At 42.3% G+C, this 72,089-nt stretch overlaps 1 long non-coding RNA gene and 1 pseudogene across 1 annotated transcript; one reads left to right on the top strand and one right to left on the bottom strand.

Annotated features, from left to right (window-relative positions):
* Nucleotides 1–43,285: 43,285 nt before the first annotated feature.
* Nucleotides 43,286–46,883, top strand: LOC148094335 (MAP kinase-interacting serine/threonine-protein kinase 2 pseudogene; annotated as a pseudogene).
* A 2,335-nt stretch (nucleotides 46,884–49,218) lies between these two features.
* On the bottom strand, nucleotides 49,219–61,026 carry LOC148094334 (uncharacterized). Its single transcript, XR_015714287.1, has 3 exons — nucleotides 60,955–61,026; nucleotides 52,926–53,070; nucleotides 49,219–49,333 (listed from the first exon to the last, which is right to left on the bottom strand). It is a non-coding gene; the product is annotated as an uncharacterized LOC148094334 (long non-coding RNA).
* Between the last annotated feature and the right edge of the window lie 11,063 nt (nucleotides 61,027–72,089).

The following is a 72,089-nucleotide window of genomic DNA, read 5'->3' as shown; positions in this document are numbered from 1 at the left end:
TCCAACTAACTGAGCCACACCAACCAAAGCAGAAAATTTGTCTGTTTTATTGCGTGATTCCTTTTACATGCAATTTCTACAATAAGTGAATCTATGGAGACAGAAATCAGACAAGTGGTTGCCAGAGACTGCAATAGAGGGAATGGGGAGCTATTGTTTCATGGGAATGGGGTTTCCTTCTGGACTGATGAAAAGTTTTGAAACTAGACAGAGGTGATCATTGTACAACATCGTAAATGTACCAAATGCTACTACATTTTTCACATTAAAATTGTTAATTTTATATTTGGTGAACTTGACTCACTAAAGATAGAATACTGTCATAACAACAATCAATCAGTCGATCAAATTAAGGCCACGTCACACATTTTAAAACAATCTGATGGGCTCATTTAAAACATGTCTTCGGGTGGAAGTTTACATTGTTAATTTGAGGTTTCTTGTTTCTAGAGGTAAACCTGTATTGCTATGAATTTCTCTTAGGACTGCTTTCACTGTCCCATAGATTTTGGGTGGTCTGTAATCATTTCATTTGTCTCAAGGTATCTTTTGATTTCTTCCTTGATCTCATCGTTAACCCATTCATTGTTTAGTAACATGTTATTTAGCCTTTATGTGTTTGTGTGGTGTTTTGTTTTTGTTTTGTTTGCCATTGATTTCTAGTTTCATACCATTGTGGTTGGAGAAGATGTGTGAAATGATTTCAATCTTTTTAAATGTATTGAGGCTTGTTTTATGCTCTAACATGTGGTCTATCCTGGAAAATGTTTTATGTGCACTTGAAAAAAATGTATACCCTGCAGTTTTGATTGTTATTATTATTATTATTATTATTATTATTATTATTATTATTATTTGGAAGATCTCAGTGTTGATGTCAATGGGGTATTAAACTCCCCTACTATGATTCTATCAATATTTGCTTTATATATTTAGGTGCTCCTATGGTGGGTGCATATATGTTTACAAGGGTTATTTCTTCTTTTTGGATTGATCCCATTATCATTATGTAATGACCTTCTTTGTCTCTTGTTGTAGCCTTAGTTTAAAATGCTATTTTGTCTGATATAAGTATTGCTATCCCAGCTTTTTTTGTTTGCATTTGAAAATTTTTTAAATTAATGTTTTAAGTTATTGAGTTGAGAGAGAGAAAGAGAGAGGAAGGGAGAGAGAGAGAGGGAGATGGAGAAAGAGAAACATTGATTTGTTGTTCCACTCATTTATGCATTCATTGGTTGCTTCTTGTATGTGTCCTGATGAGAGACTGAACCCACACACTTGGCGTATCAGGACGGCCAACTGAGCTACTTGGACAGGGCCCTTTTTGTTTGCATTTTCAGGAAATATCTGTTTCCATCCCTTTATTTTCAGTCTGTGTGTATCTTTCGCTGAGGTGGGTGTATTGTAGACAGCAAAGGTAGAGATCTTTTTTCTTTTTTAAAAATATATCTTTATTAATTTCAGAGAGGAAGGGAGAGGGAGAGAGAGAGATAGAAACATCAATGATTAGAGAGTCATTGAATGGCTGCCTCCTGCACACCCCTGACTGGGGATCAAGCCCACAACCCAGGAATTGAACCATGGTCTCCTGGATCCTAGGTCGATGCTCAACCACTGACCCAAGCCCAGCGCCACCAGATCTTGTTTTCTTATCCATTCATCTACTCCATGTCTTTTGATTGGAGCATTGAAGCCATTTACATTTAAAGTGATTATTGATAGGTACACCCTTATTCCTATTTTATTCTTTATAATTATGTCCCCTTCATTTTTCATATTCTTTGTATAAAAGTCCCTTTAATATTTCCTCTAATATTGATTTGTTGGTGATGAACTCCTTTAGCTTACCTGGGAAGCTCTTTTTTTCTCCTTCACTTTTAAATGATAACTTTGCTGTGTAGAGTAGTCTTAGTTGTAGGTCCTTGTTTTTCATAACTTTGAATATTTTGTGCCAATACCTACCAACATGAAATATTTCTGTTGAGAAAGCATCAGACAGTCTTATGTGGGCTCCCTTGTAGGTAGCTATCTGTTTTCCTCTTGCTGCTTTGAAGATTGTCTCTTTGTCTTTAAACTTAGCCATTTTAATTTTGAAGTGTCTTAGTGTGAGCCTTTTTGTGTTCATCTGGCTTGGGACTCTCTTTGCATCCTGCACTTGTGTGTCTTTCTTCCTCACCAGGTCAGAAAAGTTTTCAGTCATTATTTATTCATATAGGGTCTCAATTGTTTGCTCTCTCTTTTCTCCTTCTGACAGCCCTACAATGTGGATATTGCTATGCTTTGTGTTGTCCCAGAAGTTTGTTAAACTAGACTCATTAAAAAATTTTTTTAATTAATTAATTAATTAATTAATTAATTAATTTTGCTGCTCTAATTGGGCATTTCCTGCTACCTTGTTTTCTAAATTAATGATTCTGTTTCATTTTTCATCTAATTTGCTGTTGATTCCTTCTAGTGTATTCTTCATTTCTGACTGCTTCTTTTATATGATGTCTTTGTCCTTTTTTATACCTGCTATCTCTCTCTTTTTTTAAACATGTCTCTATTTCAGAGAGAGGAAGAGAGAGAGAAACATCAATGATGAGAGAATCGTTGATCTGCTGCCTCCTGTGTGACCCCCACTAAGGATTGAGGTCGCAAGCTGGGAATGTGCCCTGACTGGGAACTTAACCACAATCTCCTGAACCATAGGTCGATGCTCAACCTCTGAACCACACTGGCCAGGCTATACTTGCTATTTCTTTATTGAAGTTCTCACTATGTTCCTTGAGTATCTTTGTAACCATGTTCTTGAACTCTGTATCTGGTGCATATCTTGCCTCCATTTCATTTAGTTCTTTTTTGGTGGATTTTTCTTGTTCTTTCATTTAGGGCATGTTTCTTGGTTTCTCCATTTTGGCTGCCTCTCCAAATTTGTTTCTGTGTAGTGGGTAAATCTGCTATGTCCCCCAGTCTTGGTATAATAACCTTATGTATTAGGTGTCTTGTGAGGCTCAGTGGCACAGTCTTTCTGATCACCTGAGCTAAGTGCTCCAGGAAAGTCACTTGTGTGTGTTATGTGAGCCCTCCTTTTGTAGAGTCTTGATTGTTAATGGCCAATTCATGGATGGGGTTGATCAGGCTGGCTGACCACGGTATATACTGTGTTGCAGTGTGAAAGCTGATGCCATGTTGAGGAATTCACGCCAGCATGGTCTGGTGCCTGCAGAAATCTTTGGGTGTGGCTATCATGGAGCTAATTGGATCATGCTCTGAAGCCCCCCACCACGTGTATTGGTACTTGGCCCTCTTGGGAGGGACTCTGGTGTAAGTCAGGTTCTGCCAGTGATTTCCCTTGGGCTACGTGTGTGGAGTTACAAAGCAATCAGCATTTGTGACTGCCTCTGCTGTGCCTGGGTGTGCCTAGGAGGGGCCAAGCTGCACACCAAGGCCTCCTTCCACCAACACCAAGCCCATGGGCCAGGTGAGCAAAAAGCCCAAGTCACCCTGAGATCCACCTCTGCCTACCAGCTTTCTGTTGGGGTCAGTCACTGAAAGAGCTCCTGTTGGTATGTGAGTTCCATGAGGTAAGTGAGTCATCAGGTAGGTGAGAGTGATGTTCACCAGATTGATACAGATTCAAAGTCATCTTCATTAGTGGGTGTGAGGCTACTCAGCAAAAGTTCCAGGATATACCAATGCCAGCTACCACCCACAGGGAATCCGTGGACCTTTGTGGTTGGGTTGGGTGGGGCCTCAGGGAATCATTAGAGTAAAAGCCAGCAGAATTCATCAGGCCCCAGAAGGCCAAGATTTGGCTGTGTGAATGGAGGGCTCTTCATCGGAATGGTGGCCTTAGTTAGACCTGCAAGGGATTTTAAAAAATGGCCCCCATCCCAAAGTCACACAACTTAGTCTCTGACACCCCTTCAGTCCACCAAACCACCTCAAGAGACCTCCATGAAGTCAACACAATAGGCGCAGTCAGCTGACTCTTTTGTAGTGTGTTGCTCCATAGGGTAGAGAACAGGGAGTCAGGACAGTGGGGCTAGTAGATTCCCCAGGTTCATGCTGTAATGAAGGGAGTGCTTAACCCAGGAATGATGGCATCTGTGGGCATTGTGGGAGAGAGGCTCAGTCAGCACAGGAAAGGGACTGAGAGGTCATACCTTCAACTGTCTTCCCAGAGAAATTCAAAGCAGTTTCTCCTTGCATGATTCCATTTCACTCTGAGACACCCTTTCTTCATAGTCCCAGAGTGAGTGTTTGGAATAAGACTTGTGTGCTGGCCCTTTAAGAGGGCTCCTGTCTTTCCAGCAGACTCCCATTTTTTCCTGGAGGACAGAATCCTTGCTGATTTTCAGAGTCAGATATTATGTGGGCTCCTCTTCCCACCTCTGGTGCCCAAGGCTGGGGACCCTGGTGTGCGTTGAGACCCCATGCTCCTCAGGGGGAAAATTTACAGCTGATATACCCCTCAGCATTCTCAACCACCACAAGTGGGTGCGGGGCCTGCATTTTTTGAATCTCTGCCCTTCCTACCAGTCTAGCTGAGGGTTCTTCTGTAGTTCTTGGTTACAAGAGTCATGTTCAGCTAGTCTTCAGTTGCTTATTCAGGTTGGTAGTTATGTACCTTAGTAGTAATTCCAGTTCAGTACAGAAAGGACGTGAGTGTAACTCTCAGCTCCTTTGGCTCCATCTTAGATCAGCTCTAATAAAATTCTGAAATGCGGTGCAGGGGCTCACTATTGAGGATATGATTAGGTGAAATGCGGTGCAGGGGCTCACTGTTGAGGCTATGGGGAGGTGAAATATTTTAAGTGAGGAAGCCCTTTAAAATTAAAATTCGCTACTAAGTTATGTTTGATAAATTTAACATCTAATGAATTGTGACAAAATTAAGTTTGAGTGTTCATGTTTTTCTTTTCATTTAAACCAGGGCCAGTAATTGTTTTACCTCGCAGTTATAATCTAGTAATTTGGCAGTAGCTAACTATAGATTAAGAATTCTAAAAGTTAAATTTTAATTATATTCTAATTTTCCTTTGTCCATACTTGATTACTTAAGGGTAAAGTTATTTCAAAAATGTGTGCTCCTACAGCAAAGACAGCAGAAAACCAAAGCAAGCAAATTCACCTTCCAACTTTGCATCTGGAAAAAATGTCTCAAGACTCAGAAATAAATAGGGCATGTGACAGAGAGTATACATTTGCATATTCAGGACATCCTTCTGTGCAAAAGGATGAGGAAATGTGGGTTAAACGTGGCAAATTCAAACAGAGGAAGAATTTACAACTTACCAGTGATGAGTTAAAGCAGAAGCGTCATGAATTTTGTGAAAAAGACACTAGTGAGTGTCCTGAGGAAGGGCCCCTCCATAACTCTAAAAAAGGAGCAAGTGTAAGGCAAATGCCTTCTAATCTGACAAATAAAGTACTTGATTGTGGGGGAAAAGATGCATTTGGAATGCCTGTCTCTGAAGTATTCCAGACATTTCCTGGAGGAGAAGAACCCACCCTCAAAAATGTGTTTCCATCTCATTCACGCTCTGGGCCTCCGGAGGACTCTACCTGGTCATCTTCTTCTGAGCTTTGTTTAAGCAAAAAGGAATTACACTCTGAAAATGATCACAAACCTGACACTGAACATGTTTTAAACAAAAATGAAGAGTGTTTTTGTAGTGATTCAGAAAATATCAAAATAAGGAACCCAGCAGTTACATCCAAAGTGAAAGAAGACCAAGAGTTTGAGATGCAGAAGACAAAAAATATGAACCCAAATACCAGTAATAGGAAATTAGGCGTCAGACATACACCTCAGCCTAGTGGTCTAAAAAGTCATCTTGATTTGCGGAATGCCAGCCACAGTGAAAAAAAACACATGATTCAAATAAAAAAGCACAATACTTATGCTGCTACAAATACTTATAAGGAAACAAAGCCAAATCAAGACTTCTTGCAGGAGCCATTATATGCAGATCATTGCAGTGCTAGTAACTATAAAGGCATGGAATCTGAAATAAAAGAATGGAGTTCCTCTGACCGCTATAGTGTTGGAACATCTACAGGATGTGTAAATGAAGCATTACAGCAAGATGTACAAAGGCTTAACATGGACACGTCGAAAGCAAAGCTCCTGGCTTTGAGAAACAGAGGTAGAAGTTCACCTGATAATTTGTCAGTAAGTATTTTATTCTTAGTAAAGTAGTTTAGTGTACCTCCCCCCATTTTACATTTATTACTACTTTAAACATCATGAACAAGAAATAAAAGTTATTGTAACAACAAAAACTTTCATACTTTTCTAAGAAGAGATCTATAAATTTTATCCTATTCACCATTTGTACTTTGATAGATGAGGCTTCTTTAGTGTTTCTGTATTCACACTACAGAAGAACTGTGGGCAGTGCCAGAGCACAAAGTGTGGAGTCTGCACACCTGGGGAAGAACTTGAAATTGCTTATCTTTTTAACCTCTCCATTCTAGATTGTGATAACTGAATGAGTTCACTGATGGATGCCGAAGTGCTTAGGACAAAGCCTAGGTTATCAGTTATTAGTAGAGGGAGTTTTTATAGCTGACTTTGAAAGTACTAGAAAAGTAGAATATCTATGGGATATTTTTTTGGGGAAAAAAGAATTTTAGAAAATTTAGTCTATCTTAATATGTGCAGGATGAACACTCTTACTGTGGGGTAGCCATATGTTCAGACTGTAAACTCAAATTTTAAGTGTAGAGTTATTAATCTTTTATATAATACATTCTCATTCTGTGGTGACTCAGACAAAGCCCTTTCCAATTCTGAGAGTCTTAAAAATTCTCTTGTGATTTCCTTTTCACCTTCAAAAATTCATCATCTTATTAAATTTTTGAACTTCGGAGTATTTATGCTTGTCTCAAGTTAGAGGTTGGATCCAACTCTATTTTTTTTCCAGAGGGATAGTCACTTATTTCAAGCTTATTTTATATAAACATATAGGTTATTCTTTAATTTCAGAGGCTATCATGATATGTCATTTCAATGAGTGTTAGCTACAAGTCTCCTTTGTTTTACTTAGGTTTCTGATAGGTATGAAAAAGAAGAAAGCCTGTTGCCTGAAAGTCACAAGTTGCAGGATGAAATTGCTGCTCTAAGAATGGAAATAGATGCAGTAAAAAATCAGAACCAGAAAATGGAAAAGAAATGTTTGAAGAACATTGCAATTGCCAAAAAAAAGAATGACCATCTTCAGAAGACAATAAAACTGAATGAGGAAACATTAACAAAAACAATATTTCAATATCATGGACAGCTTGAGGCTCTGACAGCTCAGAATGCAATGCTCAACTCTGAACTGGAGAATGAAAAACAAAACAGAGAAAGACTGGAAGCAGAAGTTGAATCATACCGACCTAGACTGACTACTACTCTACAGGATTGTGAACAATGCCAGACATCAAAGAAAGACCAACTTGCTTTCCAGAGAATAAGAGATGAATGGTTTTGTTTCCGGGACAAAATGAATTTTGACATGTCTGACCTTAAGAAAAGCAATGAGATTCTTTCTCAACAACTTTCTAAAGCTGAAAGTAAGCTTAGTAGCCTAGAAATTGAGCTTCATCACATAAGAGATGCTTCCAGAGAAAGGACCTTGATTTTAGAAGGCACAGAAGGAGACCTAAGCAAAACAAAGGGCCAAAAGACAGAAACTGAACACGTATCAAAGTGAACAATGTAAAGTGAATAAATACACTGCAGAGCAGGAATCCTTAAGGGAGAAGTTATGTCAACTACAAAGTGAAAATATGTTGCTTCGACAGCAGCTGGATGATGCTCACAGCAAAGCTGACAGTGAAGAAAAGACAGTTGTTAATATCCTAGATCAGCTTCAGGAGATGAGAAAAATATTTCATGCTAAACAGGACCAAAAGAAGGAGTTAACCAATGAATGGCATCATTTAAAAGAAAGAATATATAAGTATGAAAATGATAAAGCAGAAAGACATGTAAGTATCCAGACAGATAAATAGTTTTCCAATTTCCTAAAAGAAAATTGAGAGTAATATTTGATGATGGTTAAATGTGAATCTAGTTGAATATTAAAAATATATAGATTATAAATGTGTTTGCTCCATCAGCTTAAAAGACATTGTATCCAGCAACTGAACATTAGGTCTGAGAGGTGCTTTGTTTTGAGTAAAGACTTTGTGTTGCCTATGAAATTTTAAGAGGTTAAGCCATAGATTGTTAATAGATATAGATTGATATTAAAGTTTAGTCTTATACTGATATAATAATAATTTTAATCTTTCTGTCACCACATCTTAATACCTTTAGGAAGCAGATAAATGGAAATGTTCATACCTAAAATGAGTATTTTGAAATTAAGATTCAATTAAGTGGATTATCTTGACACTATTTCAGATTTTCCAGATGAACTGAAGTGCAGATTCTGTATCTCATAGTACCTTTCCTTCAGTGGCTTCTTGTGCATTTTAGTTGGTATAATGTTATTTTGAATTTGAATTAAATTTGGAAATATTTCAGTCTCAAGTAATATATTCATGAGACCCTTCAGCTCTTTTAAAGGCATCTACTTTTCATTAAATCATAATTTGGGACAAATGTGATGAGTTTTAGCAAATTTATACTTTCCACTACTATTTATAATTTTCTTTGAATATTTTTACAAGTGATTGGATCGTGTTTCTCATGGCAAGGCCTAATTACTATCATTTGGAGATAAGTTTGTCCAATACAGAGAGAGTTGTAACTCTCTGTGATTTCTTAATTTGACATTGGATCTCCATTTCAGACTAGTGACGGTGGCAGGATTTATGTGTAGCAGGGAGAGAGGGCAAGGCCGGGTTACCTAAGGCCTCGAAGGCCATTGGAAAGACTTCACTTTCTATTACGATAGGAATCTATTGGAAGAATTTGAGCAAGGGATTGAATGTGTGAGGGGCTCTGAAGTTCATTGAAGCCTCTGGTTAAAAAAATAAAATAAAAAGAGAAAAATGTTCCACAATGTTGAACTTACTACCACTTGATCCACCTACATACCCATTTCTCTTTGGGACGTCAGTAGATTGTAAAGCTTTGAGATTCATGAAGAGGGTCAGGGCTTGAGAGAGGGGCTGAATCAGCTGTCTAAGTAACCTAATACTGATTAGGCAGGAGGATTACATTTCTGTGTCTGTAACCTGATTAAGCAAACAGGAATCTGTCCATTATGAGGAAAAGAAGGCGAATTGATGTATGTGGTGATATTTCCCAGTTACATATTATGTTAATAATATGTGACTCTAAGTACATCCAGGGTGGGCAAAAGTAGGTTTACAGTTGTTCGTATGGAGAGTAATGCAGTAATTAGTAAATAACAATACAAAAGTAAACTGTGTTTCATGTACTCACAGCTGTAACCTTTAGCCCTATCCTGTATGTGAAGTTATAATTATTAACATAATTTAATTAAAATGTGATTTCTAAAACCAGTAACGGAAATATCTTACTAGGCAATTGTGAGACAACTTCAACAAGACCTGGCTGATACCAAAAATAAGCTATCTACGTTAGAGGCTTCACAGAAGGTTGAATCACCCTCTCGTATGAATTTAGAAGACGAGAAAAAGAAGTTAAAACAAGAATTAGATGAAAGCAGAAGTCAAGTATGTATGAAATTTAACATGTCATCAGTTCATCTACAGCTGGTTAAACAATATAAAGTGTTTTAGGGTACTACTTTTCATGCTCAGCTTTCTTTTCTATTTTTATTGTAATTAATTTATTATAATTTTATTATCTTTATAGTGCACTTATTTCTTAAACCCTGGCTTTTATCCTGCCATTTCTGTTTTGTGTTTTTTCCTGTAATATTTACCCTTAGGAAAGTTGAGAATTATGCAGTGTTCTTCATAGAAGTCAAGAGGCTTTTTTTTTCTTTCTACGAAACAATATTTTTAGTGATATCTCCATTATCATGATGAGGCAGCCAGATAAAAACCAAAGGATAATGCTTAATGGGATATTCCAGAAAATTGTTTTAGTTCTTACCTTCACTTTGGTGAATAGATATAGAATCTGTATTTATTTTACAGATTTTGAAATAACTTGTACGGGAAGGTCATTATACAAACTGGTTGAAGTAGGCATATCCTTCATTTCCTCTCAGAATATTATGAAAGCATGGAAATAATCAGACAATTAAGAAAATTAAATCTAGATCAACCATTGGATTTTTTTTTTTTATAAAAGCTGTATTGAAATAATTTACATATCATATAATTTGCCCATTTAAATGGTACAAATCAATACTTTTAAACATATTCAGAGAGTTGTGCATCTATCATCTCAATCAATTATAGAATATTTTTATCACTCCAAAACCAAACTCCGCATCTCTTAGCTGTCACTACCAGCTTCCCATCTCGCCCTGCACCAGGCTACCACCAGGCTACTTTTTCTCTGTTGATTTGTCTATTCTGGATATTTCATATATATGCAAGCACACAAGTTGCAGTCCTTTGTGATGGGCTTCTTTCATTTAATGTAATGTTTTAAATGTTCACCCTCATTATAGCACATATGAATATTTATTTCTTTTTATTGCTGAATAATACTTCATTGTGTGGCTCAACCATTTATCCATTCATCAGTTGAAGGCACTTTGTGTTGTTTTCACTTTTTGGCTGTTAATAATTCTACTGTGAAGATTAGTGTACAAGTCATTGTGTGAACATATGTTTTTATTTCCTTGCCATTGGATTTTATCCTCTGAGATAACTGGGCTGATGTCAGCATCTTTCTGCTGTTACTCATGCTATCCATTCTGACTTTTCAGTTTCTGTTCCTCTTGCCTATTCCTACATCTACCTGGACCTGGCTCCCAATCTCTCCTTGTCCATGAAGTGATCTCTGACTGTTCGAACTCTCATTGACCTCATTCTTTTAAGCACTTGTCATCTCTTCTGTACAGGAGAATTTAGCCCTTAATTTTACATTGTTTTAATTTTTCTCATGAGAGATAATCTTGTGTTTCTAAGTATAAATTTGTCCATGATGTATATTATATGATATGAGTATATATTATATGATATAGTCTTGTAAGTTGGAAATATTTGAGCTTAACTATTGTTAGAATAAAATTGAATACTTTATATCACCGATGGACTTGGGATTCAAACCCAGATATTTGATCAACACAGTGTTGAGGTGAAGAGTCTGAATTGGAAGAAGATAGCTCTAGCTTTCTCAAGCCTTCAAACAATATAGTTGAGTATGTATGTGAAAGGAACGTCAGAAGACTTCCCTAGGTCAGGTCTCTATGGAATAGGAAATTATTATTACTTTTTAAAGGCAAATAATTGATAATCTGATGCTCATGAAAAACATTTGCATTATAAGAGAAAAAACAAGACAGAGAATGCTGGTTAACGAAGGTGTCCCCAAGATCAGAACAGAACACTAGCACACTCAAAGTAACACCAATAAGAATCAACATAAAACGTACAAGATTAGCTATCTACATAGGTGACCTATCACATCATGGTTTATGAGTGTGTGGTTGAGGGTATTGTCCATGAGGAGCTAGAAGGGAGGAAGAGAAGTACAGATGAGCTCAGCAAAGGGGTCAGGGCTGGAAATGTTGAGGGAATCTGGTCTGAAGTGTTGAGATTTAAGGAACTCTGAATTTTAGGAAAGGAATAGACAGCTCTCTATCTATAAGTCTGTCTCTGTTTTGCTTAGTAGTTCAGTTCATTAAATTCCAGCTATGAGTGAAATCATATGGTACTTGTCTACTGATGGTGTTGGTGGTGTTGGAGGGGGGTGTAGGGATGGAGCGAAAAAGAAAAAAGCTAGAGAAAACTCATGGACACGGACAACAGGGTGGTGACTGCAGGACTGTGAGGGGATTGGGGGAGGTGGAAGGGGGCATAGATGGGATATGTGGTGATGGAAAGAAAAAAAAGAAGTGAGGTAGAAAAAGAATAAAAAGTAATAAAAAAGAAAAGTGTGAAGCTGGGTGATGAACTTCTGGAGGGTAAATATAATATTCTATCTTCTTTTGTTTGTGTTAGAAATTTTCTATAAAAAAAGGTTAAATAAAAACAGATTGTCTTAGGTGAGCACTGTCTATCCGCTGCTTGACTGAGCTCCCCCAGTTCCTCCTTCAGAGCCCTCCTCTTGGGCATGTGTCTGCGATTCGAGCCTATCAGCTTTGAGCCTGTCAGCTTTCTGTCTCTTAGGAATTCCTCATAATTTCTGTTGTATTGATTATATACTTATTTTCATGTGCTAAGTATACAGTCTCTAGCCCATATCTTTAGTTTAATGTGTTGCTATAAACAAAGACCATTGAATTATAAAACCAGGTATTGAGTTTCTTAAACTTGTTACATCTCCCCTCAACTTCAGTGTAGCTCTAGCTCATGGCATTCAACAGGGTGAAGACAAATAAATGTGCTACCACTTTGTTCCAAACAAACAAAAAATAAATAAAGAGTAAAAATAAATTAAAAAGGAATAGAAAGAGTCGAGGACTGTCCATCACGTAGAAAGGAATTGGGGTTGGAGGCCCAGAGGGTGGGGTGTGGCCCTTGTTCCCAGTAGCTGTGGGAAGTAAAGCAGCACAGGGCCTAAAGGAGCCTCAGGAAGTGCTTGGGGCAGTTACAGGGCTGGAGTGGATTCTCCTGTAAAAGGAGAGGAGTGGGGAGAGCAGGAGCCTGGGGGTGAGCCCGCGTTAAAGATGCTAGCGTTGAGTGGAAGTGGGGAGCAGGATGATGGGAAAAGCTACAAGGATCAAGTAAAAGTTATGTTTTTATTCAATATAGACAAGACAAACTTTGTTTAAAGAGAAAAGTGTTTAACAGAGAAGGAGAGATTGAAACTTAAAGCAGAAGCTTAAAGAGAACGAGAGCATCTCATCCTAAAATCAGATTTGCATGGGAATTTTTCAAAGATTATCTTAGTAAGATTCAATTTAATAAAACCTGGAATATGTTGAATTATTAATGAAAATGTTTCTAGGACAGCTTTAGAAACTAAAATGTCAATATAGCCATTCTCTTAAAGTTTTGGGGGTTTTTTAAGACTTAGTATTTTATATGTCAAAACCTCTGTTTTAGCAAATTTTGGCAATTTAAATTCCAGACAAAAAATGGTGAAACTGTAAAGTCAATTTAAGCTGCTGTAAGAGGTCATTATTTTTCAAATCTGTCCTTATAAGCACCAGGTTTATAAACTAGATTTTATAAACCTGTCTACTATGTTTTATAAACCTGTCTACACATATTATTCATGAACTCATGAGAAATCATATTTTTAAGAAAGAAGAGTGAGTGTTTAGATTTTTTAAAATAATTCACTTTAAAAGTGTTTTTCACAGATTCAACATGAAAAGAAACAGATAAGGGAATGGGCTGAGTTAAAATTCTTCCTGCAGCCTTGCCTGCATGAAGGATTAAAGAAGACGGGTGAACTGGAGAAAGAGCTCACTAGGTAAGGATTTAATATTTCAGACCATTTCCACTTTCAATTAATATTTAACTGCCACTTACTTTATTAAAATCAAAATCCAAATTTATTTCCTATGTGTAATTTTCATAATTAAACAAAATTATCCTATTTAAAAATTTACTTGAGAAACTCACAGCACAATCTGAAACTGCTTTGCGGGCCAAAATACTACTTTTTAAAAAAAAAAAAAAATACATCTTTATTGATTTCAGAGAGAGGAAGGGAGGGGGAGAGAGAGATAGAAGTGTCAATGATGAGAGAGTCATTGGTCCGCTGCCTCCTGCACGTACGTCCCTGACTGGGAATTGAACCCTGATCTCCTGGATCCTAGGTCGATGCTCAACTGCTGAGCCACAACCGGCTGGGCTATACTTACTTTTTAATGGTTCCTAAAACAACAATGAGGATGCATTTTGCATATTCTGTCAACTGCACTTTTCATGTCTACCTTGAATTTTTACTTCTGCAAGATGTCTTTGCTCTCTGGTGACCTTTCCTACTTTTAGTCGTGAGTGTGCTTCCCTTCAGCATTCAAATAGTTTAATATCTAAAAGCCTCCCTGTGTCATTGTTTAACAACATCAAAAATTCTCTTGATTTGGCCTATGTTTCTTTCTCCGTTTTTAGTTATAAAATATATCACACATACAAAAATGTCTGTATGCCCGGCCAGGCGTGGTTCAGTGGTTAAGCGTCGACCTAGGATCCAGGCGATCAGGGTTCAATTTCCGGTCAGGGCACATGCCCGGGTTTCAGGCTGCAACCGATCAATGACTCTCTCATCATTGATGTTTCTATCTCTCTCCCTCCCTCTCCTTTCCTCTCTCTGAAATCAATAAAGACATATTAAAAAAAAACAAAAACAACAACTGTCTGACTGACTTAAAGAAGTTGTATAATCGTGTTTTTACCACTAGTGAAAAATAATGGGATTTTCCCCAATGTCTGGGAATCCCCACATGGCTTCCTTTCTGTTTATTTGCCGAGCACTTAAGTTTGTTCTCTGATCCTCACCAGTGTTTTCCTCTCATTTCACTGTCTTTCTCTACACTGCTTTCTACCCCTTTCATTTTGTTAACGTTGTGCGAGGAAAGATATCTTCTTAAACTGCCTCGAAGAGACTGCTACACATGCTCTCTCCTACTTCCCTTCTTCTAAAGCCCTGCCCCTTTCTAATTCTGCCTTCAAGTCAGACTTCAAAGATGTTTCTCTCCTGCTTCTCTTTCTATTTCGAATGAGCTCCTTGATGTTTTTGTTGGGACCTTTCTTCTTGTAGACTGTCCTCAGGAGGTACCAAAAGGTATTTTTGTGTCTCTTCAAAACATTCACTTGTAATTATGCTTTTCTTCTTCACTTTGGATACTGATCTCTGGTTTATAGTTGATATTTAATAATAGGTTCATGTTTTATATTAACATACTAACATGAATATTAATAATAACTTAATTATAAGAACTCTGCATAGTTTCAATATTAACTCTGTATCACATATGTGGTGAATTTTTTTCACCTTACATTTATAATTTAGATAGTATGCTTTCAAACAATATTAGATTGAAACAAATGAGAGGATCATAATTTATAGATTTATTTTTTATGATAGAACATAGTATCTGTTCAAATACTTATCAAATATTTTCTCTTAAAGAATTGGACTTACTCACTTTGTACGTTTCTGCAGATTTAAGGAACTCTTAAACATTACACAAAGGAAGTTAAATGAACATGAAAATGAAGAGCTTAGTTTTCCTGAAGATTTAAAACCAAATCTAACTGAAATGGAAATTCAGACTAATATGTTAAAACAGAAGGTAATTGTAAATTAGTTTTGGGACCCCAAAATCACCCACCTTGGGGAAATACATGTCATTCAATTCTTTGAGCAGTGAAATACAGATTTTTCTATTAATTGTATAGACTTTGTATCAGTGAACAAGACAGCCTTTTTCTTTATCACTTTTCTATAAAAGGGCATACTGTTAATTCTTCTGTGCCTTGAACCCTGGCAAGAAGCATACCATTACTGGACCCCAGGCACCAGCACCACATTAAAATCTTTTTTGGCGACTTTATTGAGATATAATGAACATACCATGCAGTTCACTCATTTAAAGTGTACAATTCAGTGGCTTTTTCTGTATTCCAAGTTACACAGTCATCATCACAATCCATTTTAGAACATTTTCATCACCCTAAAAAGTAACCCTGTGCCCTTTAGCAACCACCCTGTGCCCGTTTCCACTTCCCCACCCTTCCTAGCCCTAGGAACCACTACTGTCTGCTCAGCCTCTCCAGTTTTGTCTATTCTGCACATTTCATATCAGTGGAATCACACAATATGTGGTCCTTTGTGACTGCCCTTTATATTTAGCATGATGTTTTCCAGGAACATCTATTTTGCGACATGTATCACCAGTACTGTGTTTCTGTTTATTACTGAATAACATTTCATTGCATGGAGCAACTACATTTTTTTATCTAAAGGTAAAAAACTTTTTTATCATTTGATGGACCTTTAGGGTTGTTTCCACTTTTTGGTTTTGTTAATAATTCTGCTATGAGCATTCATATCCAAGTTTTCATTCTTTTGCGAATATATTTATAAATGGGACTGCTAGATCATATATTTAACTTTTGAGAAACTGCCAGACTTTTCTCCAAAGTAGCTGCACCATTTGGCATTTTCATTCACAATGTATGAGGGTTCCTGTTTCTCTGCATTCTTGCCAACATTTGCCATTGCCTGTCTTTTGACTGTAGCCATCCTGGTGGGTGTGAAGTGGCATCTTATTGTGGTTTTGATTTGCGACTTTCTAATGACTAGTGATGTCCACCGTCTTTTCACATGCTGAGTATCCATCTGTGTATCTTCTTGGAAAACCTGTCTCTTCAATCCCTTCACCCATTTTTAATTGGATTGTGTTTTTATTATTGAATTGTAAGAGTTCTGTATATATCCTAGATACAAATCCCTTATTAGATAAAGGATTTTCAAATATTTCTTCCATTCAATAGCTCCCCCTTTCACTTTCTTGATGGTGTCTTTTAAAGCACAGAATTTTTTGACTTTGACCAAGTCCAGTTAATCTATTTTTGTCTTTTGGTTTCACATCTAAAAAAAATACCCAAATCCTGTCACGAAGACATACACCTATGTTTTCTTCTAAGAGTTTTATAGTTTTAGCTTTTACATTTTGAGTTAATTTTTATGTATGGTAGGAGGTACAGATCTAATTTTACTCTTTTGCATGTGCATATCCAGTTGTCCCAGCACAATTTGTTAAAAAAGACTATTCATGTCTGGTTTAACTGTTTGGCTCCCTCATCAAAAAGCACTTGGCCATAATGTGAGGGTTAATTTTTGGATCCTCCGTTCTAATTCATTGATTGATAAGTCTGTCCTTCTGCTAGGCCCAAATCAAATTTTATGAGTGCTCTTTCCCAGTCATCTTGCATATTACCAGCTGTTTTATGTAATAATAAAAAGTCAGTGTAGTGGAATGTTTTTAATGCTCCTTTTGTGGAGATATTTTGCTTGATAAAGCCCGTGGCCAGCTTGTGTTTGCTGACTCTGACAGGAGGGGAAAGTAGGCTCACAAAGATAACGCCCATTCCTTTTACTCTCCACTCCAACCTTTAGTCTCTAACCCAGCGCCTCCCGCTTCGCTTCATTTCCATTAAACCCTGTAACAGACCTGCTGCCTTGGCATCTACTTCATGTGATTAACTCATAATTCAGAGACTCGCTGGCAGGTTTCACTGCCCAGGGAGGAGAAGGGTCACAGCTGGCTTGTCCCCTCTTCTCTTTGGAAATGTCTCAATTTGAAATCTCAAAAATGTAAAGCCATTTTGTTTTCATGGAGAAACATTGTGGTGTGACATGAAGATGAGTCGGTCTTACCTTCCCTTACGAACAAGCTTGAGGGAAGGTAGAAGGACATTGTATGTAAATGGTGCTGAAGGACACTGCATTGGTTTTACTACTGAGATTTAAAGCGATTTCATAATGTTCTCTATTTCCTCACTGAGGAGAGGAAGACTTGTCCTAACCATGGACTGCTTCTCCAGGGCCCTTGGCTCTTCTCCCTGAGCCCTTTTCACAAGAGCTGACCTGTGCTTACAGCTCTTTTCTCAGCCCGCCTCCTCCCTGTAGAAGGTCTAAGGCCCACAGGCCTCTTTTTATTGTGCACTGTCTTGTTCTCCTTTAGTCCAAGTGAGCAAGCAGGGGTTTTGCTACTACAGTTCTCTTAGAAGCTTTGAGTTTCCTGTGAATTTTATTTGCATTCATACTGTTAGAAAAGCCACCCTCACACATTGTTTTAAGGTAAGCTCTTCACCTTGGGCTTCCTGGAGGTGTTGTAGGACAGTGCCTTGAAAACTCTCACATTCTGGAAATCCTTAAAGGCATCTGAGGCACCACATAAGTCTTTTGAGGTCTTAAGGGTTTTATAAGTCTTGGCTTCATCCTTAGACCATGCTTTCCTGGAACACCCTGGATTTGATGTTACCCAGAAGCCATGTGTGTATTTTAGCATTATTTGACCATTGGACATGTGGGAGAAACTCTAAATGGGAAATGGATATTGGAACCTGGTAAGTTCTGGTTCTCTGCCATTTAATAGTCTTCCTTTAGCTCATCTTTCTAGTGCATTTCACTTTCAGGGCTTCCTAGGGAGAACCCCGTCATCCTTGTTTCAGTGTCATTTTGCTCTCTTGCCCAGAAGCACTTGCTGTCAGCCTCCTCAGGGCTATGAGGCCTCCACTCACTGTTTCTTGGAGGCCCTTTTGGTTTTCATTGTCACACCTCTATACATTATCTCTGGATCCACCTACCTCCTGTTCAAAGTCACTCTCCCACATGTGGGTGTCAGCACTCCATTTTTAATATCAGTATCTGTGCCAGTTATTTATTGGTGCTTAATAAACCACCCCTAAACCCTGTGTCTTAAAACAGCATTTACTTTGCTCGCAAATCTGCAGTGAGGCCAGCTCATTTCTTTTCCACTTGCCATCAGCTGGGGTGACTTGAAGCTGGGAACTATACTGATGTAAAGGCTATTCATTCACCTGTTTGTCAGTGGCAGCAGGCTTTTGGCTGGGACATTAGCTGGGGCAGACTCAGCTGCCACCAAGACGAGGACTGACTACGCAGCCTGGGCTGCTTCATCCTTCACAACAGGGTGGCTGGGTCTCAGGGTGAACCTCCCGACCGAGAGTGAGATGGGAGCTGTGTCACCAGACACAGAAGTCACACAGCAGGTCCACCACATTCTATTCACTAGAAACCAGTGACTAAGGCCAGCACTGCTTCATGGAGAAGTGCAAAGGAGTTGTACACATGTTTCAGTAACTGTCTCACTCGCCTTGTCTTAGCAAACAATCATCATCTCTAAGGAAGCTGTTCCTCCCACTATCACTGACATTCCAGCAGGTTTGTTGTTGACAGTGCTGTTCTTTTTTAGTATGGACCCTTATTTTGTGGGAAATAACAAAGAATTTCAATATTTCACTATTGATTTAAGCCCCACTCTTTTAGGGCTCATCTCGCTTAAACTTTTACAGTGAGAGATGTGATTTCTCCGCAACCCATGGGATCATTTTTTCTGGGAATGCAATTCAAATGAGCATCAACCGTTTGTAGTTCAATACAAGACTTATGGCGTTAGAATCCATAGTTAGAAGATTCATTAATTAGAGTCTCATTTTGAAAGTCTTATTTTGGGATGCATTTGTTGACTCAGTCCTAAATACCTCAAAATGATATCCCTGCACTTCTTCAAAAATTATGAAGAGTTAAGATGGGGGAAGAGGTAAGAGGCTTTCTCCTAAGAGGTGCCATAGAGTCATTTTGTGGAGGAAAGACATGAAACAGTCACAGAAAAAAAGAGTATAAAATCAACTGCAGACTCTGTGTGGCAAATATGATGACAGCAAATATATGTTTGTGACTCCTGGTTGTTTTAACTTTGGTCTTGATTCTGAGTAATCCAAGGTTCCACATTCTAAGACTGTACTACAGTATGGATAACATTTTACTGCAACTGAATTCATTTCAAAATATCACAATTAACATGTTAAATTAAGACTATTCTAAGTCCACAGCTTCATAACCAAACTATATTATTTCATTCATGCAGACTGATGATTTCATAGCAATACAGGAACCTGCATCTTCAGCATGTACACATCTGGATGAAGAAAATACACTTCAACAGACATTATCATCAGTGAAAGCAATTCAAAAGAAATGTGAAAAACTAGAGGATAAAAAACATAGGTGGAAAGAAAAAGCAAAAATGCTCAGAAAAAAAATGAAAATGAAGATGTCAGAAACAGAACAGCATGAACAGACGATTAGCGAGAGAACAGTACAGCATTTAAAGGAAAAATTAGAACAAGCCTATCTGTCATTACAGGTTAATTTCTTGATCTTTAATGTGCTTTATTTCATTTCACTGCAAATTTCACTTTGGACATAGACATTGTATGTGTTTCCCCCACTTCCCTTAATAGCAATTTGTTCTGTAGATTTCAGGAAGGAAGGTGGCATGTTTCTCATTTCAGTATTTTAATTTCCATCATTATTATCACTAAATTGACCATTCAGAATGATTCTTACTAGAGGATCATTTTATTTTTAAGACCAATTGATGTAAAACATGACTATAAGGAAGAAAAGTAAAAATGTTGATTTAAAAATTATACTATTATAATAAGTTCTATTGTTTGATTTTTAAAAATGTAAATTGATTCTATTATTTTTTGAGTTATCAGAATGCATGAGTACTAATAAAAGAAAGATTTTAGGCTAGGTGAAATGAGCAAGTCAGAGAAAGACAAATGCCATATGACACTACTAATAAGTGGAATCTAATGAACAAAATAAACTGATGAACAAAATAGAACCAGAGACATGGATACATGGACCAGACTGACAGATGTCAGAGGGGAGGGGGTTCGGAGGGCCTGGAGAAAGGAAGGTTAAGGGATTAGCTAAAGAACATCTATGCATAGACCATGGACACGGACAACACTGTGGTGATGGCCAAGGTGGGAGGGGGGTGGGGGCTGGTTAGAGGCGGCAAAGGGGCAGAAAACGGGGGACATCTACAATAGTGTTAACAATATAAAATTTAAATAAAAAAGAAAGATTTAACTTTATTTTTATAATTTAGATTTAATTTAGTTAACCTAGTATTTCAAACCAGCTTACTTTCATGTTAAAAGCTGCTCTGTGAATTATTGACTCAAAATTAAAGGAAACAAATATAATTATTCAAATTATACTTTTTAAAAAATGTATCCTTCTTATTTGCTTCAGATGCAATCAGTACCTCAAGAAAATCTACAGCAGTTAAGAGAGAATACTAAAGCTTCATTAATAAGGGAGTTAGAACTCATAATGAAAGATCTGGAATCTGAACTTTCCAAATTTGAAAAATATGACCAACTCCACCAGAGAGAAAACCAATGTACAAAGTCACTGTCACGTCAACTACTCGAGTAAGTCAAAACACAAAATCAGAGAAAATAAATTTACCTCATAATTAGTTTCTAAAGCATAATTTTTATCAAGCCAGGTTCATGAGATTAGTAGGGATGGAAGCTAACTAAGTAGTATAAGTTTGGAAAATTATGTTAGTAAATGAACTTGTCTATCAAATGTTTGTCCAGGACAGTTTGCATATCTTCCCCATTTTATTTTTTCCCCCTTAATATTTTCCTAAGTTAACCTACATGATGTACTAGTCTTTAAGCTGTTTTTGAAGCTTTATAATTTAGACAGCGATATTTTTATAAAGTTGCATGTTGTAATTACACTAAATAGAAATATTAATGAGTTTAACTACTTTTGGAAAATAACTTAAACTGAAAGGGTTAAGTGCTGGGCACATTCTGGCGCTTGGTAAATTTACTTTCTTCACTGTGACCTTTGTTATTATCACTGGAGGCTGCCTTGAGACAAACTATCCTTTATAGTTTTTCTGCTCAAAGGCTTGCAGGGTAAATGGGGAAAGATGAACAGGGGTGAAGGGCGGTATGATTGACACAGTTGCTGAAAAGAATGTGGTGGAGCCCTGAGGGGGGGCGGGGAGACAGAAAGGGCGGCTCCCAGCTCCGGTGCCTTGGGAACAGTGTTACAAGCTGATGGCCTCTGGAGCTGTTTTCATTCATTTTGATCCCCAGCGAGGCTGTCTTGTTCCCATAGAGGTTGTTGCTCTAAATTATGCGTCCATGGGAAATGTTTAAAATCTCCAAGGTAATGAGTGCATTGTACAGGGGTGGTGAAAGCAAATGCTTGACAGTGTCTTTGAGGGATTATTTAAAAAAACCTCTCAAGTGGTTCGCTAGATATGCCCAAGGGCATCCTCCAGAATCTTGTAGGTACAGTCCTTCCAGGAGGCAGCAAGTGTCACCTGAGAAGCGCCCACATCACAGCCATTTCTCTCCCCTCCGTGCTTTGGATTACTTGTTAGTGAGGAACCCCCTCCCCCTCCCTAGAAACATAGTGCTTCTCTAGAACCATTTAGAACCTATACTTGAATATAGAAGGTCTGCTCCAACACATTTTTATTGTTAAAAAGGGAAATTCCGTTTACTATTGTGGCTACTTAAGAAAATGCAGGTCACTTAGGGAAAAATAAAATACTAAGCATTTGTTGTTTACAATCTTCACAGGACTAAGGAGAGGATGGCAGAGGTCAAAAATGAACTTCTCAGGCAGAAGCAACAGGAGAGATCTTTACACAGCACTCCTGGCACGATGCCAGTCCAGGAGACACTTTTTGTTCAAAATGCTAATAATAGTTTTGTACCCTCTAGAAATTCTACTACAAGATACAACTTGGGGACTCCTGCCTCAAGAACCCTTTTTATGAATTAAATATGCTTGTAATACTAAAAGGATTAATTTCTGTTTTTAAGTGAACATTTTTTGTCATCTTCTTATGTGAGAGAATGTTCTTAATTGCTACTCTACTTACAGCATTTTTATTTCAATTTTTATAAAATGTCTTGCAGAGCAGTTGTACATTTTCTAAATAGTTAAATTAAGGAGATATATGAATTTTTAATTAATTTTTAAATTTATCTTTATCATTGAAAGTATTACAGATGTCCTTTCTGCCCGACCCCCCCCGATCCCCTCCACCCAGCATCAGCCCCCTCTGGCCCACCCACCCCAGGCCTTCTCTACACTGTTGAGTGTGTCCATGGATTATGCATATATGCATATAAGTTCTTCGATTAATGTCTCCCTTCTCCCCCCTACCCGACCCCCAACCTCCCTCTGATATTCATCAGTCTGTTCTATACTTCTATGTCTCTGGATCTATTTTGTTTATCAGTTTATTTTGTTCATTAGATTCCACATATGAGTGAGATCATGTGATACTTGTCTTTCTCTTACTGGCTTATTTCACTTAGTATAATACTCTCTAGGTGCTCCATGCTGTCTCAAAGGGTAAGAGATCCTTCCTTTATGACAGCTGCATAGTATTCCATGGTGTGAATGTCCCACAGCTTTTTTATCCACTCATCTACTGATGGGCACTTGGGCAGTTTCCAGATCTTCGCTATTGTAAATTGAGCTGTTATGCACATAGGGTGCATCAATTCTTTCTGATTGGTGATTTAGGTTCCTTAGGATATATTCCTAGAAGTGGGATCACTGGGTCAAATGGCAGTTCCATATTTAATTTTTTGAGGAAATTCTGTACTTTTTTCTATAGTGGCTGCTCCAGTCTACATTCTAGCAACAGTGTACTAAGATTCCCTATTCTCCACATCTTCACCAACACTTGTCATTTGATGATTTGTTGATGATAGCCATTCTGATCAGTGTGAGGCACTTTTAACATATGTATATATTTACTGATTTCAGGGAGAGGAAGAGTAGAAGGAGAGAGAGAGATAGAAACATCAATGATGAGAGAGTCACTGATCAGCTGCCTCCTGCATGCCCCCCACTGGCAATCAAGCCCACAACCTGGGCATGTGCCCTGACTGGGAATCGAACTGCGATCTCCTGGATCATAGGTTGATGCTCAACCTCTGAGCTCCGCTGGCTCGATGTGAGGCATTTTTATACACCAATAGTGAACTCTCAGAAAGGGAAATTAAAAAAGCAATTCCATTTACCATTGCAACAAAAATTTAAGATACTTCAGAGTAAACAACCTAGGAGGCAAAAGACCTGTACTCAGAAAACTATAGGATGATAAAAAAAAAAAAATAGAGGCCTGGCTGGACATGGCTCAGCACTTGAGCATTGACCTATGATCCAGGAGATCCCAGTTCGATTCCCAGTCAGGGCACACGCCTGGGTTGTGGGCTCAATCCCCAGTAGGGGGTGTGAGGGAGGCAGTTGATCAATGATAACTGTCTCATCATTGATGTTTCTATTTCTCCCTCTTCCTCTCCCTTCCTCTCTCTGAAATCAATAAAGATATATTTAAAATGAGAGAAAGAGATAAAGAAAGATATAAACAACTGGAAGAATATACTGTGTTCATGGGTTGGCAGAATTAACATCATTAAAATGTCCATACTACCCAAAGCAATCCATAAATTCAGTGCAATCCCTATTAAAATACCAGTGGCATATTTCACAGATCTAGAACAAACTCTCCAAAAATTTATATGGAACCCAAAAGGACCCTAAATAGCCACGGCAAGCTTGAGAAAGAGGAACAAAGTTGGAGGGATCACAATACTAGATACCAAGTTATACTACAAAGCCACTGTAATCAAAACAGCCTGGTACTGGCACAAAAACGGGCATATAGATTAGTGGACCAGAACAGAGAATCCAGAAATGGACCCAAGCCTTTATGCTCAATTAATATTTGACAAAGGAGGCAAGAGCATACAATGGACAGTCTCTTTAAAAAATGGTGCTGGGAAAATTGGACAGGGACAGGCAAAGAAAGAAGCTAGACCACCAACTCACACCATACACAAGAATAAACTCAAAATGGATAAAAGACTTAAGTTGTGAAACCATGAAAATCCTTGAAGAAAACGTAGGCAGCAAAATCTCAGACATCTCTCGCAGCGGCATGTTTGCCAATATATTTGAATTTTTAAAATGAGGGTCACTTATGTCTGTATATCTTGCCAGCACTTGAATGACTGGTGACTAAGATGGCAATGATAGGGAGTCTTGAAATAGTAACTAGGCTTCATTGTGTATCATGGTTATTAATATATCCATTCTTCATCTCCTTTATGGAGTTCTTTAAGCTCCAGAATTTGTTTGGTTCTTTCCATAGTTTTCTTCTGTTTGGTAAAGTACTCCTTCTGTTCATTCATTTTATTTCTGAGCTCATTGAACTGCCTTTTGAGTTTTCTTTTGTCTTGTTGAGTTTCTTCATGACTGCTATTTTGATTTCTCTCTCATTTGTATCACAACCAGCCGTTATTTTGAGTTTCTTTCTGGAGAACTGTCATTTTCTTTGTTAGCGTTACCTTGGTGGTCCATGCTGCTTAATGGGTTGTTTCTCTGCTGGTGCATTTGAAGTAGTGAACACTTTTCTTATTTAGGGACATTTGGTTTCCACCATTCAGCAGGTTGATAACTTGGGGTCTTTCTTTAGTTTTCCAGCAGGTGGTGGGGTAGCACAGGATTTGTTTTCTCTTACTGTGCTACTTAAGCTTGGGGAGGGGGGTGCAGTGATTCAAGGTGTGGGAGGCTTAGCCTTGGACATGGGAGTGGTGGCAGCAGGCTGACCAGGGTGGTGGGTGCTGGTGCTGGATCCGGGTTGCCTGGGTCTCAGGGCGCCACCAGCGTGGCAGGCAGGGGGATGTGGCCAGTTGAGGGGAGCTAGTTTGTGAGCCCACTGAGCTGCGGCCTCATTCCCCGTGGCCACTGGCAGCACAGTGCTGCGGCCAGGGGGCTGGAGACTTGTCTCTGCTGCTGCTACTGGTCTGCTGCAACTGGGCAGGGACCTGGATTTTGGGGTGGGGCTAGGGATGCTGCTGGACTGTTGCCCTCTGCTGGTCTGCAGTGTGGGGGCTGCACCCTAACCCATCCGCAACTACTGGGTTTGCTGGGGCTGTGGGCTCAGCCTGCTGCAGCTGTGGGCCTGTCCCTGTTCTCCCCCACCCTGCCTCTCCTGCGCGTTCCAGTAAGCCCACCCTTGAGGGCCTGGTGTGTGGACCATTTAGTGTGTCGAGCAGGGGAGCCTTTGTTGGGTTCTGGACAATGCACATTAAGTAGAAGTCGGGGAAGAAGAAAACCTTTCTGTGAGGGTTGTGGAGTCACGTTTCTTGGAGCTGTGGCGGGAAGGTGGCAAGTGACACCCACTTCCCCTCTGAGATGAGAGCAGGGGCTGCGGGCCGACAGCCTCCCTCCCGCTGGGTTCCCAGCGCATCGCCTGAGGCTGCTCAGCGGGAGGTGCCGGGACCCACTGCTGGCCCTTGGGCGACACAACTTCTCCAGGAAGAGCCCCGAACAGGCAAGTGACCTCAGTTCCTTCTCTCGGACTCGCCCACCAGGCAAACCCCTGCTCCAGGGGCGGGTGGAGAGAGCCCAGGTCCTCCTGTGAGAGGAAGGCAGGGAGGCGGGCCCTGCCCTTTCTGGTGGTTAAATCACCCTGGGAATTAGCGCGTGTCTGTCGTTCACACCGACTGAGGAGGAGAAAGTGGGACAGCAGCCTGCTAGGTGCTACAGAGACCTGCTGCGGGTTTTAAATTCTGCTACAGGGGACCCACAACATGGATCACTCACGTCTTGATGGGTTTGGTAAACCAGCTTTTTGGGGGGAAGGAGTCGTTCTTTTAAGGAAGAATTTCCTCCATTTCAGCTTGTTCGGTTTAACTGAAGACTTTCTCCTTCGTTTCTTGTCCTGCGCTTTATAAACCGAGTGTCCTGGCCGCTCCTAAGAGGAGACGTGATGCTAATTTCCGTCCCTTGATTTTTATTCATGACATTGAAACGTGCAGTTTAGTTAGAAAGCTGCTATTTCGCGTCCCCTGCCGAAAGGTTGTTGAGCTCACGGCAAAGTTCCCGCGCTGGTTTCCTCTGAGTTCTGCTCAAAGCCCGTGTGTCTCTCCTGAGTGTGAGGAAGCCGCTGCCACGGAGCCCGAGGCTCAGGAGGGAGACGCAGACCCGCTTCTGCCTGCAGCCCGTTGGCTTCGTGACCTCGGGCGATCGACCTACAATCTCTCTGAGCCTTTGTTGCCTCTTATGTAAAATTGGGGACTTGGACTAAATCAGTGATTTTCACACCTTCAACAATTTTCTTTCAAGGACTAGAACTTTAAAAAAATTTTCTTCATGAAACTGTATCATATAAAACAGAGACTCAGAGCTGTCTAGCTAAAGGAGGGAAGGAGACTCAGGCTCTGCAGTCCTAACTTGTCCCCGGTGGAAACTCAGATTCCTATGGGATATAGTTTGAGAACTACCAGTAGTGAGAAAAATCCTTCTAGTTATAAATCCTTTGGATTTAAAGTTGCCGATGCATTGTTTTTATGTGCATAAGTTCCTCGCCTTTCTATATTTTTGGTAAATGGAAAAATATAAATAAAGTTGCAGATGTGTTCTCCTTATGAATGTTGGACTTCAAGCTCCTTCCACCATCTGAACAGAATCCTCACTTAGAAATAAGCATAAATGTCACAGAAGTAAATATTTAGGAAAAGTGCTTTTTGGGGAAAAGATAGTTACATCAGTGGTTTCTTAATTCAAGTTGTGTAAAAATGTGCTTTACATTGCACATATTGTTTATTAATGGTAACATGAAATTGATTCAGTAAAGGCCTCTCTCTATGAGGTGCTGAGTTAGCACCACAAGGCCTGTCGAGCAAGGCCGCTGCCACCCTCTCCGTGTAATAAGGCCTGTCGCTCATGCTCTTGTAAAGTGTGACGGAGAACAGCCTCCGAAAATACTGGGGAACATCTCAGGCAACAAATTTGTCTTCACACCTAAAATTTGGAAAGGCATTGGGTATCACATTATCATGATCGCCACAGTGTTTATGTTTAGCAGAGTATTTTAAACCCTGTTTCAGGCACTTAGGGAGAAGGTACCTTTTACAAGAAAGGTTTAAGTTAAGAATGCTCTAGATTGGGATATGTAATACCATTTGCAATATCCCCACACATTTTATAGTGAAGAAGACTATAATTATAATTAGTTGAATGTTTCCAAATTTATCCCTAATTTCTAGAAAGAAATGTTTCAGTCATAGAACAGACAGCAAAGTAGCTTTATTTATTTATTTATTTATTTTTGCTGGTAGAATTTTCACACGACCTATGACAGTACCGCTTTTGTCATTTTAGGTTGAAAAATTAATGGCATAGAACATAGCTTGAGATTTTAATTTTCTAAAAGTATAAGAATAGAAAAGTCACTTTAAGAAAAACTTCATTAAAATGGAAAACAAGCCCCAAAACTTTTAAAAAGGGCAGTTTTTCTAAGACTTGCAAAGTAATGCACTCAGTGTGAAATATGACTTGACTCGATTGAACTTCTTTGAACCAATGGGATGAAACATCACTTTTCTGAAGTTATGTTTATTCAATAGACCAAAATTAATTATGCTTTTTATCAGGTTAATCTCAATAGCATTACATATACATGCTTTCTGTTATCTAAAATTAAAATAATAGAAATTGAGTTTATTTTATTTATGTGATTATTTTTCTGTTTACGCAACCCCCAAGTTAGGTCTAGTCTCTAAAAGCATTATTTAAAGGATGCATTTCATAAGCTCTTTATAATTCCTATAATAATGTCTCTTATTAAACTGAAAGAGTATAAATATATTTGACTTCCTGCAGATGCAGCAGGAGCTTGAAAAAAACTCTAAGTAGAAAACTAAAAGAAGGTATGTTGCCAAAATTTGCTAATTAAATTGAAACATCATTGATTTTTGAAACACACTGTAAGTGGGGAAGGGCATTTTCCATGTCCGGGTGACAGGCACTGACTGCACCATGTGTTTTCTTGTCCAAAGCGAGTGAACAGTGAAAGTGCAGCGTGAGGAAGATCCGCTTATTCTGCATCTGCTCATCGCGTCCCGTAGCTTTTAGAAACCTCAACAGTCCGTGTACCTCTCTCTTTTTTCAATCCTCCCCTGAGGAGATGTTTTTACTGATTTTAGAGAGAGAGGGAGGGAGGGAGAGAGCTAGACAGAGAGAGAAGCATTGATGTGAAAGATAAACATCGATTGATTACCTCCCGTTCCTGCCCCCACCCGAGAGCAAACCGGACACGTAGGTATGTACCCTGATGGGAATCGAACCTGCAACCTTTAGTTGCAAGGGACAGTCCTACAGCTGAGCCACCCAGCCGGGCCGTGCATCTCTTCTTTCTGGCCACCCCCTTCCTCTCCTCTGTGATGCTGATGGAATGTCAGCTGAAACTGTTGCCAGAAATCTGGGCGTCACCCACTTCTCAGGTTTTCACCAGGGACCAGGACTTAGTGAAGCAGCTACAGTTCTCATAGCTATCACCCGGGGCCGACATTTAGATCTCCAGTCACTGACTTTGTCAGTCACCTCTGCCCTCAGGAAAATCTCCAGATTCCTTTGCGTGGAGTAAAAACACCAAGTCCATTGTTTTGGCCAAATTACTCAGACTTGTCTCTAGGCGCTACTTCCCCTCCTCCGCCCCTTTGCTCCAGCGTCTGGCAAACGAGGCGATTCGGCTCCACAGGAGCCCCCCTCGCCCCTAGTCTTGGCATCTGCTGCCCTTCTCTTTCTGGCATAGGTTTCCCGTGTCCTTCGGGTATCAACTTACACATCCCCGCTCCCCAGAGGCCAGCCATGCTGACACACAACTGGAATGTCCCTTCTGTGTGCCCCAGGGGGGCCCTGTTTTATATTCGCCACGGTGCATGCGGCTCTGAGTGGAAACTGCCTGCTCCTCCGTCTGTTCAGTTTACAGCGGGCGACTGTCCAGGGCTGGCCTGAGCAGCTTCCCCTCTAACTCCAGCGCCCGCCGTGCTCCTTACTGTGTGGCTGTTGAGTGAATGAATGACCCTCAAGGCAGCCAGATGCCTGCTACTTAGCCATGATAGCAATTCTGTTTTGTTTATTTTTGTTTTGGTTTGGTTTTATATATAACACTTTATTAAACTTATTGGGGTGACAATGGTTAATATGAACACATAGGTTTCAGGGCTGGGTTTCTGTTACAAGATCTGTATATTCCTCTGTGTGCCCCCACTCAGAGTCATATCTTCTCCCATCACCGTATATTAAGACCCCCCTTCGCCCCCCACCCCCTTCCCTCTGGCAACCAGCACACTGCTGTTCGTGTCCACAGTAGCACTTCATCCCGTGTGCATCCTCGGGCAGACCACAGGCCACAGTAACCTTGTGCTGTGCACTGTCGTCATATACAGATGTTTTCATTCTTCTTAACACTTATACTTAGTGGCAGTGTAGATAAAGAATATAATTTTCCTTTTCTTTCCAGGTGCTGCTGCATTTGAATCTGAATCCTTTAGAGCTTATCCTGTAGGATCCGTTGCTCAGTGAACTTCACAACAAGATCTACTTGTGAAAACATCACGAGAATATGCACAGATTCTGAAGAAATATTATATGATCTGAAACAAATAGTAAAAATTTATTTACTGGACTGTTTACATAACATTTCAATAATTGTTTTCCATTAAACGCATAACATGTGAGATCTTTATTAAAGAAAAATATTTCTGGATCATGTGTGTGCTGAAAATTTATAGTATTTTAAACTATGTTTCTTGGCATCTAAGTTTCAAGCATGTTTTCTAAGTGAAAGCCAGCACTATGGAGGTTTATATACTGGAACTGCCCAAATACCAGCGGTTTAAACCACACCCAAACCACCAAAATGTCCTTCACACTTTAGTGGTGTTAATTGATAGCTTTTTTATCTATTCCAATTTTATCACTATATTTGATCCTAAAGATTTAGACAGACATCACTTTTATATCTGCTGCTGTGGCTGCCATCAATGTTGGCATGTATTACAATTGTTAGTTATATTGCCATTAGACTCATCGCGTGTCATTTTAGACCCTGATTCATAGATCTTTCCTTGTGGGGAAATAAAGTTTGCCTAAGGCTTCTTCCCTTTTCTATTGATTTATTTTTTAGAAATAGTGTTAAAGTTAGAGAAAACTCCAAGTTTTAGTACAAAGAACTCTTTTCCCCTGAACCCTTTGAGAGTAAATTGCTGACATTATGCCAACACCTCGATTCCTTTAGTGTTTATTTCCTACCAGTCAGTACCTTCCACTTGCTACCAGACCACCCTCACAATCAGGAATTAACACGAATACATTCTATTATTTCATCCTCATATTCTTTTCCATTTTTGCCACTTGTCTGTAGTGTCTGTTATAGCAAAAGGATCCTGTTCAGATCCCTGGGTTGCATTTAGCTGTAGTGTGTGTTCGTCTCCTTCAGTCTGGAGCAGGCCCTTAGTCTTTCCTTGGCTTTCATGACCTTGGGTCTTTTGAAGAGTAAGCTCCGTAACGTAGACTGTCCTTCGGGTGGATTTTCTGATGTTTCCTTATGATGAGATTTCGGTTATACATTTTTAGCCCGAGCACCACAGAAGTCGTCCTACACTCCTCTAACTGTGTCCTGTGGTGGGGCCTGCGCTGTTGCTCTGCCATTCTTGGTGACGTTAATGTGGGTCAGGGAGGGTGGTACCTGCTTGGTTTCTCCTCTGTAATGTTCCCTCCTCACTTTACAAGCAATTAGTGTTTTATAGGGAAGTACTTTGGGCCTATGCAACGGTCTCTTCCCTACACTTCTGATTGACTCATTTATCAATATAGGCTCATGGCTTATTTTATTCAATGGGTTACAATTTGTTAAAATAATTTTTCTGAATTTATTTGTCTTTTAGAAAACTCTGTATTGGCAGTTTCAGACTTACAAAACAGCTGCAAGAATAGTAGGAAGAATTCCTGGGTACCATCCCCAAATGCTAACATTTTACTACATTTGCTTTACCCTTCCTCCCTTCTCTCTTCCTAGATAAATATAAATGTAGGTATGACACATACACACACACACATATATATAAAATCTGAAAGTTACACACATGCCTCTTTACTCCTCAGTACTTTAGTGTGCATTTCCTATGAAGACGGAATTATCTTACCGAACTGCGGTATAATTATCAAAATGGGGGAATTAAAATTGGTTCAGTATTAATATGTAATCTTGGATATCATTTAGATTTTCCTATTGTCTCGGTAATATCCTTTATAGTCAAAGAACATCCATGACGCTGTGTTGTGCCCATTGTCCCGTTTCTTTAGTCTCCTTCATCTGGGACAGTCTTCAGGCTTCCTTTGCTTTTCCTGACTTCCAGTTTGAAGAGTGCAGGCAGCTATTCTGTGGACTCCCGTTCGGGGCCGCGTGGAGCTCCCTCACGCAGCGCAGGTTATGCCGCCCGGGCGGGCGCGTCCCGCAGCGACGCGGACCTTCCAGCACAGCCGACCTGGGGCACACGCTCGGCTCCAGGCCTGGCGCTGTTGACCTGGATCGTGCGGTTAAGAAGTGTCTGCCGGGCTCGCCCACAGTGAAGCTCCTATTTATGTTCTGTATGTCACAGATCCCTTGTGCGGGGTCCTCTGAGCGGTGCCAATACCTGGCCCCTCCTCTGAATTTCTCGCAGCTGGCACAGCGCCCGCGATGATTCCTGCTGGAATCAGCCGGTACCATGTTGTCTGCCAGGTGCTGGGGCCCTCATTCCGCCATCCCTTCTGCACCGAGACAGTTAAAGACAAGTGGGCACGAGGGAGAAGGGAAAGCTGACTGTTTTGGTGCTTAATTCCCCCCATTGGGCCCGTGGTGGCCTTTCGGGGTGCCCTCCTGTCTTTCTGACCTGTCCCCATTTTCCCTTGAGCTCTTCCTTGCTCTCTGGGCACAGGATGTTCCAGGCTCGCCCTGCGGTTTCCTGCCCAGCCCTGGAATCAGCCTTTCCCATAAGAGCCCCGACTCCTCTTAGGGGCGAGGACGTTTAGAGACCAAGGCCCGGCGCTGGCTGTGGGGTGCGCGCCGCTCCCGGGCTCATTGCTCACGGGCCCCTCAGAGCAGCAGGGACCGTGTGTGCAGAGGACACGCACATCCGCGCACACGCGTCTGCAGTTCTCTGGGAATATATTGAAAAGCAGGAGTTCTCACCAATCTATCCCGCGGGGTTCATGCTAGTTGTTTCCTTTCCCTTCTTAGTCCCTTTCCTGGCAGTAAGCGGGCCCCACCCGCAGTATCTGATTATCTGGTCAGGCTTCCTGTGGGTAACCAGCTCTGTCGCCCCGCCCCTGCGCACGTGTCCCCTCCCTCCCGCCTGGATTGTGACCCCCACACTGGGTTGTCTCCACTGCTGTCCCTTCCAGGCATGTGCCCGCTTCACCCCATCCTTCCTCACCCTGTGCCGGGCCACCTCTTCTGCAGATGACTTACCCTGTCGGCTCTGAAGGCCAGGCTGGGCGGTCCTGCCTGCGGGGTGCCCCCTGACCTTGCTGTCTGACCCCTCCTGCCATGTCGCCCGCCTTTCGGGGTGCTCTGGCTCCAGCGCCAACACTGTGCAGGGGGCCCTCCCAGACTCACACCTTCCTCGTTCCATCCGGGCTCCAGCACCTCGCTCTGGGCCACCGCACCTCCCTGCCTTTGTTCCTCTTTCAGGCTGGTTCCTGGCACAAGTGGTTTTCTGTGAATGAATTTGACTTTAGGATGTAGATTATATCCCTGGGATTTATGTTTATCAACAGAAGGCTCATTCCGTTCGTGATCTGATTGTCCTTAAGAGTGGAAGCCCTTTATCCTTGATGTGCTAAAGCCCTCTTGCAACTCAGTGGAACATAACTGAGCCACACTTCAACTTTTTGCTGTACCCAAAACTTAGATTGAGCAGAACTCTAATATTGAAGAACATGATACACAGCTTCAAACTGTAGCCTGACGTTTAGGGTACGTTATAAAAATAGAGTCTATTCTAAAACTCCTTTGGTACCTCGGGGTTAAATATATTTCTAATCTTTCAGTAACTCTGTGAATGTATTTAGATTGATGTTAAATATTACAAATCACACTTGTTTCATAAATGCGTAAAACGTGATCACATTGTAAATTCTATTCTTCTACCAGTATTTTTCCACTTAGTGGTGACCTGATAGAATCACATAATTCCATAATTTCTATTTAACTGTTTGTTTGGTCTTTAAAATTTATTCTAAACAACACTCCAATGAATACCTTAGCATGAACTGCAGTAGCTGGTTGTAATGACCTTCTCTGTGGGAGCTAAGACCTGGTAATGTTGCTGAAAGGTGTTGGTGTGAAGATACCGATTTGTATTGGAATTCACCCTCAGAGAGAGATTAAAAACACCCCTGAGAAGATCCCTGCGCTCTGAGAAAGCATGAGCTGGGGGTCTACTTTTTAGGAATATGCACTTTTGAGTGGGTTGAAAAAACATATAGTAGCAGTAAGAAAGCAAAAACCAAAAAATAAGAATTGACTTTCCATCTTTTAAACCAGTGGTTGGCAAACTATGGCTCAAATCTGACCTGCTGTTTCTGCACGGCCTGTGAACTAAGAAAATTTTTTGTATTTTTAAGATGTTGGTAAAAGATCAAAGGAAGAATAATATTTTGTGATATGTGAAAATTATATGAAACTTGAATTGCAGTGAATAAAGATCTATTGGAACACAACCCCTTCCTTTTCTTTACATATTGTCTACTCTCATGTTCCAACAGACCCTGTGGCCAACAAAGCCAACAAATACATACTGTCTGGCCCTAGCTCTCTGCCGCCTTTCCCGCGCACTGTTTCCCGCAGCATGTGGCCGTCCCCGGGCCATGACCGGCTGCGGCATCATCCCAGACGCAGCCTGGTGGCAGCCAGGGGCTCCCACAGCCCCGTCCAACAGTGGCGGTTGAGGGGCCGGGTCAACGTGCTCAATGTGGTAGATTTTTTTTCGATGCTGTTTCCTAAAATGGGTGGAATGAGTAAACAGCTATAATGTATTTCTATTTCTTATTCCTGTAGTTGGATATGAGATCACATCCTGTCCACTAACTACATCACTGGTTCAGATCCTTGAGGCCCAAAGCACGGTCCACAGCCAAGGAAACGCATCACCATCTGGAGCTTATTAGAAACGCAGAACCTCCAGTCCCACTCCACGACCCTCAGGCACATTGAAGTGTGAGCAGCACAGGTTTAGACAGAAACAAAAGATTTCCTAAAAATGGGGAGCTGTTTGAGGAACACAGATAAGGTCTGACTGAACTGAGTCACATAAAACAAAAAATGGTTGACTCTTACATGCCAGGTGCTATGCTAGGGACAAGGAGCCTAAAGATGGAAACACTTATTATGGAAACATTTAAACATACACAAAAGTCAAAAGATTAACATAATGAACCTGATCCACCTTTCGTGGAAGGGTTTTGGTATCCCTTGATTCATTGCTTGGATGCATTATCTTATTAAGGCTTGAAACATGATGAGTTTTACATTTTTATTATTGCTTTAGCTCTGATTAGCTGCAATTCTTCTATAAAGACTTTTCCCTTGTCATCCAATTATTACTCTGAAGTACAGATTTTATGAGGAAAGCAGAATTAGTGCCTGATACTTTCCCTTTCATCACCAGTTTTCAGAAGAGCTACTTCCAAATGTTTATAGTTTTGCTTTTTGTTAAGCATCTTTATGAACTCATGGAATTGTATAGATTTATAACACATGGGTTATATGTGATTCAATCCACTGTAGTCATGTTTAAATTGTCTCATCTTTAGGGAGGGGGAACCCCTTTGGTTAATTATCTTTTTATATGGCCCTAGTATTCTGATAGGTCCTTTCTTTCTGGCATGACAAGATACTTAAAGAGTATTTTGTAAGTGTCTTGTATTAGACCTGGGCACTGAAGTTTAGCCACTTTTATTGGGAAATAGTGTTTAGAGACCACCATCTAAGTGATAGTGAGTAGGAAAGCCCATTGCCACTAGGCATCATTTTTTTCAGGCCTTTTTAGTGGACAGACTAGGAAACACATATTTTCATAGATAGGAAAAAATATATCATGAATTCATAGTGATGTTTTCAAATCAAAGGAAGATTATAGAATTTTTGCTTAACAGCTTGAAAAATATATAAATTATAAAAATGTTTGGGGAAAAATATTTGTATATTTTTACCCTGAAAACCTGAGATCCTAATAACATCAACATAATTACTTATTTGCTTTAACATACAATATATGTATATCTAATCTTTTCAAAATAACAATACAAATATTGTTTTACTAACACTAAAGTAACTGGATTCAATTTAGGATTTCTTTGTAGTTCTTTTTGTCTTTGGGATATACTTTTAGGTTCTGTGGTGTGGTTTTTTGGTTATTTTTAAATTTATCTTTATTTTTGAAAGTATTACAGATGCCCCTTTCCCCCCATTGATCCCCTCTACCTAGCAGCATCCCCCCTTTCCAAACCCTCACCACACTATTGTCTGTGCCCACAGGTTATGCTTATATGCATATAAATTCTTAGGTTAATCGCTCCCCTCCCCTCACCTCCACCTTCCCTCTGAGGTTTGTCAGTCTGTTCTGTGCTTCTCAGGATCTATTTTGTTCATTGGTTTGTTCTGTTCATTAGATTCATATCTGAGTGAGATCCTCTGGTACTTGTCTGTCTCTGGCTGGCTTATTTCACTTAGCATAATACTCTCCAGGTGCCTCCATGCTGACTCAAAAGGTGAGAGATCCTTTTTTATAGCTGTGTAGTATTCCATGCAGAAAATGTACTACAGTATTTTTAATGTATTCATCTACTGATGGGCACTTGGGCTGTTTCCAGATCTTACCTGTTGTAAATTGTGCTGCTATGGATACAGGGTGTTTGGGTTTCTTAGGATATATTCCTAGAAGTGGGCTCGCTGGGTTAATTGGCAGTTCCAGATTTAATTTTCTGAGGAAACTGCACACTGTTTTCCACCGTGGCCGCACCAGTCTGCATTCCCACTGGCACTGTATTCAAGAAGGTGCTTGATGTGACTTAAATCTTCTTGGACTTGTGGAGACTTGTTTTGTATCCTAACATGTGTCCATCTTTGAGAATGTCCTGTGTGCCCTTGAGAAGAGTGTTTCTTCTGCGGCTTTGGGGTGGAATGTTCTGTAAATGTTGATTAAATGCATCTAACCTAGTGTGTCATTGAGAGTCCCTGTTCCCTTGCTGATTTTTGTCCGGGAGATCTCCCTAGGGAGGTGGGCGGGATGTTGAAGTCCCTCCCATGGCTGCATTGCTGCCGATGTCTCCATTAACGTCTGCAGAAGCTCTTTTCATATTGAGGTGCTCCTGTCTGGGGCGCACATGTGCTTACAGGGTTATGCCCCTTGTTGGATCCGTTCCTTTAGTGTGTAGGGACCTTATTGTCCCTTGCTGTGGCCTTCATGTTGAAGTCTATTTGTCAGATATGAGTATTGCTGCCCCAGCTTTTTAAATTCCCGTTTGCAGGAAGGTGAGTGTCTTTCCCTCCTTCACCCTCCCTGCTGCGCGGAGACAGGGCTGGAGGGGACGCAGCGCCCCCGCCCCAGCCCCGCCTGGCCCGGCCCCGCACCCGCTGGAGGAACGGAAGTCCCCCTTCCCCACAAGTCAGCCTCCAGCCCAGGAGGCCCCCCCAAACAGAATTTCCGGGCGGGGGGCAAATCCCCCAAGGTTTTCTTTCCCGGGGCCTGGGGGGGCATTTCTCTTGAAGTTGCGGGATTTCTCCTCTCCGGGTGAGGGCGGCTCTTCCTCCGGGCGGAGCGGGCGGGGTGCGCTCGGACCCGGGCCCAGCCGCCTGAAGCACAGCGCCCCATCCTCCACCCTGCAGCCGCCACTTTAGGATGAGCCAGAGCAGCGGACCCTCCCCCAGAAGCGCTGCCCTCCCCCCTCCCTGCGCAGAGGAGCGGCCCCCCGAGGACGCCGACTGGAGAGTCAATGAGCCGGGGCTCAGCTCCCGCCGCGCCCCGCCAGCTCCCCGCCCGGCTGGTGACCCAGCTGCTCCCCCTCCCAGACAGAGAGGAGTTTGTTTTTCTGCCTTTATATCCTCCCGCAAACACTGCTGGGGCTGCGGGTTTGTTTCGGGCAGGAGCCCTGGAGCCTCCGACGGTGGCCAAATAAATCTCCAAACGCTCAATTCGGTGCCATGGGACTTAGTCTCGGTCACCTGGGCACAACCCCGCCCGCCCGCCTCCCTCCCCCACCCCCAGGGCTCGCACCTGCCCTCAGCCCCGCGCTCAGAGGCCGCCCACTTCCCTTCCCGCGAGCCTGCGGGCCACCCCATCGGTGGGACCTCGGGCAGGACCACCTCCCGGAGCTCCCTGGGGGCGACCTTCCCCCACCTTGGGGACAGCTCCCTGCGAGGGGGACGGTGAGCAGGTGAGTGCGTGAGGGCGGCTTCACCACCCGCAGGGGAGTCATGTTTGCGGGGAGAGCGGCCCCGCGGGTTGAAAGGGTGACCTGCCGGGGCCCAGGAGCTGAGGAAGGAGGGACGGAGCCCCGGCTGTGGAATCAGTGTCGGGGGCCCGCGGGGCGCAGATATTCCCCCGCTCAACCCATCCACTGGGGTCCCCGCCGGCTCCTGGAGCAGGACACTCACTGCACCATGTAGCCCGATCCCAAATTTATATTAGTTATTCGTTCCCAGCTTCCCCTGCCTGAACCTATCATCTGATTTTAGTTCCTTTGTATTTATAGGGAATCTCAAGAGATTGGTTTGAATGGAATATTTAAATGCAAATGTCTTGTAAAACTGCATAGAATTTATCCTAAAACTTTTTCCTAATTTGTTGTTGAACCGGTCCGTAATTACAAAACGTGTGATGAATTCTGTAATGTAATGAAGAGCTGGAAGTTTTTAAAAAAATAGTAGCAGTTTGGAATACCGTACTCCTTTCTGCATGGTCCCCAGTTTGCGGTCACTCCTGTCTTGTCATAATTTCTTCTTCTTAAAATGCCCCCCATTGGCATCTGTCAGCTGGGACTTGCCCGCCCCTCTGTGCCCCTAATTTTAAGCTGAGATGAGTGCGGTCCTTTCCTCTGTCCCACAGTGTTCAGCGTGTCCAGCATCAGGTCAAGGCAGCTCCGAATCCTTAAGGGAGAATCTAAGTCTAGAAATGGTGTCGGTGGAGCTCACTTGAAAAGCAAATGCTTCAAGGCCTGAGTCAGACCTCTGGCCATGTATCTGGAATAAGCCTGTGCTGCAGGAGGCGGTCGTATGAATGAAAAATGAATCTAGGGCCCTGAATTTTATTTTCAGTTCAGTATTTACCCTTTTAATGGACTACAGAAATGCTGAACAAATTTCTGTAAAAATTGGCCCATTTATATGTACCTAGCCATTCTCTGAGAGTATAATTTTAAGTAAATATTAATATAGATTATTGGGTACATTGTTTCTTTCCTTTGAACAGGCCACAAGTTTTGTCTGTAAAATACATTTCCCTGTGTTTCAAGGTGAGCTATAAATAAATCCATATAACTAAAATTTTAACTCATGTCAAATCAGTTACCTTTTCAATGGGAAAAACGCAATTCTGTTGTAGTTCTAGTGAATAAAAATGCTTAAAACAAATGAAGTTATTTACTCAAAAATAATCTTTAAAATCTTCAATGTTATCGCTTGATTTAAAAAGAAACCCATCTTTCATTTGAAGTTTCCCTGATAATTCGGATTAAATTCATCTCAGATTTCTCTCTCTTTATAGAGCTTAGTTTGCACCCTGTTGGAAGCTTTTTAGCACTTACATCATCTGCTTGATAATGGAGCTGTTAACGTGTGTGTTGTGCATTTAATCATGAGTTCCAGAAGATGAAAATTATGTCTTATTAATTTCTGTGTCCCCAACAGTGCTTTCCACATAGTACTTGTTCAGTAAATCTTTGCTGAGTTAATTGTTTAACCTAAAGCCTATTATTTTTAACTTGTGAACCTGGAAGTATGGGCTGTAAACAAACATTTGGGCTGATCGATGTCATGGGGGTGTGGAGGAAGCAAAACAGAAAAGTACAATTATACTGTGACGGCCCTTCTCTAAAACAAGTGGGGCTGTCTCAGCGCTGTGGGCTTGGGGGCAGCCTCCAGGCAAGCCATTTCCTTCCACAGTACTGTTTTCAGTGGTAAGGCGATTGAGTGTATGATCACTAGGTACCTATAATTATGTAAAATTGTAACCTTGGAAAGCAATTTTATATTTTGAGCCAAGGAAGTTTTTATAACTATTCATGTACACATAAGAGGTGGAAGGTATACTGGTCAATGTTAGGGGAAATGCACTTTTTAATCTGCCTTTACAGAAAATAATTAAGGTAACTTAAACAAAAAACAAAAAACTCTCTTGGCAGTGTTTTTTCTCCATTAGAAAATGAAGGAAACTTCCTATATAATTTTATGAACCATGCTATTATCTTATGTACATATTTTATTATAAATTCAACATGTATTTAATATTTATTGAATGTCAGCCATGTGCAGTGTCCTGTGGGAAGACAAATGAGTCAGCCATTCATATCTCAAGTTGCTTATAATCTTAACAGGAAGGATATGAATTACACAGGTAACTATAGTAGAAATGCAGTATAAGTGATATTAAAAATAGCCTTTACATATATTAGAGTCAGGATGGAGGAAGATTTTTGAAAAATGAGATTATTTGAACCAAAGTTTGGGTAAGCTTCTGAAAGCTACAAATGAATGGAGACTGTTAATCAGGTTGGGGGTGGGAGGAGAGAAATGACATAAGCGAAGATAGAGAGCCCTGGCCAGTGTGGCTCAGTTGGTTGGAGCGTTGTCCCGTACACCAAAGGGTGGCAGGTTCGATTCCCGGTCAGGGTGCATACCAAGGTTGTGGGTTCAATACCTGGCTTAGGTTGGGGCACATGCAGGAGGCAACTGCTGTTACTCTCACATCAATGTTTCACCCCCCTCCCCCCGTTCTCATACCCTCTCTCTGAAGAAAAATCAATGAACATGTCCTCGGGTGAGCATTAAAAAAAGAAAGAATATAGGGACTATTCAAGGAGTTTTCAGATATGATTAAATTTAGCTATGTTTGGCTGGAGCACAAGGTAAGGAAATAGTGGGTGGCAGAGATGAAAAAGTATTAATAAAGACCAGATAATGGAGGGCTGTAAATGCCAAGCTGAAAAAGTTTTTGGATTTGACTTGTATATTGAGGAACAAATATTTTAGGTAGTAAAGTGATGGGTCACATCTGTGGTTTAGGAAAATTAATTTGTCACTCGAGTATAGGATGAATTATATGAGAAATTAGAGAATGCTTCAGAAGATGGAGGTTGTGCCCTGGCTGGTGTGGCTCAGTTGGTTGGGCGGCATCCTGTGCACTAAAGTGTTGCTGCTCTGATTCTGCCATCAGGGCACATGCCTGGGTTTGGGGGTCGATCTCCAGCAGGAGGCACGCAGGGGGCAGCCTACTGATGTGCTCTTGCATCGATGTTTCTCTCTCTCCCTCTTCCTTCCTCTTTCTCTAAAAATCAATAAAAAAATTTTTTTAAAAGATGGTGGTTGCAGTTTGGGTGAAAATATTTAATGTCCTGAACTCAAGGCCCAGGCAGTGGGAATAGAATATTACAAAGAAAGAATAGGATTTACTTGGCAACGATTGAATATGGAATTGAGAAAGGAATCACACATTACCACTTTCGCAGTAATGAGAGTGTGCAATCCATTTGAGTTTATTCTTGTGTAAGCTGGTGGTCTAGTTTCGTGTTTTGCATGTACCTGTCGAATTTTCCCAGTACCATTTCTCGAAGAGTTGTCTTTACCCCCATTGTATGCTCTAAAACATTCAAACACATGGAGGTCAAATAGCATGTTATTAAACAATGAATGGGTTAATAATGCCATCAATGAAGAGATTAAAAATTACCTAGAAACAAATGAAAATGAACATGCACCACTACAAAATCTATGAGACACAGTGAAAGTAGTCTTGAGAGGGATGTTCATAGCACTATAAGCCTACCTCAAGAAGCAAGAAAAATCTAAAAAAATTAACCCTACACCTGAAAGAACTAGAAAAACAACAACAAACAAAGCCCAGAGTAAGTAGAAAGAAAATAATAAAGATCAAAGTGGAAATAAATGGCATAGATACTAAAAAACAAAAAAAAACCCAAAAGATCAATGAAACCAGGAGCTGGTTCTTTGAAAAGATAAACAAGATTGATGAACCTTTAGCCAGACTCATCAAGAAACAGAAAAGGCCCAGATAAAATCTGAAATAAAAGAGGTAAAGTAGTAATTGATACCACAGAAATACAAAGGATTATAGGAAAATACTGTGAACAACTGTATGTAAACAAATTGGACAACATGGGTGAAATGGATAAATTCCTAGAAACATAACAGACTTCCAAAACAGAACCAGGAAGAATCAGAAAACCTGAATAGGCTGATTATAACTAATAAAATTGAAGCAGTAATCAAAATACTTCCAGCAAAAAAAAAGTCCTGGACTGGATGGCTTCACAAGTGAATTTTACCAAACATTCAAAGAGAAGCTAACACCTATCCTTCTCAAACTATTCTAAAAATCCAGGAGCGAGGACTTCCAAGCTCTTTATATGAGGCCAGCATTATTCCAGTTCTAAAAACAGATAAAGACTCTACAAAGAAAGAAAATTATAGGCCAATATCCCTGATGAACATAGATACTAAAATTCTCAACAAAATACTAGCAAATTGGATCTAGCAATATATTAAAAAGATCATACACTATGATCAAGTGGCATTTATCCCGGAGATAAAAGGTTGGTACCATATACGCAAATCAATAAATGTGATACATCACATAAACAAAATGAAAGGTGAAAATCACATGATTATACCAATAGATGCAGAAAAAACATTTGATAAAATCCAGCACCTATTTATGATAAAAACTCTCAACAAAGTGGGAATAGAGCGATATTTCAGCATAAGGCCATATAGGACAAACCTACAGCCAACATCACACTCCACAGGCAAAAACTAAGTGATTCCCTTAAGACCAGGAATAAGACAGGGATGCCTGCTTTCATGACTCTTATTCAACATAGTACTAGAAGTCCTAGCCATAGCGATCAGACAAGAAGAAAATTTTCCGCTTAAACCCAGAAAAGCATTAGAGGAAACAATGTGATAAATGCCCTATCTCCCCTGACTTTCTCTTACTACTACTAGTTTTGCTGTTTCCTCGCTTATGTGTGATTTTTAAACATTTTCACTTTATCTTTTAAATTTAGGCTTCATTTTGTTGCTGAATGACATTTCCAAAAAAAAAAAAAAAAATCTTTACGTGGAAAGTCTTAATCCAAATGATCTTAACCAACTTCCATAGTTTATATAACTTTAACTCTTTACTGAGTCTCTTTTAACAAAAATTAGGTACTTCATCTATTCCTGGTTTTCAGATTCTCTAAAAAGTATACCAAATGTTTCGATCACAAGTGTCAACTTAAAATGCTTCTTCATCAGAAAGTACAATTTTACCAGGTGTGAAGTGAGTGGATACCCACTGCTGCTGAGTAGTGCCAAGACAGGAAACCTCCTGATGTCCCCTCTTCAAAACAAAAAACCTGCCTTTGGGCTCCTCTGGGCTGCAGCCGGGGTGGAGAGGTTTGCGGGGGCGGCGGCGGCACTGTTCCCCCCGCGGTCCGCGCAGCGGGATCCGGGCTGTGCGTCTGAGGCCGAGGCGGTGAAGGAACTGCGCCCCCGGCGGGAACCCAACCCGGGGTCCTCTCCCCGTCGGCCCCCCGCACACGCCCCCCCCCCCCCGCCCGCCCTGCGTCCCCTCCCCCGCTGGCGGGGCCCGGACAGAAGATGGTGCAGAAGAAAACAGCCGAACTTCAGGGCTTCCACCCTTCCTTCAAGGGCAGCATCCTGCGAGCTGGCCTCCCTGCAACAAGCCCACCGGGGAGACTGACTGCAGCCTGGAGCGCCCAGCCCGCCCTGATATGCCCACGAGTGAGCCCATCGCCATCCCAGATGCCAAGAGGGGCAGGAAAAAGAAGCGGTGTCGGGCAACTGACAGCTCCTCGGGCAGGGTCGAAGGCGCCTCCCAGCTGCAGGAGGACGCGCCTGGGGAGGGCGCCCATGCCCGCGCGCAGCCCGTTCCAGCCTCCACCAGCCAGGAGCGCGTCAGGGCCGCCGAGAAGCAGCCCGGCCTCACCGGGAGCAGGGTTTCCCGAGGCGGAGATGCTGTGTCAGTGCCGGGGACACAGGACCGCCCTGGAGCCGACTGAGTTCTTCGAGGAGGAAGACCGCTGCTACCCGGTGTTTGAGGAGATGCGGGGCAGCTCCATCCTAAGCCACAGTCACGAGAGACGGCACTTTAATGAGCTGGAGGCCAGCGCGGTCGTGCAGGACGTGGCCAGCGCCTTGGATTTCCTGCACAACAAAGGCATTGCCCTCGGGGACCTAAAGCTGGAAAACACCCCAGGCAGGTCTCTCCCGTGAAGATCTGCGACTTTGACCTGGCAGAGGCATCAACCTCAGTGGTGACTGCTCCCCCATCTCCACCCCGAGCTGCTAACCCCTGCGGTTCTGCAGAGTATGTGCCCCCGAGGCGGTGGAGGCCTTCAGCCAGGAGGCCGGCATCTAGACAAGCTGCGCCCTCCGGAGCCTGGGTGTCATGCTCTGCATCCTGCTGGGTGGCTGTCCACCCTCTGGGCCACTGCGCAGCGGCTGCGGCTGGGACGGGGTGCGGCCCGCCCCGCCTGCCGGGACATGCTGCTGAGGCCTTCAAGAGGCAGGTCTGAGTTTCCTGAGGAGGACTGGCCCAGGCCGCCTTCGCTGCCAAAGATCTCACTGCAGAGCTGCTGGTTCGGATGCCAAGCGGAGGCTGAGCGCTGCACAGGTCCCGCCGCATCCCGGGTGCAGGGCTGCGCCCCAGAAACATCCTGCCCACGCCCACGGTCCTGCCGAGGAACAGCTGCGCCAGAGGCCTCAGGCCCTTCGCAGCCGAGGCCATCGCCATGAACCGGCAGCTGGCCCAGCGCGAGGAGGGCGCGTTGGAGGCGGCGGGGCAGGGCCCGCCCGTGGCCATCCGAGCTGCCTCCGGGTGCCTGCGGCTGTCCCCACCGTCCCCATCCAAGCTGGCCCAGCGGCGGCAGAGCCAGCCTGCCCGCAGCCCCTGTGGTCCTGGCAGGGACCACGCACGACCCCTCCCTCCTTCTGTACACAGGTCACCCCCCCATCAGATCTCAAGACTTTTTTAAGCTGTTGCCAGCCAGTGACCAGCAGGCTGTGCCACCCCACCCCACCCCCTCGGTTCCGAGGCACTCAGCGCAGCCGAGGGGAGCTTTTTATATAAAGTTTTTGCTGTTTGCGTTTTTCCTTTTTTTTCTGTCCGCCACCCCCATTTTTTTTCCTTTGAATGGTGTTAAAAGTAAACAGCGCCCTGGGAGAAGAGCAGAGGGCGCATGTGCTGCACATGCCGCTCCCCCGCCACCCTGGCCCCACATGCTCACATGTACTGTGGAAGGCCCTGTGCCCAGGGCCCCTGCCCAGTGCCACTCAGGGGAGGAGGACGTTGGCCGTCTTCCAGAGCTGGGGGGCCCTGGGACACACGTGTGCCCCCTCCCCCTTCCCAGCCCTCACAGTGTTCTCAAGGCTGGACTGACCTTGCACCTCCTTTCGTCCCCAAAGGCACCCTGGCGTCCTGGGTGTGGGCAGCTGGAGTGAATAGCCAACCACATGGACACCCCCCCCCACCCCTCACTGACAACCTTGACCTTAAATTGCAGCTGATGGGGAGAGGCTGCACCCATTGCCACTACCCCACACCCTTTCCACTGGGGGCTACCCAGAGCAAGGGCACTGGAGGGATGGGAGGGGCTGGACTGGCACTCGTCAGCCAACATGGGGGACCTGCAGACCCCCCACCCTGGGCACCTGAGTGCCCATTCTCAGGGCTCAGTCTGACCATGGCCGCGTCCTTCCCCATCCACCCTTGGGTTGACATGGAAGCTCTGCCAGCCCTGTCTCCCCCTCCCCCCCACGCCCCCAGCCAGGGCTAACCCAGGTTCCCAAAGAGTTCCCCCTCCCACCCCCAAAAGGCAGCATTCCTTCTGTGCCCACCTTTAGGAAAATGTCCTCCCTCGGGTACCCAGGAACCAACCTGCCCCCACCCCAGTGTCCAGGTCAGATGTCACATGACCTGCTAAGCTGGAGGAAACTCTGGCACCCCTCTTTGTCCTGGGGTGGGAGACACTATGCAATGCAAGCATTCTCTTTATGCACACGTGTTTCTGCCAGTGGGCAGCTCAGCCTGGGTTCTGGCTGGGTCTTTCAGACAGGCCCGCTGGATAGCCCTCTGGCATTCAGTTTTTCATCTTGTTTCACTAGTTTTTAAGAACACCAGTTGACTTCCTTTTACTATTCTTGAAGAATACTTGAATGTCAGGGGGCCTTGTGGGTTGGGGGGCTCAGACACTGCTGCCCCCCAAGTCTTGTACGATTGTTGCAGTCTGGGGGCCGATGCCTGTCTGGCTGCCTGAGTCTGTGGAGCGGCCTTTCCAAAGACCCTGGGGTGTGCAGCCACCCCCACGTCCAGCATTTCTTGCCCATCAGTAATTCCATGTATCAACTGGGGGTTCTACTTTTGTAAGGGAAATGGGGCCTCACCAGCTATAGGCACTATGGTCACTTGGGTCTGGAAAGCTGAGCTATGAACAGCATTTTTTTCTCAAAGGTGGGACAGCTACTTACTCTTCCCCCATCACATCTACAATGCAACGCGGAGGGCTGGCTGGAACTGTTAACTGTGAATGGGCGCCTGGCTCCCAGGGTGTTCCAGGCTGCTAGGCTGCCCTGGTGCTGGGGAAAGGGGAAATGGCAGTGTTTCCATGTTAAGATGTATAACAGAAAACAATTCATTTTTTTTTTAAAGTGGGGGAAAAGAGATCCAGACATCCAAGCACTTTAACTCCACTGTACCAGGTAAACTGATACAGCTCAAAAGTTTTCCTTGACACCAACTGTCAATGCCGCAATTTTGTATTCTGTTTCGTAAGGATTTAATAAAACTCATAAAAACTTAAAACAACAACAAAAAAACAAAACAAAAAAAACCTGCCTTTGTAATGTTAATACTTGCCCTCCAGTAGGCTTATCTGAGTCACCTATTGGAATGCATATTCTGAGAAATAAAATCTTATCTGAGCCTAAGCTGGCTAAGCCACTCAGTTTAATTCAGTTCACCTGTGGTTTGCAAAATCAGTGACTTTTGCTGTATACCTGTCTTTATGGAAGTATGTCTCTTAAAATGTCAGTGTGTTTGCCAGTAGAAAAGCCTTTCTAAAAGTTCCAAGATGTGTTTGCCAATCTAGGGAATGCTAATTGCTCACTTTCAATTTTTCTCTTTACCTGATCCCTCCAGAATTTGGCAGTTCTTAGTGAGTCATGGCAATACATTTCTTTGCATAAATCCAGTAAGACCAGTTCCATACTGTGTAGTCTTATTAACCAAGACTGACTGGAATGCCATGTCTAAGAGAGACATACCTAGATTCTGGATGTCACCAGAAAGCCTTAAGGAATTGAGATTGACTCTCAAACTGATTGAAGCCAATGGCAGAAATGACCCGACACCTTGCTTGGCCACATGGTTGGTGGCAACCTTTCCGGGGAAGAAAGGACGGTTGAGATGAACCTCAAAACACCTTTGGGGCCCTAGCTGTTTTCACTCAGTGGTTAGAGCATCTGCCCACAGACTGAAGGGTCCCAGGTTTGATTCTGGTCAAGGGCACGTACCTTGGTTGCAGGCTCGATCCCAGGCCCTGTCCTGGGCAAGTGCAGGAGGCAACCAATCCATGAGTCTCTTTCACATTGATGTTTCTCTCTCTCTCTCTCTCTCTCCTTTGTGCCCTCTCTGAAAAGCAGTGGGAAAAATATCCTTGGGCCAGGATTAAAAACAAAACACCTTTGGAGTCCTCAAATTTGGAACTTGAGGACGTGACCCAAATTTGCAGGTGTTCTGGGCACAGCCTGATGGCAACTGTGGCCTTGGCTCCCCTGCCCTGAGGGGCTGACTGCTGACTAAAAGTCAATCTAAAGATTCCTTATGAATAAGTGAGATTCCAGCCAAACAAATTGGAGAAAGCCTGTATCATCAATTTGATCAGTTGCTACTCTGGTTGTGTTTATGCAAATAATCAAGTCAAATTAAAACTGGACTTAATACAGACTCTTTAAACATGAGGGTAAAAATTAGGGAGAAAAATTATGTTTCAATGAAAACCACAATGCCCAACTGTGGGTATTGGACTCCAGTGCAGTTAAGTGTCTTCAAAGTTTTGTTTTTAAGGCTGTGTCTGTGTATCCCACACAGGCCTCAGCACCTAATGACCTCACCACAGATGTTCTAACTTCAGTCTCTCAGATTGTCACTGCTTGCTTTCATTCTGGCAAAAGCCTTGCATTTGGAAATCTTTGCAGTTGGTTTATGATTTGCCCTGTGCACCAACCTTTGTGTTTTCTTGTTTCTGTTTTCATAGGATATATGCCTGTGTGTGTATTTACCTGATTGCATCCTCACACAATACAGGCCTCGCTTTAGAAGCCATCTACATCACTGTCCTCTGAAATGAGGCCCAACAGTCTGGACTTGATTGAATCAATGAAACATGGGTGGTCTTAGCAGTTTCACTTGAAACTGCTTTTCCTTTTCTGTCCAAACAGGTCAGAGAGAAAGGACCCCCAGTTTCTCATGGGGGAAATCTGAGAATATTTCCCTTAGCTTTAGATTAATTATGGTGGACAAAAAGGCTTCAGACAGGTCAACACACCTGCCTCCAGGGAGGCCATTCCTCCAACCTGATTGGGGACACTAAGTTAGTCTTTCCTTTTATCACATGGTTTTTTCCTCTCACTAGACCTTTAGTTGTTATGCCTCCTCACTTTTGAATTGTCAAGTTTGTCATTTCTAGAATTCACCAAGGATGTCAGCTTGTCTAACACATCAACCTCCTGGACATTGCCCATGTCACCTCCCTGGGACGCCAGGCTGACACGGACTTTGCAGAATCCCTCTTCTCTGCACAAGGACTCTTTCCCTTTTGCTTCACCCTTCCTCTGTCAGACAGCGAGGACCTCTGAACCTGGGGATGGGCAGATCTAGGCCCCTTGGCAGCAGGAAGCAGTTACAGAAGACAGAGCCCTTCAGCCATTTCTCCTTTGTGAAACTGGAGAGATTTCTCTCTTCTCGGGGAATGATACTGTTGTAACGACCTGGCTATTAATGAACTGGAAAGGAACAGAGGGAAGGCCAAATGTTACAGGCGCGCCCAGTTAATGCCTTTATGCCACCAGCATTAGTGTCTGTACTTCTGTCACCAGGTTCCTCTTTCAACTATTTCCCTTCCATAACCTACTGTGGAACTTGGAAGGCCAGTTTTCCTTGCCTATGCCTACGAAGAATTGGCCAAAATAACTGAATTTTTGAATACCATCTTTCATCTGTATCTAGTTGGAGGGGTGTGTGTAGTTTTTAATAGAACAATAACAAATGTCTTAAAATTCTTTAATGTGCTTTTTAAAGTCTTTTTTAATCTACCTTTTGAGTAAATCCTGTGGAAATGACCATGAATAGTTTCTCATATATTCAAGCCGGTAATTTTTAAAGTATTACATAAATTAAGAAAATATTACCTAAAGGTATTTCACATTGAATAAATATAGAATATACTTAGTTCAAATATTTAGAAAGAGCTTTATTTAACAACTGTTATTTTATAACTGCTCTACTGTGAATTTGAGTGTAAAAACATAACTTTGCTTAGTTAGTAAGTGGTTGATAGCTGTCCACTCTCTGCAGAAGTGTATCTGAATATCCAGGAGAATAATACCTGGAAAAAAAAAGAATTTTTTATTAGATACTGGTGAAAAGATTCAGCCCAATAGGCACAAAAGATTCAGTATAAGGTTGTTTTTATCGGAAATAATTCTATGAATGAAACCTCTGAGTAATTACGCTCCAGTAGTGCTTTGTGCAGAAGGTTAGAGCCTGACAAGAAAAAGAACATTGCCCTGGCTGGGTGGCTTGCTTGGAGCATCATCAAAAGAGTGTGGGTTTGATTCCCAGTCAGGGCACATACGCTGGTTGCAGGTTTGATCCCCGGTCAGGGTGCACATGGGAGGCAGTCGATGGACGTTTCTCTCTCTCCCTCCCTCCTTCCCTCCCTCTCTCCAAGCATATCCTCAAGTGAGGATTGAAAAACCACAACAAAACACCAACTCACAAGACTGCTAGGTAACAAAACATTTAAGGGCTATCAATGCAGTGGCAAAGAATATTTTCAAAGGAAGATACTTAGACCCGGTATTTTATGGAAGTGACTTTGTTTTTATTATGTCAAGTGACTGATGTTGCTTTAATGATCATAGCTAATAGATTTTTTTTCATAAGTTAGTCAACACAGTGTATAATTACTAATCAACTTCTGCATTCAGATTATTTTAGAGGTTATTCTCCATGTATGTTTTAATTAGGCCTGTTTACCCATAAAAACAAAAATTTCTGGGAGCATAATTCATAATAAAGAACAATTTCATAAGTGGCTTACAAGGAAATTAATTGATTTCATTTCTACAGTACTATAAATTTATATCTATATATAGAACATTTTATGAAAGGTTTAGTATAAGTATTAAATATATTGGTTAATGTATTGTGGGATGCTTCATACACCATGGAAAGAATTTACATGCATATAAAAATATGTCACACCTGGCAGACATTGTAGAATATAATGACTAAAAAATCTGAACTCTAATTTAAAACTTTCCAAAACACTTAAAATAAGCCTCCTAAGGCGTTTTCTCCAGAGAAAACCTAAAGTTTGAGACTTGTTTTGTCCTTTGTTAGTTATCTTTATCCTCAGATGCTTGGCTTAAAAAACTCATAATTGACAGAATACTAATTTCTTCCACAATTTGTCAAGTTATAGTGGACAAAACAGAGCTATATTTTCTTTATAGTGTGCTTTTATAGGCAGCCATAGTTAAACATACATACAAACATAAAAAACTACCTTAAAGAATGTTTTTCCCCTAAAGGTTAGCTACTCGGGGAAAAAATTTTCCTCCATCAGATCTCTTCAAAGAATTCATACCCTGAGGAATTTACAGCTGTTTCTCTCTCTGAGTGAGTCACAAAATTTAAAGTAGCCCTCACCTTCCCAGGCCTTATACATATGTCAGACACAAGACAGGTATTTTTTATGTAAGTGGCAAGAAGTAGATAAAAAAAAATAAAAACTACAATTTAAAAAATTTTGCTGCCGTATGGTAGGTGCTAATCACATACTCCTCATAAAAGAACCAAAATGAACTTCCAAAAAAGAACTGTAAATTCCTTTTCTCTGCTCATTAGCTACTGCTATCCCAATTTACTTCTATATGGCCTTGAAGAATATAAGTGAATTAACCTTACTCTAGACCCATGTAGAATTTGGGTTATTCTACAGTTACCATGTCAGAAATGTGCCGAAACAAAAGGCCTGTATGCACGCTCCTCTCTCCAATGAGATGTCTCCTAACAGCATCTTCCCCTCCCGAGTTTAGGCGGAGACCCAGGAAACAGAAGAGTTCCAAAATATCCCTGACTGTGGTGTAGACAAGGGCTAGAACTCAGACCTTCTAACACGTAGTCCCGGATCCCTTCTCTCTCGTCATACCAACTACCTTTATTAGAAACTTTAAAGATTACTAAAATTGGAAGGCAATATGAAGTAAATGTTTAGGCTAAAAAGAGCAGAGAGAATGTGACCGACCATTGATAATTGGTCTTATAAAGAATAATTTGTTCTAAAACAGTCAAGTGATCCTTGAAAATATGATTGCAAAAATAAACCATTTTAAGATTGTATTTGTCTCTTTTCATAGAAAGACAAAGTTTCAAAGATTTCTATACAACACCGCTTTATAGAGCCTAAAGCTTTAAAAAAAAAAAAAAATCAGAAACTTGAAAAAGTGAGCTAACCAAACTTTTTCATGATAACTAGCCAATTTAAAAAATAAAATCCTAGGTCCCAGAACGTTAGAAGTTAAAATTTTACAATAGTATTTTGACAAGGCACCATATTAGAGACTTACATGAGAGTTTTTTATTTCCCCTCATGCTCTGTAAAATAATCCTAGAAAGGAGTAGAAAGAAGACTTCTATTCAAGAAAGTTCTTTACCATTGATTAACTCTAATAGGTCATTCCATTTGGGGGGCCCTTTAGTTTGCTTTTTTTCATTTTTCTTTAATTTTGTTAGCAAATTTACTGAAAGTTATTTTAAACTTACATAAAATAGTATTCTTCCTAAAGGTACATGCTAATGTGTAAAGATTAACTTGATTTTCTTTTCTTGAGAAAAGATTTTCATATTTTCTTCATTTAGTGGTTTTACACATATTTTATATGCTATATAAACTTTTTGGTATTATCATATTTGTAAATTATATATAGTAGATATACATTTTATGATATTCCTTTGGTATATTTTATATGTATTAATATTTTCAAAGCTAACTTATTGGCACTCTTTTGATCAAGTTCTCATAAACCTTCCAAAAGTGCACAAACTTAACATCTTTGGAAGGAATTTACCTGCAGAACATATGTGAACAGAAAACAAATTTTAAACTTAAATAAAATTATTTTTGTGTTTTTAAATTAATGTTTCCATGTGTATTAAAAATCACTAATATTAAATAGGAAGAATCGTTTATATAAGTTATAAGTTTTAAAATTGGAATTTATATTCTCTTGTATTAGAGAAAGTAAGAAGCAAGTGTAGGACTAGAAAAATGTGACCTTTAATTCTGCAGGTGTTGTGGGCATTTTCACATAATAAAAGTGGTATGGTTCTCTATTTTGCTTACAAGGTCTGAGAGGATTCGGTTTAATGTTCTTCAAATTAACCTCATTTTAAAAAACTAATCTTGAAAGTAGCTTCCTGCTACATTACTATGAAGTACCTGCATATCATAGACAGCATTATTTATTGTTTTCAAATATAGATTGTAACTTTCTTTTTGATAGTCAACATACTTATTTTCTATTTGGAATACTCCCATTAATATAAGTGTGCACTTAATAATATATGCAGGGAACTATGACAATCAGAATCTATAGGCCTGTTTTCTAAATCAGGTTCACAGTAAAGATTAATTTAATTTGAACTCTGTATTTGGGTATTCCTTACTAAAGCATGTCTTAAACTAGTGCAGAAATGTCTGAAATGACATTCCAGTTTAACTTGGAAATGTGTGTATCAATCAGAACATTGTTTAACTTGAGTGAACAAAGTGATCAAGAGCACAGGTAAAGGCATACACTGGTCTCATGTAGTGTTTCGTAGGTCACATTTTGACACTGGATATGAAATGTAGGTTTGAAAACAGAAAAACCACATCATAATTTGAACTCCTCAAAGACTACTTTTCCTACCTTACTATTTCCTCTGGGTAGCAGTTGTTAATGCTGTTGATGTTTTCCTGTAGAAGAGACCCAGGTCCTGCTTTGATCTCTTGCACCTTTTCAGTCCACCGCTTGTTACAAAAAGTCCTCGAGCTTTGCTATCATGTGGCAGCACCTTGAAAAGCGAAGCACATGAAAATGTCAGCTTTGCACCCAAGCCAGTTTGGCCCAGTGGTTAGAGTGGTGACCTGCGGACTGAAGGGTCCCGTACATGGGTTGCAGGCTCGATCCCCAGCCCCATGAGCCTAATTTGCTGATGATTAAAGTAAAATTCAGTCTTTTTAGAAATGTATGAACTTTTTATGTTGTGCAGATGGAATAAAGGCGATGAACATGAGCAAAGGCAACGGAGATTTACTCATATGCATAAAACAAAGTGGTGTCCCTCCTTTGCTGACACCCATTCTAAATCTTTCCCCGACCTACAAAATTAAAGGCACACTCCTTAACAATGGCCAGGCCTTCTGGGACTCAGCAGCTAAATACCTCTCCAGCTTCCTTTCCCATTAATCTCTACCCCAGATTTTGTCAATAACCTCAAAGGGTATGCGCCAGGCCATTGCTTGCTTTGCCCTGCTGTTTCCTCTCCTAGATTCCCTTCCACCTTCCACACACCTCCCTGCATTTCCTTGGCTAACTCTTGCTTATCCTTTAAGAGTCAGCTCAGGTGTTACTTCCTTTCAGAAACTTTCTCTGGGACACCCCTATTCCCTTATCCCAGGGTGAGTTAGGTACTTTTCTTCTTTCATTGCATTCTGTTAAACCCCATGCACGTGCCACATAATATTTTAATTATCAGTCTATATGTCTGTCACACATAAATGTCATGAAGGCAGAAACTGCACCTTTATTCATTCATTTATTTCTCTAGTGCCTGGTGCCTAATAGATGCTCAATTAATGTTCAGCAAATGAATGAACATACTAAGGGGTAGGCAAGAAAAGGAAACTGAGATGTTTAAAGGACAGAAGAAGAATCAGGAAAGCAAGGAATCAGCAAATCCAAGAGGTTTTAAGAAGCAACCAGTGAGAACTGAAGAAGGTCCCTGGGTTTGACAGCGGGTCTGCGTGTGGTAAGGACAGAGCCAGAGCGGATGAGGAAATTTACTCCGCATGGCCACAGCTCACCAGGCGAGGAAGGCCCGGAGAGGGTTCGCAGTGGGGGGATCCCCCTTTTCCCTGGTGGTCGCTACTATTCCCTCTGAAAGAAACACCCTTACTTTCCCCGCCATTCGGGGCCTTTCTTCAAAGCCAGCTTTTTTCACTTGTACTTGCTCCACTGAGTCCCCCGGGAGCACCTCGGTGCACTTTTTATTTCTTCCTTCTAAGATGAGTTTATTAGGAAGTCTCGCACACTGATTTTCTAACTGTTTCTTCTGGTCTCCCCAGCTAAGTTATAAAGTTCCTTGGAGAAGAACTTTGTCTTATTCTTTTTTGTCTCTCTCAGAGCTTTACAGGCTACATGTAGGCATTACACAAATACTTAAAACTGCAAAAGGAGAGGGCTAATAGAATGTTAAGCCACATCACAATAAAAGACAATAAAAGATTACATTAGTATATATTTCAAAAAGCGGAATGGTCACCCGGCTGGGCGTGGCTCAGCGGTTGAGCGTTGACCTGGGATCCAGGCGATCCGGGTTCGATTCCCAGTCAGGGCACATACCCGGGTTGTGGGCCCAATCAATGACTCTCTCATCATTGATGTTTCTATCTGTCTCTCCCTCTCCTTTCCTCTCTCTGAAATCAATAAAGATGTATTTTTTTAAAAAAAGCAAAAAATTCTAAAAAAAAAAAAAAAAAAAAAAAATGGAATGGTCTGCAGATATATCAGTTTTAAAATATTTTTTTGGCCTGGAGAGTTTTCATCCCTCCTATGTCTGTCCCCAGCCACAGTAAACTACCATCTTTTTACCTCCCACCTGGCTTTCCCTCCTCTTTCTAGTGCTCTGGTATCTTTATTTTTTTTATTTTTTAAAATTTTTTTCTTTAAAAGGAGCAAGAATGAAAGAAAACAGGTCAACCAGATAGGAAAGTATTGAAGTGATTTAGCTTATAACAATTAAAATAACAATTAATGCTTACTGGCTATTTACTATAGGCCATGTGCTTACTATGGTTACCTCATTTAATGCTCATAACAATCCAATAAGGTGATGTTGCCATTTTACAGATGAGAATACAGGGTACCAGTGATATTAAGTCCAGGTGAATGAGGATTGTGGCTTGAACTAGAAAAGTGATACTGAAGATGTAGAGAAAGATTCAAACATATATTGGAAATAGAATAAATAGAAGTTGAAAATGGTAAGAATACATGGGATGCAGGAGAAGTGTCCAGACTATGTAAATGGACAAATGGATATATCACTTAATGACATGGGGTACTAGAGGAGAAGAATTTGGGCATGGAGGGAAAGATTAAGACTTTGGTTTTTAGACATGTTATACTTGAAATTTCTAAGAAAATAAATTAAGCTGAGATATCAAGCAGACAGGGGCTATTTAGATCTTGAGCTGAAAACAAAAGTAACAGGCTGGAAATAAAAATTTTTAAGTCATCAATATACAGATGGAATTTAAACTTAGAGGGGAAATGGAATAATACAAAGAACAGGACCTAGAACTGAACCCAAATATTCCATCTAACTCCATGGAACATCTCTTGCTATGATCATCAATTACTTTGGTTTCACCAGGCTTCTCAATCCTCATTCAACTTTACCTTTCAGCAGAATCCAACCCTACCGATTCTTTCATCTCTTTTACAAGACTTGTCTTCCTCTATCCAGTTATTAAACGCCAAGAATCCCTCAGGGCTCCATTCTCGGTCTCCTTCCTTTTTAGCACTATACTCTCTTTAAGCAATTTCACCCAGATCCGTAGCTTTGATTACCAGCAGTGTGGCGGATGACATGTATACATTCATCTGTATGCCCAGCCCAGAACTCTCCTTGGAGCTTCACCCCAGTATTTCCAACTGGCTACTTGACATCCTCCCTTAGATATCTCTTCAGATACTGTCACCCCCAAAAAAGGCATGTACAGAGCCAAATTTTTTAAAGAGTTGCCACAAGACCGTTACAGGCCAACTTTCCAAAACACAGGATTTTGTCACCAACTATTATTTCCTTTCATGGACCAGGAACGAAAAGCAAAACAGGTAAACTTGACAACCTGGTCTGATGGCTAGAGTCGGGGAGCAACCAAATGCACGACAAAAACACAACCCATGCCTTTTAGTGCGATGGTCAGGAGAGGCATGAAGGTGGGAACTGCCAAGAGGGAGAGAGTACCCTGTCCAGGCCTGATGGACCTGCGGCAGCCGCAACCTGAGTTCCCTTTAGAGACCGCAGGCCTCCTTAAGGGGCGAGTGCCGCCGGCGACAGCCCCCAGCGAAATGGGGCAGGTGCGGGGGGAGGGAGCGAGTGACAGTCAAGACCAGGTCAAAGGAGGAAAGCCTAGGGAGGGACCCAAGCGGAGTGGCGGCGAGGCTGGGGTAGGTGGAGGGGATGCGGGCAGGCTGAGCAGCAGCGGGGCGAACCCCAGAGGACTGAGCGCCGAGGGCGCGGACCGCGGGGCGGGGGAGGGGCCTGGGGAAGGGCTCAGGGGAGAAGCTCCCGCCCCCCTCACCTGGGCCCGGGCCGGAGCCGACAGGCCTGCGGGAAGCACGGAGTCCGCGCCAAGGGCGGGAATGGGGCTTAAAGGAGGAAAGGACGCCGGCAGGACAGAGAACTACAGCTCGCTTTCCCCAGTCGGGATGAGCGTGTGACGGCGGGAACTGTGACCACACGCACCACCAACGCACAAGGCAGGCACACTCCACTCCACCCTACCGGCTCTTGCGTGCAAACCGGCAAACCCCGCCCCTCCACGCCCTCGCTCGCCCCAGCACCCCGCGTGGTCTCAGGATGGCAGCTCTCCAGGCACTGACCTGGTATCTTTAGATTAAGAAAACACAAAATTCTGCCTGAAGCAAATACTCCCAAAGGCATATTTATGGGAGTACCTAACATGAGGTTTGTCGTTATTTTATCTTGGCTATCCAACCTTCCACAAATCTCACTAATTATTTACTTTAGTGACTGATTTTTAACTCTTAATTTGGGTTAATGTTCATTTTTATGTGCCTGGGATTGAGCTAAACTATTTTCATATAACATCTCATTTAAGTTTACAATGATCCTACGAAATAGGTATTCTTATTACCCCATTTTATGGGTAATCATACTAAGGTTTAGAAAGGTTAAGACTCTGATAAAGATATTAACAGCTTGTAAATGTAAATCCAGGTACCCCAACTCCACAGCTTGAGCTCAGAGCCACTATGGGATAGTGCTTTCACAGACTCCATTTTCTTAAATATTCTGAGCCCAATTTAACCAGTTCTTTTTTAAAATTTTTTTAAGTTTTTTATTGATTTCAGAGGGGGAGAGGGAGAGAGAGAGAAACATCAATGGTGAGAGTCATTGATCTTCTGCCTCCTGCATGCCCCTGCTGAGGACTGAGCCTGCAGCCCCGGCATGTGACCTGACCAGGAATCAATCTCAATCTCCTAGGCTGATGCTCAACCACTGAGCCACATCAGCTGGGCTGACCAGGTCTTGTTACTTAGGGTTGCACCCTGGCCGTCAGTGGCTGTGGTGAGGCAGTCACTCTCTCAGCCTTTGCTGTCAGTAGTCAGTCCTGCTGGCTAGCAGCTTGGCCTTCCTACCATCCTACTTTCAATCTGCAATAATCTAAGAAATATGACCACTTTTTTTTTTTTTTTTTTTTTTTTTGAGGAGTGATCTGGTTTGCTTTTTAATACTTGACTTGCTTTCTGGATTATTAAATTTATAAAACTGCACTGGAGGCCTGTGCCTTGGGGTGGGTGCAGGTCTCAGGAGCCCCTCCCCTCCTTCCTCTGGGGGCGGAGCTGCCCCCCCAGGGGCCCTGTGGTCAGTCTGCTCTGAGGCTGAGGTGCGGGGGAGGTGAGGGGCCCCCGCCCTTCCAGTTCTGAGGCACAAGATGGTGGCTCTGCCTCCTGTGGCCCTAAACTGCCTGGCTGCTGCCCTCACCCTCCTCACCCTCGGCCCAGAGGGTCTCCCAGGACCCCGGGGGCACCCACAGAAGCAGTGGCCAGGTTGCGGGTCAGGCCGCGGTGGAAGGGGTCGCGGGGCGCTGGCGGAGGTGGGCGATGCGGGGCGAGGAGATGGACTCCCAGGGGTGGTGTTGCTGGCACCAGGTAGAGGGGCGAGGCCGGGAGCAGGGCCCCCGTGGGGAAGGGGGAGAGCAGCAGGAAGGTGCAGACAGGAGCCCCTGGGCCGCAGCCCCAGCCCCCAGGGTGGACGGACAGGAGGGGGACCCGCCAGGTACAGGCCCCGCAGAAGCACCACCAGCTGCAGCGCCAGGTCGGCCACGGAGGGGGGGGTTCCGCTCCCCCGCAGCTCTCCATGGGGGGGGGGATCGCAGCGGGGACACACAAAAAATGAGAGGAATAATAAAATTATTCATTATTGCTTTGCTTAATGGATGATTATTAATAAAAACTGTTTCAAATAAAAAATGTTTCTTACTCGAAAGTTAAATAATGATGTTCTGAAAGTGTTCTGGCCAAAAGAGTTATAACGAAAGGGGAACAGGAATAAATTTTGTGACCTTGGGTTAGGCAAAGTCTCTTAGGTATATCTCCAACTGCACAAGCAACAAAAGAAAAACATATATAAATTAAATTTCATTAAAATTTAAAAGTGTTCTGCTGCAAATGATACCATCAAGAAAGTGATAAGACAATCCACAGATTGGGAGAAAATACTTGTAAACCATATACCTGATAAGTACTTGTACCCAGAATATATAAAGAACCTTTACAACTCAAGACTAGCCTTAGTTTTAAATGGGCAAAGAGTCTGATTAGAAGTTTCTCCAAAGAAGATCTATGAATGGCCAATAAACAAATGAAAAGATTTTCAACATCAGTAACTATCTGGACATGGCCCACGCCACCTGAGAGCCTGGAGCCAGGGACTCGACCCTCCCCACAAGTTCCTGTGAGGAGCCAAAATAAAGATATTTACCTGGGCTCATGCAGGAGGCGGGATGTTTACTCTGAAAGTGTGTTTTGGAGCCTTGAAAGAACTACTTTGTATCACCCTCACCTCCTTACCAGTTGTTTGTGACTCACTATATAATAAAGGCTTGAAGCCATTTGGGGCTGCACCTCATTGGAGGGCAGCCCTCCTGATCCCATGACTTTGTTTGTCTCTTTAATTCCCACCCCTCCAACTCAGGTTTGTTCCTCTTTCAGGCCGGTTTCTGACATGCAACCTAAACCTAGTAGATTTTCTCAGGACTTTTTTTTTCTAGTTGAGGCCGACCAAGCCTTACCTTATTTTATAAGTACAGGAACTTAATGTTTCCATATATTGTTGCATTTCAAGTACAAAACAAAAAATTTAACCCCTTCTTTGGAATTAATGGCCTCCTTGAAACACAAATATCATTGATTAAAATAGCTCATTCAACAAAGAGTAGTAGGATATTAATGAAAGAGACTACAATTTAACACCAGTGATCTAATGTCCTTGATCTAATGTCCTAAACATTCATTTCCTACATGAAGAGGCATGGGTCTTTTTGTGCCTTATCAATGTCCCCTTTCCATAATATGCATTACTAAATTTATACACAATTCATAATAGTGATATTACACCGTGGCTATAGCAAAAGCAATGCCTGAAAGGATGCCGGCAAATGGGTACAGCAAGGGACGGATATGAAAACCTTTAATCGAACATGCAGGCAACAAACTAAACCCAGCAGACTGTGCCTAGAACCCTCCTCCCTGTCACAATATTAGGGGTGGAAGGCCATCCTGGTTCTCCGCTGCCCTATTTGTTACAAGGTGAGAGAGAGCACCAGGATGGGGGTAAGGCAGGGTCTGAGCAAGAGGGCACTGGATTCTGCCTGCAGGGCTGACTTCACAGGACACACACCTTTCTGCAAGGAAAGGACATGGGCAAGGAAGCTGGGGCGGGTGTCTCCAGGGCTACAGCGGAGCCTCGCGGGGACCTGAGAGGCCCGAGGGAGGTGGGCAGCGGGGTCCTGCGTGGATGCAGACGCTCCACCGCTGGGGCCTCACTCACCCTTTTGAAAAGGCCGCCCCGGAGAAGCACCCGATTAAGGACCCACAAAAGCGTGCCAAACAAGCTTCAGGGCCCCCCTCCTGCACAAATAATTTCGCATTTTAAAGACAAAAGACAGGCTCGTGGCCTTTCTCAGAGGCGACCACATTACTTCCAGGGCTGGAAAGCAAATTTGCAGTGGCCAAAGATGAGACAGAAGGCAGGAGCTGGCAACATGCAGACCTGGAAATGACTTGTTGTTTTAAAGTGATGAGGGCCTCCCGCTTCCAATTATTTCTCCTGTGCGGGGGTGATTCCTGGGCGCGGGAGGAAATCCCTAAAGGCTGGGGAAGATCTCGGGTAGGCGGGAGGAGGAGACCCCCAAAACTTTACGGAACTGCGGCAGGCCGGTGGCTGGCAGCAGCCAAGGACCTCGGGGTCCCGAGGTGCAGGGGGCATCCCAGGGGCAGCGGCCACCCCCTCGACCCCACAACAAAAGGGTCCAGCGCTGCCTTCGAGCCCAGGCTGCTAGGACGCGAGCCCGGAGGGGAGAACGGGGGCGGCGACCCAGAGGCTGCCCCAGTCGCCGGGGCGACGGAGGAGACGAGCGGCGCCTCCGCCTCTCGGCATAAAGAAAAGGACCTTTGGGTGCATCCGAACGCGCCACCCGAAGCAGCAAACCTGGTGCCACCCGCACCCCCACCTGTCCCCGGCCCCTCGGGAGCACCTGCTCCAGGCCCCTCGGGGTCCCCAGCGGCACCGCCCCCTCCGGAGCGCAGCCCGGGGCTGCAGGCCCGGCTCCAGCGACGGCGACGCAATGCGGGGGGAGAGCCTCCCGCCGCCTCTGCGCCAGGCCCGTGGCCGCACAAAAGCCCCCGCCCCGAGCGCACCCACCTTGGGCCCCGGCGCCCGGATCCCGCAGCGTCTTGGTCGCCGCCTTCCAGACGTGGCCGCCCAGCAGGCAGAGCAGGAGCGCCGCCGACCTGCTCATCTCCGCTCCGCGGCCCCCGCAGGGCCTCCCCGACCCCCGGGACCGAGCGGCGCTCAGGGGCGGGGGCGGCGCCGGCCTCCATGTCCCAGCTTCCCCGCGGGGCCGCCTCCAATTGGCCGCGCCCCCGCCCGCGCGGCGCCGACCCGTGGCCCCCGCCGCTCCCGCCTCCTAGCACCGGGTGGGTTCCCCGAAGGGCCGGCGCAGCGGCCTGCTCCCCCCCCTTAACCCCTTCGTGACCTGCCCAGTTCCGGGCTCCTGGTGCCACCTGGCGGCCACCGCTCCGCGGGGGGACTGTGCGCCCCGGAGCCTGGCTCCTGCCCGCATCTCTCCGCTGGAGCGAGGGAGCGCGACTTTTGGCACCGATATAGCCCGCACCCGCACCCCTCATCCCCCGCGGCTTTGGGAAAAAACACACATCTGCCTTTCCTCCACACCTGGTTAACTGAGGGCCCAGGGTGTGACCTGCCTCGGTTTCCTGCGCAATGCCACCCTGCAGCCTTCTTGTCCCAGCCCGCCTGTGCTCCCAGGGTAGATTCCACACCCAGCCTAAAGGTCAGCGGGAAGGGGGTCCTAAGCCTGTAGAAACTGTGGTGGGCCCTCCCTGCCTGCCTGTTGACAGATGAACATCTCCAGGTTGAAATGCGCTTAGATATTTCTGGAAGGTTAGCGTGGGTAGGAAATTTACCTTGATTGAGGCCCTAGATGCTTTTCTTCACTTCTGTTTTGTCTTCACTGTAATATGATCTAAGAGGCAGGTGTTGTTATCCCCACTTACAGATGAGAAAAGAAAATGGAAGGAGGGCCGAGGAATTTGTCATTAGCACACAGCTGGTCAGTGACAGTTATGGTTCAAATACAGCAGGTTGGTCCCAAGGATGAAGCTCTTTGCAAAAACCTCGGGCTTCCCTTACGCAGAGGTACACTCACCTCAAGCCCAGCTTCCCATTCTCTCAACTTGCTCCTGTCTGTGTGCATTCCTCACACAACCCTCAGGAGCCCATGACTCTCCACTCCATCTCCAACCAGCACAGCATTGACCCCGGGACCTCTGCAAGGGACCAAGGCTCTATGGAAATCCACACCAGATTCACCCTCTTCCCAGTGCTGCCTCCAGAACACTAGGCCAGAGGAGGGTTTTTACTGTAATTTTATTAATTGAGCATTAAGGCATGGCAGGCTCTGTACCAAAAAGAGAATGAAGTGTGGCACTTGCCCACTTGGCTTATAATAGACAAATTATTGTGAGACAATAAAAAACAGCAGGTGGAGAAGCCCATATGGGTTTTATTGTCACCCTCAGGACCAATGCTACAATTAGTGCAAATTGCACACCTGCACATGGTAGCAGGTAGTCAGGAAGGTGGAAAGAAAAGGCACAATTAGGGACTGCCTGAACCCTCCTCCTTCTAACTTCCATTATCAGAGCCTCAGTTTCCACTTCAGAGCTCGGGGAGAGAAGCACATAGGATGACCATCCAGCTCAGCCCTCAACTCCAGCTTGGGTGCCAGCCCACAGGAGCACAGAGCCCCGGCCAGCTAGATGGCTGGGTGGAGGATGGCTTCAGGGAGCAGGGCGGCCCCAAAGTTTTCAGGTCACTTTCTTGGCCTAGGGAGCTGCTTCTAAGAGAAGTGGCATTAAGCCCACCCTGGAGTTGAAATGTCTCACTTCAAATATGTTGATGTGCCTTTGCCAAGAGACAGGCGCAGCCTGGGGAAGAGGGGGGGGTGTATGAATCCAGAACCAGGCTGATTTTGAGGCAATCACCTGGGACTCCTACAAAATCCTGAAAACTGAAGCATAAGGCCTCATGAGGGAATGAAGGACACTATTAGAGTTGGGCTTTCTAAAATATGCCACTCTCATGGGACTGGAGATGTTTCCTCAAGCCAGTTTACTTGGATAGTATTATTATTACTATCCTACAGATAAACAAACTGAGGGTCAGTGAAAAATAATTTGCCCAAATATCTAGGTCTGATGACAGTGAACTCAATTCTCTATACCATGTATCCGAAGGATAAATTTCATGCAAATGATTCAAGTTATCTCCAGCTGTCCAAATGGTTTTAAAAACCTGTTCTACTCCCTATATGGTTCTGGTCTAGTTAATAGTATCTAGTGAGTGGAATTGTGCCTATGTCAATTTCCTGGCTTTGCTAACATATAAGATGTTACCATTGGGAGGAGATGGGTGCAGGCTGTAAGGAAGCCCTCTGTGCTATTTTTTGTAAATTCTCATGAGTCCATAATTATTTCTAAATCAAATGTTAAAAAACACACAAAAACATAAAACCCTGTTCTGTATCAATTTTTTATAAGCTTTACTGTTTACTCAAGACACTGGTGTTTTGTGATCCTAGTATAGAGTACTAGAACTTTACAGAGTGGGAGTAGTCTTAGTAAACACTAAATGATTCATCTGATCAAGTTTGGGTCATAATCATGACTATAGGTACTCAGGTATAATGATTGTTATTATTGTGTGTGTAATAAAATTTTTGTAGATGACATAGCACTTTAGGGGAAGTTTCTATACCGTTATAGCAACATCGAGGCTTGTATAAATAGTTTCAGAACCCCTCCTCCCCATTTTGCAGATGCTATTTAGAAACAGAAACAAGTTGAATACTTTGCACAGTGTACCTTCAATCTGCAAGCCAGTCTCAATGCCAAGAGGAGAGCTGGGACCCCCATGTGCATTCTTTCATGGGGTGGATGTTTTCCAGTTCCTCGGATGGGAGGCTAAAAAAGGACAAATTCTGCTAAATCACACAAACAAGTGCACTTGTGTATCACCTGTCCAGAGTTATGTAAGAATTAAATAACCACACTTCTCCTTTACTGGAATAAAGATCATGGCTTACCTTTTCTCATGTTCCAATAAGCAGACTTCCACCTAGTAACTGTGGGGGGAAAATCAGTGCCTGAGTGGGAGTGCCTGCAGAACAATGGAAATTAGAAGTGTGATTTTCTTCTAGAACTTTTGAAAATCTCACAGTTTGACTAAGATGAATTATGACTGTACTTACTGGAAATTGCTTAGAAGTTGCATGACTGTGCAGCATTTGATGTTAATTTGCAAGTTCCCTGCCAAAAGCAGTGATGCCACATATAGAACTTTCCCTGCCTGAATTTTCCAGAGGCCTTGATTTCACAGGCTCTGGGTCAAGGTTCCTTAGCCCAAGATTATTCTATTGAAATCTTTCCTGAGGTTGGTGCCCCTGGGATGGAATTTTAATTGTCTGAATTTACTTCAAGAGGCATTTTCCTCCCTTCCCCCCTTTCTCTTGTCCCCTGTCCCTCACCCACCACCGGTCCCTTAGTGAAAAGCTGCCTGTGAACAACTTTTTATGAGGTTTATACAGATCAGGAAGTGTGTTCCTGGACATTCCCACTTTTGTTTGTTGCTGCTCTTACTAAACTTAGATAAAATGTAGCCATACGTAGAAATTATAAGGGCTTGGCCTTTTTTTCAGAACTCATTTTGCCATCCATTTGAAAAAGAAAGAGGTGAAGAAATTCTTCAAAAGGAATTGCTGTGTTTCTTTTAACCCTGACTCCAGCACTTTCTCCTCTATTTGTGGCTCCGCACCCATAGGTCAATCTTGGTGGCTTTCCAACAGGATCCTTCTTCCAAAGGCATCCTTCTTCATCTTCCTCTTCTTCCTCCAACCTCCTCTCTCTCATTCAGGTTCTCAGCCAGGAGCAGCATCTTACTAAGGAGGTAATTCAGTGAATGAATGTCTGCTTCGTGTGAGACAGTGCAAGTGTCCATCAGCCACAGAGGGACTCTATGGTGGTGTAATTGCAGATGCCCGTGTGGCTGTGCTCCTCTGCACGCCCCACAGTGACCAAAGGAGTCCGGGACACAGCCCTACGTCCTGGCTCTTGGGAAGAATATTTAGAGGCTAGTGGCTCACCAAGAATCTGGTAGCTCGGAGGAGTATTTTAGGCCTGTTCCATTAGAGCAGAGGAGTATTTTAGGCCTGTTCCATTATCACAACCCTTTGCTGGCCATTGAATTAATTGCATATGTGCTAATGGAACAGGCCTAAATGTCAGAGGGATGGAGGGGGGCGGGGGGATGGAGGGGCAGAGAGTAACCAAAGAATTCATACGCATATATGCACAACCCAAGGACACGTACAATGGTGCGGAGAGGGACTGGGGAGGGGGTGGGAAGGGGTGGAGTGGGTCATTGGGGAGAAAAAGGGACATCTGTAATATTTTAAACCAAAATAAACACACACACACAAATTTCCTCACCAAGTGGCTCCTATTCTCATTTCTAACTCCGAACATGACCCCGCCCCTCACACTTAAAGGAACCGAGTCCGCAGCAGCAGCAGCCTCCGTTCCCCGCTGGGCAGAGACAAGATGATTTCCAAAGGCGGCTGGGGGGCGGGGCTGCAGGGAGGCTCCCGCCGCCTCCCCACCCGGGCCTCGGCTGCAATGGTGCTGCGGCTGCTCCCCCAGTCTTCGCTTACTGAGCAGTCCTTCGCTTTCTTTAATGTTCTATAATTTAAGATGAAAAACATTTTAGGGGGGACGCGGCAGCCTTTTAAGAGATGGAAAAATTCAGGTGTGGAGAGGCGATGGGATTTGCATTTTCAGTATCCGCTTAGTGGTAAAGTCAGGGCCCAGTGGCTGCATCCTGAGCACTTGCAGCAGCTTCCAGGAGCCAAGGGGCTCGCTGGCTCCTCAGAGGGCTCCACAAGGAGGCGGCCCCACTGGGAGAATTTACACCACAGAACTAGGCAAACGCTACACACCGGGGCTCCTCCCCTCCCCGAGGGCTGATTGTTAAGCCTTTTCCAGCACAGGGCCTCCCTAGCCCGCTAAATCCCACCTTATGCCACACCATTCTGAAGTAAAAGGCATCTTAAGACTTCTTGTAACTAATGTAATTTGTAAACAACAAAACCAAACCTCATCTTCTGAAATACTTTTACAGCATTGCTGTTACATGTTCTACTTTGCTACTTTAATTAGTTTTAAAGGATAAAATAAGTACATCATTTTTAAAAGTTTTCCTCAGGCAGTGTGCTTTTATATTTTATGCTTAACTTCAGCCTACTTTTGCTATACCTTGGGACATTTCCCAAGTTTCTGTGTAAAGTTATCGAGAGCTCAGTAGATGGCGCTACTGCACTGTCTTTTTGGTCAGTTTTCAAAATTGTTGCTTTCTGGGACATTGATCCGAAACTCCTTGTCTTAGAAAAGGGTTGAGAGGAAACCCCAGATCTCTTAACCTAGTTCTAAGTAGGTACCAACCAAGACTCTAAATCTCCGCTTTTTCAAATTCTTTAAAAATTTTGTGCCTTGAGTAAATATATTGTCTAAACATGCATTCTTTGGGCATTTATCTTTAATTCCTCTCATCTGAGATTCTGAAGGTATTCTGCTAATATTTTCTCTCCAGGTCTTAAAATTTCAATGGGCAGATGAATCCCCTCACAAATTCTTTAGTGTTTTTTTTTCCTATACATAAAACAACAAAGTTGAGAGAAGTTGGTGTTGCTCTGAAAATTGAGTTTTTCCTCCCAGAAAACAGCCTTTCGGTTTTAAAAATATCACTAACACTTTTTATGGAGCAGGTGAGATTTAAGGCAGTTTGGGAATGGGAGTGAATTAGTCTATGTCATCAGCCAGACTCCAAGCAAAAGGCTAGACTAGTTTGAAGTAGCAATGGGCCAGATTCTTTATTTCAGGACTTTTAAGATCTTTATTGATAAGGATCCTAACATTATCCATTTCATTCCAAGTGGAACCTCTATGCATGGGGTTACAAATAAAGTCACATCTCTGGCTTTTCTAACTAGTTACTTGGGGTCTTGAAGTGATCACGTTAGCAGAAAAATGTATATTTGCTGGGGGCTATCTCCTATACTCTCCCCCTTGAATTTTGTAGGAACCTAAAGGATTCCCTAAGTCCAAGGGAGACAGTCTTCTTTCACAAGTCAGATGGAGATGTAAAAAGGACACTCTGATCTCTCTGTTGTTTCCATTGGTTCTATTGCTGCAGAGTTGCTGTTGAAACAGGTCCTAAGTCATAATTGACCTTTGCTCCCAGGCTGCCCTTGCTGATCCAGATTCCTGAGAGTTCATGTTGCTTCACCCTTGGACTTGAAAGTCACAGCATTTTATAGTTTACATACATACGCTTATATGCTCGGCCATTATTCTAATTACCAGCACTGTGTTCTGGCAGCTTGGCTTCCTAGCTTTAGCTACCCACAGCCTTCCCCTGACACTGAAACAGCGATGTGCAGCTCACATATTAGCCCAGACCTTCGCAGATGAGTTACCCTTTGAGCTTCTTGTTTGTTTTTTCCTGCCAGCAGGTATTAGATGGAATGACCATTCTAAGCTGTCAAAGAGGTTCAAATAATGCTGCAGGAAAAGACCAGACTTTCCTTTCTCCTTTGTTACCAGATCTGTACCCCATGGTCGCTTTATATCCTGTAGAGCATCTTTGTTTAGGTAGTGGAAGGTCCCATATCGCCTTTCCCAGAATAGTAGGTACCAACTTGCCTGAGATTCCATAATTTCAGTTGTCCCCTCAAGTGATATCTTTGCCATAATAATGACACTTTCCCAAGTGACTTGAATTTACTTCCGGTTTCAAAATATTTTAAATTATGCCTCACCTGGAAGTCAGTCAATGGAAAGCTCTGAATCAAAAGTAAGTTATTGGGCATGAGACTTGCTAAGGGCCCATGCGTGCCTGATCAGTATCCATGAGTGACAAGTAGGATTCTAACTCGCAAGCTAAATGGGGGTGGACAAGGAGATTACGCATCATTCTCATAAAGATCTGCTTCATCACAGTTTGAGTAGGTAGAGAAGGGAGAGTGGGAGTCCAGGCCAGCTCGTGACTTCTCTTAGTTTTCTGCTGTTGGGATGATTAACTACCAAAATAGGGGAGTATTTTGATATCTGACTTCATGAAGAAATGTAATTGTAAATAAATTTCGTTGCAAGTTATATACTAGTTGAGATACCCTGAATTACAAGCCATGAAGAAAGAACAGTTAATAACCAAAATTAATATTTTCTAAAAACTGCAATATTTGAATGTTAGAAACTATGAAAAACCCACATTGGTGTTTATTTGGGATTCCAAAATAGTTTCAACAAATAAAGTTCATGAACAGATTTCTTCTTTGCCTTACTCTTTCTCTGAACATGTCTTTTTGCTGTACTATCTCATATAATCATCCTAATAGCTTTCTAAAATAAGGCAGTAAGATTCATATTTTGTAGAGGAGGACTCTGACCCAAAGAAAAGTGACTTGTTTGAGAACAAATAGCTTATGGTTATAGAACTATGATGTCTGAGTTGAAGATACTTGCCATTATGTCAAGCTGACACTGATGAATTCACTGAAATATATGGCCCTCAAATCATGACTATTTCATGTAACTTTCTTTTAAGTTATGTGCCTAATAAAAAGTTTGTAGAACTTACAAATTTGAAGTGTATGGTATAATTAAAGTTTGAATATTAGCTCTGATATTACCTGAAATATTCTAAGAATTTACTACATTTGGAAAATATTTTGCTTTAGTATTAATACAGTAATATTATTTATCACCATTTTATAATACACAGTTATCAACAACTAAGTACTGAATACGAAGGAGAAAGGCCATCTGTAAAATGTTCTCAAAGGAGCGATCATGGTAAGATAAGATTTCTGATGGTGAATTACCCTAAGTGTTCCCACCATAGATAAAGAGTAAGGAAGTTTTGATAAAGAAAGAACAGTTAAAAAACACACAATGTGTAAGTTACATGTATAGTATTCCTTAATTTCTTCCTTAATAAACTAGTATCTAGTATTATTAAAACCGTTAATTGTAGGTGATTTAAAATCTGGGACAATATTGTTTGAAAAGAAGTTCATTTATTTATTCATGAATTCTAATATCCTATATGATATCATTATGTACAAAAGTAAAAAGATTTAAGTTAGGATGTAGTATATTTCCTCAATAATCACAGTATAACAAATTGGACTTGTTAAATATAGATGTTTTGTTTAGTGTTTACAGCAAATAGATTACACTTAGTAAATGAATACTTGTTATTACATAGTGATTTGCCTCACTAAAAAGTCACTAAAACTACAAACTCAACAACACTTTCCTGGCACCAAAAACAAAGAGCAAACGGTAAGAACTACAACACTTAGTCAGAGTGAAACAATCCCAATGATACTGGATTTTAAAGATATCTACCAATAGTACAGAAGTCAGAGAGGCAATGCCAGTTGAGAAGCATAGCTTATTTTACATATTATACCAATAAGGTTTCACTATGATCAACTTCGTTCCTCAGAAGTCAAAACAATGAGGCACATTGACTTCATTAGAACAAGACGATCCTTCTGCTTGTTGGATAATTGTCATGACAGTGTAACTTCCTTAGAACCAGACGCTCTGTTGCCATTGGTTAAAGATAATCATAATAAATATTCAAATAGCTCAACTTGGGACTCAACAAACTATAATAAAACTAGAAAAAAGTTTCACATTAACAAAAATGCCAGTGAGCTACCCAGCTGTGGCACTGAGTTCATTGTGCGATGTGAACTGTATGAGGAAGCCTTGGACATAGTAGACCTTCATCAAGAACTTGTGTAGGTTGGTTTTACAACCAATAGGAAACACAAAGATGCAATAGAGTTTTGACCTTGAAGGTGCTCATAATGTCAGACAGCTGCCCCTGGTTTATATCTCTGTATTTTTGAACCAGAATTTTCAAATACAATTTCAAAATTCAGTTACTCATTGGTCCACTTCATGGTTTGCTATTTAATTCTCACATATCTTAAAATAGTGTTATTCTGATTTTAGAGAATTCATTCCATTTACAATGCAGGTCTTTTTCTAGGCGTATGTCTTTCTCGTTTGTTCTACTTAAAAAATCTTCTTAATTTATGATGGAACAACGATAGTTGCTGTTATTTCCCCTCTGTGAAAGCCATTCATTAAGAGCCCATGTTTGACTAGGGCAGTTGACAGTAGCAAAATAAAGCAGAGAAAGAAAAGGAGTCCAGTTCTATGCTTTCATGAGGATTAAGTGCAAAAAGTAGAGGGAGAGAAATCTAAGACGGTTGATTAAAAGGTCTCCAGCGTGTGCACTGGCCTGTGAATTGGACATGGAGAATAGGACTTTATCAGATGAGCAGGGAAGAGCAACAGTTCAACAGGAAAGACCAGATTTTTCCCACACATTTTGAGTTTGTTGGAATATCCATGGGTAACTCAGCTTATATTTTGGATACAGTTACTTTGATTCTTTACCTTGTCCTGTCAACAACTACCTTTCATAGGAGAGCCATGTTTGTAGTGTTGTAAGATATTAAGAAAAAGTTTAGAAACAAAGAAATAGAACTGTGTAATCATTAGAACACTATTGTACTATCTTTGAGAATTATCATGTTACTCTCGCTAGCCCAGTTACTTGATAGATTCATAACTATTGTACAAAGGAATGAAACCCTGCTTAGTTGGAGAAAATTGCCAGTGTGATGTTTTATTTCCTTTATAGGCACTTTCATACAGTAGAGCATATTATCTATCATTAGGATTGTTCATTTTATTTTTTGAGTAAATGGCCTTGTTGTTTTTTTTTTCACATTGTTTTCTGACATCATAGTTTCATTTATCTGTTCGTATGTTTATTCAAACAGATCTGCAGGAATCTTCAGAAGAAGCATCAAGAAGAAGCAATTCCAAGAGAGGTATGCTTGAAATCACACTCTGCCTCTAGTCATGTAGAACATACAATTCCGCATCATAAAACGCCACATAATGGCATTCTGTTAGCGGATCCCACACCTACATGGGCTTATTCATTAGAAAAATTCAGAGGATTCAACATATAATTTACTCCTACCCGTGATTGAAGAGACTAGAAGTATCATAGGACAATCAGCAAGGAGAAAAGGTGCGTGTGACAAAGTGTGGACGACAGCAGGCACAAGCTTGCAACAGTTGTCTCCCTGTGGAGTTACCAGAACGTGCTCGAGTATTCCACTGTCAAATTCTGACAACACATGTGAAATGCCATCTACCAGTCCCAGAGTCCCATTAGACTCAGTGCCAAGGGTGATATGGAACCCTAGTCACATAGGCATGTTCCCCATAGGGTGTGACAAAATTCTAGATTCCCAGAAGGAAAGCAAGTGTCCAGAATGAATCCCATCAGTTATTTGAAGTCCTGGATCAAGCTGGTTGGATTCTTATAGTTTTTCTTAATTTCTTCCTTAATAGACCAGTATTCAGTATTATTTAAACTGCTAATTGTGGGTGATTTAAAATCCGGAGCAATATTGTTGGAGAAGAAGTTGATTTGTTTAGTCACAACTTCTAATATCCCATATGATAGGTTTATATAAGAAAGTAAAAGGATTTTTGAGTTAAGACATAGGTCCTTTCTTGTATAATCACAGTGTAACAAGCTGAACGTGTTAACAACGGACATGTTGTTTAGTTTTTATACCAAATAGATTACACTAAGTAAATGAATACTTGTTATTACATACTGCTTTGTCTCACTAAAAAGTCACTAATCTAGGAAGTGAACAATACTTCCCTAGAACTAAAAGCCAATGGTTAACGATAAAATCTACAACACTTAGCCAGAGGGCAAGGATCCCAATGATTGGGTTTTAAACACATCTACCAGAGTACAGAAGTCAGAGAGGCAATGCCAGTGGAGAAGCAGAGAGAGTTTTAGATATTATACCAACAAGGTCTCACTATGATCAACTTCATTCCTCAGAAGTCAAAACAAAATGAGGCATGTTGACTTCATTAGAACAAGGCAATCCTTCTCCTTGTTGAATAATTGTCATGAAACTGTAATTTTCTGAGAACAAGAGGCTCTAATGCCATTGTTCAAAAGAAAATCGTAATAAATATTCAAATAGCTCAACTCCAACTTAACAAATTCTAATAAAAGCAGAGAAATGTTTCACAAATAGAAGAATGCCAGTGTGCTACCCAGCTGTGGCACTGAGTTCA

Source organism: Miniopterus natalensis, chromosome 1, assembly GCF_054644295.1.
Source record: "Miniopterus natalensis isolate mMinNat1 chromosome 1, mMinNat1.hap1, whole genome shotgun sequence".
NCBI classification, from domain to species: domain Eukaryota; kingdom Metazoa; phylum Chordata; class Mammalia; order Chiroptera; family Miniopteridae; genus Miniopterus; species Miniopterus natalensis.
The sequence above is the reverse complement of the archived record's forward strand: the minus strand, read 5'-3'. Positions and strand labels throughout refer to the sequence as shown.